The sequence below is a fragment of the Musca autumnalis genome, unplaced genomic scaffold (assembly GCF_047663935.1).
Source record: "Musca autumnalis isolate F117 unplaced genomic scaffold, ASM4766393v1 scaffold_2, whole genome shotgun sequence".
Classification (NCBI taxonomy): Eukaryota; Metazoa; Arthropoda; class Insecta; order Diptera; family Muscidae; genus Musca; species Musca autumnalis.
The window spans coordinates 137,345,841-137,417,929 of record NW_027411755.1 but is presented as its reverse complement, the minus strand read 5'-3'; the positions used below and the strand labels follow the sequence as shown (position 1 = coordinate 137,417,929).

The 72,089-nt window shown below is 36.9% G+C and overlaps 2 protein-coding genes and 3 long non-coding RNA genes across 5 annotated transcripts; 3 read left to right on the top strand and 2 right to left on the bottom strand.

Moving 5' to 3' along the window:
* Nucleotides 1-18,258: 18,258 nt before the first annotated feature.
* Nucleotides 18,259-23,226, bottom strand: LOC141394663 (uncharacterized). Its single transcript, XM_073969428.1, has 2 exons — nt 22,867-23,226; nt 18,259-20,745 (listed from the first exon to the last, which is right to left on the bottom strand). The coding sequence occupies exons 1-2, from the start codon at nt 23,020-23,022 to the stop codon at nt 18,703-18,705; spliced, it is 2,199 nt and encodes a 732-aa protein (XP_073825529.1). The 5' UTR covers nt 23,023-23,226; the 3' UTR covers nt 18,259-18,702.
* Nucleotides 23,227-25,288: 2,062 nt separating this feature from the next.
* Nucleotides 25,289-26,886, top strand: LOC141394661 (uncharacterized). The gene is made up of 2 exons (XR_012410469.1): nt 25,289-25,828; nt 25,897-26,886. It is a non-coding gene; the product is annotated as an uncharacterized lncRNA (long non-coding RNA).
* LOC141394660 (uncharacterized) lies at nt 25,772-36,475 on the bottom strand. Its single transcript, XR_012410468.1, has 6 exons — nt 36,353-36,475; nt 35,559-35,837; nt 35,456-35,500; nt 35,219-35,380; nt 35,008-35,152; nt 25,772-26,259 (listed from the first exon to the last, which is right to left on the bottom strand). It is a non-coding gene; the product is annotated as an uncharacterized lncRNA (long non-coding RNA).
* Nucleotides 36,456-37,889, top strand: LOC141394662 (uncharacterized). Its single transcript, XR_012410470.1, has 2 exons — nt 36,456-36,831; nt 36,900-37,889. It is a non-coding gene; the product is annotated as an uncharacterized lncRNA (long non-coding RNA).
* A 5,513-nt stretch (nt 37,890-43,402) lies between these two features.
* On the top strand, nt 43,403-48,960 carry Cog8 (conserved oligomeric Golgi complex subunit 8). Its single transcript, XM_073966048.1, has 5 exons — nt 43,403-43,755; nt 43,809-44,281; nt 44,342-44,555; nt 47,795-47,973; nt 48,045-48,960. The coding sequence occupies exons 1-5, from the start codon at nt 43,701-43,703 to the stop codon at nt 48,825-48,827; spliced, it is 1,704 nt and encodes a 567-aa protein (XP_073822149.1). The 5' UTR covers nt 43,403-43,700; the 3' UTR covers nt 48,828-48,960.
* Nucleotides 48,961-72,089: the final 23,129 nt, after the last annotated feature.

The window sequence follows — 72,089 nt, the reverse complement described above, 5'->3', positions numbered from 1 at the left end:
TCCCAATATTTGGCATATTTAAGTATTTGGCCTAAATTTTCTACAAAAACGTTTCTAAAATCATGAAATTTTATGATTTTTTTGACAACGACTAACTGGTAACAAGTATCAACAATATGAGGTGCAGTATATTCTTACTAGGTGGGTTAACATATGGATCAAGGTCGTACCAGATTATATTAGATGTAAACAATGTTCTATAGGTCTCAAACAGGGAATATCTGGAAAGTAAGATGTTTTATGAGATTTTTAGTTCTCGAGGATGGGTTAGCATCTATTGCAATAAATACTAGCTACAAGATATTTCCATTAGGAGAGTTCACAGACCGACTAAAATTGTATCAGGATATATAAACAGTACACAAGACCACACAGGTGGTCCTGCTCGCCAATTTAACCATTCTACGCTGTTTAGTTTTCTGTGTGGAGCTTAAATCTACGGCAGGCCTTCCGCGCTTTTATAGCGTGGCGTTTATAGCAAGCTAATTTGCATGATGTTTATCAATTTTTTGTTTTTTGATCACCATATTTCAAAAACATCCTAAAAACATAATTTGTTATAAAATAAGATCGAAACAAATGCAAAACTACAACACCGATTGCTTGAAAACACCCAAAAGCCCTATACTACACATTCACAAAACTCCGAGTATACTCAGTATAATGAAAACTGAAAACTGCTCGGCAACTTTCGGCAGACGAGATAATTTTTTTTTTTTAATTCTGGACACTTCCACGAACGTTTAAATAAAAATAACGTGAGGATCCGCGAGGATTCAAGGTATTAAAAGTATATTTCTTTTAACAATATTCAATAGAAAACACTCACAAAAATACATTTCAAAAGAGATAAATTTTACTACAAAATAAAGATACAAATTTATGATGTTATCAATTAAAAGCAATACCATTAACTTTAACTCCCATTTCTTACTATAGTAATTTTACTCTTTACTTTTTTGGGACATCACTTGTAACTTGTCACTACGTTAATGGAAATTTCAATGTCTCAATTTCTTCAAATGGAAATGCTCAGTTCCTTGTCTCTGCTTTAGCAAGTATCGTTAGAAGTTGTAAAAAGAAAGCCGGAATACTAAAATTTGATGTGTCTACGATAGATTTGAATAGTTGCAATCATAATTTGTAGACATCGTTTTTTTTTTTTTTTTTTGTCGCGGGCTGGGACCACTGTGCGATGTTTCCGCAAAAACGCGTGTGATGTGTCAGTTTCTTCATTGAAAAGAAAACGATCCACAGAAAACGCGATTAAATCCGGGATATTTTCAAAAACAGCACAATCAAAAGGATATTGTAAATACTGTATCCAAAAAATATGGTTTTTCGAAAAAATATCGCACTAAATTTTAGCCTTTGGCAGTGGATTACTGTGATGCTGTCTGGGCTACATAGTCAATATACATATCAAAATATGCGTAATCGCAAGTAGTTTGATACTATTATATGTGTTCTGAAATACCCGAATGCGCGTCGCAGTTAGATCAAAAATATAAAAAACACCTAAAATCTGGCTTCAAAATGTCAGCATCCATAAAAGGTGGATGTAGTGGAGATTTTGAAATGTGACACATTAGAAGTGTAATCTTCATTTTGTATTCTTCTACTTTTACTTTGGTTAGATATGCGTAATTGAAACGGTTTAACCGCCAATCGAACGACAACGTAAAAAAACTCGTTTGCTTCAACGTGTTTTACCTATTTTTATTAATTTATGCGGTAATAGCTTCCGCGCAAATTAACTTTTTTAGCCACATTTTTGAGCTTTGATTTAAAACACTTCGTTTGATCAAACTATGGTCATATTTCGGGGTACAGTGCAATATTTCGCGAATTATAACAGTGAAAACCTTGGCTTCATCAATGTTAAATTTTTTTGACTTTTCGTCATATACCCTCGTTAGCATAAATGCTGAGGGTATAAATAAGTATTGTGGAAGAAAAAAAATGTATAACAGAGAGAGAGGGATATTGAAAAGTAACCCAGCAAAATTTGACGGAAGGTGTTCTTTGCGATGACGTGATTTCATGTCATCTTTTGCATTGGTTCAAAGGAAGTCGTGAAAGATCCGATCTTTTCATTAGGATTTGAACCAATGCAAAGGAAGTCGTGAAAGATCCGATCTTTTCATAAGCATTTGTACCCATTCCATCGATCCAATAGGGATGATGTTTGTGTTTTTATTTACACACCTGTTTATTTTCATTTTGGTATGTTCCAGTACTGCAAAAATCTACTAATTTTTACTATTTTTTCCGATAACATAAAGGAAAATTTGTTATCGTAGTAAAAATAAGTAGATTCTTGCAGTTTCTGGAACAGACCAAAGTTGTTAGAACTGTCGTCGTGATGTTGTCTTACATTTCCTGCATATCAAACAACTAAAACTTCTAAACAATTGGTATTATATGAAGTCCCAACCATCGAGCTAAAAATAGAATCGGACTGCACACATTGCTATTTTAAAAGTTCCCTTGTCTGTTCTGAATCTGACCTAGAATGAAATCAATCAAATCTCGCTTCTTGGAATTTGAAAAAAAGTCCGAAACGAAAAGTAACAAGAATTTGAAAATAAAGAAGAAACTACTTTTGGAAAGAAACAATTAGAAATAAATTAATGAAGCATAAATGGTATTTTCCATAAAAATCTCTCCTCCCCGTTCGTTACATTTTGTTCTTAAAGATCCCTAAAGCAAGTCGGGTTGTAGATCCCTACATATTTCCGTCACTAAACAAAAGAGTATAAATTACCAAAATGTTGTTATAAAATTATAAAATAAAAGTAATTTACGAAATAAAAATACTTAAAGGAGTGCATTTGGAGTCCATGTCGAAATCTGAACTGGTGATGGGAAGATAATTGAAAAAACCTTTTGTAAGATGAAAGAATATTAGTTGCGGAGAACGGAGGAAGTAATCCTTTGCGTTGCAGCGGTGGTGATTACATTGCAATTTTGGATGTAAACTTTTGAAAAACTAATCTGATAAATTAATTGTAGTTATTCCATGAATTCGTTTGAATTAATAAAGAGTTTTGTTTTTCATGAAAACCATATTTCAATACAGCATTTCCATTTTCCAAACAAGACATGAAAATTTCATGCCAAGGGGTTGGTGAAAATGACATGCCAAAGCATTGGTTAAAATGACATGTCAAAGCATGGGTGAAAATGACGTGTCAACGCATTGGTTAAAATGGCATGCTTAGGATCCAGAAAAGAACGTCATCTTTTGGGGTCCACGCTCATATAAAATTCATCGATGAAGATGCTAAAAAGATGACATGCTAGATCACTTGCACCCATGATTGAATGTCATCTTTGGCATCGAACATTTTGCTGGGTAAGAACGGCGTTAAGTTCGGCCGGTCCGAACTTGTTACACCCACGAGTTGTATTGAAGTAAAATGGAACAATTAGTTTCCTTTCGTTTATGAAGAAGACTAAATACCAAATTTCAGCAATTTCAAAATACCGAAATTCGGGAGGTACCGTTCTATAAGGGCAATATGATGACATGAATGCGTGGACCTATACCAACAAATTTCTGGGAGAAAGTTTTATACCCTCAACGAAGACTATGTAAGTGCCAAATTTCAACAATTTGTATTGAAGTAAAATGGAACAATTAGTTTCCTTTCGTTTATGAAGAAGACTAAATACCAAATTTCAGCAATTTCTAAATACCGAAATTCGGGAGGTACCGTTCTATAAGGGCAATATGAAGGCGTGGACCTATACCAAAAACTTTCATGTGGAAAGTTTTGTTCCCCCAACGAAGACAAAATACCAAATTTCATCCATTTCGGTGGAATATTGAGGCCACAGCCTTTAAAATATCGAAAATTGGGAGGTACCGTTCTATGGGGGCTATATGAATGCATGGACCTTTACCGACAAATTTCTGGGGGAAAGTTTTATACACCCAACGAAGACTAAATACCAAATTTTAGCCAGTTCGGTGCATTATTGTGGCCACAACCTTCAAAATACCGAAAATCGGGAGGTACCGTTCTATTCTAATGCGTGGACCTATACTAACAAAATTCTGGGAAAAAGTTTTATACCCTCATTGAGGACTAAGTATCATTTTTCAGCCACTTCGCAGGAGTATTAAGGCCACAACCTTCAAAATACCGACAAATCGGGAGGTATTGTTCTATGGGGATATATGAAGGCGTGGACCTACACCGACAAATTTTATAAGGAAAGTTTTATACCCCAAATGAAGACAAAATACCAAATTTCAGCAATTTCGGTGGAATATTGATGCAACAAAGTTTTATACGCCCGACGAAAACTATATAACAAATTTCAGCCATTTCGGTGGATTATTGTGGTCACAAACTTCAAAATACCAAAAATCGGGAGGTACCGTTGTATAAGGGCAATATGAAGGCGTGGCCCTGAGGGTATATCTCTGTCGGCACATCTGACTTATACTTCCTTACATGTTTACTTGTTATTATTCCCTATTTCTGCCAGTGGACGTACGAAGAAAAGAGGCATTAGTGTTCACTACTTTTTATATTAATTAATCACTTTCCGAATATAAAAATCTACTTAACTACTCTTTAAATAGTGGTCATTTAAATTACAGCTAAGAAGAGATTTCATCCAGGTGAATCCTATTCACTAGACCCTGATGTGCTTGCTATTCCATTAAAAGAAAAAAAATCAAATAACTTTCATTTGCCGTAATAAAAAATAGAAGTTATATTAAATTTAAATGACCGGTGATGCTTGGACTTAAATGAAACTAATACAATAATGCTCATAAATTTGATAAATATGTTGATAATGAACTAAGCTCAAATGCTATTTACAATGGTACAACACAAGTAAAGTAAGATGGTTATATTCAGTAATGTTAAATACTGCTGAAGAAGAAATTGTTTTTTACAACAGCGAAAGTTAGAAAGGAACTAAAGAAGCAAAACGCGCTTTTTTTTTTTTGCTGTGGCGTGGGGGATTTTCCCGTCCTCAGTTCCGCTACTTTAACAATATCTTAAGAATCGTTTACCAACCAATCTTACCCTAGAATTCATACATGACACTGAAAAAGGGAGGATATCGAGTTTCTGATTAGGGAACTTTTTATCATTTGTTAAAGCAACCCCGCCAGTCCCCTGAGAAGATGCAGCTTTGTCTGGCGAGGAAGTGCATACCACGCGATTAGTAATTCGTCATACAAGAACGTACAGGATAAATCAACGAATCGCTCTTAATGTTGAGGGAGATGATGGGAAATGGAAATTTCTAGATTAATCCAGAAATCTTAGGATGTTAGAACAGGTACTTTTAAGTTTTTTACTTACCCTTTGCTCGAATGAAATGCTCATATTAACCTAGTTGTTGTTGTTGTTGTAGCAACGCAAATACGTTCGTTGATGTATTATTTCAATAATCAGATTCTGGTTCCTCTATATCCAGGCTCAAGAATTCTGCAACCTGGACTGGAGACAGGTGAGTGGGGTTAGCTGGGCAGCTAAACAAATGCAGTGTATCGTGTGGTCCCAATCCACATGATGGGCATGTGTTGGGTATCGTGGCGTCGGCTGCATCGTCCGGATCTTAACTGGGCTAAACCACTCGTGTTTGTCATGGCAGCTGGCGTTCTTCTGCTGCGATGGATGGGGTCGGTCTACAAGTACGGCATTCGCACTTTATCTCTGTACTGCCTGCGCAACCATGTCAATGTGAATGCTATCCAACCCTGCCTGATAGGCTCGTTGGTCTAGAGGTTATCTTTTATACCTTTGGACCTCCCTCTATAGATCATGAAGATCTCTCCTCTCTTTGTCAGCTCCCCAAGTGCTGCCGGCCAGCGACTTGAGCACCTTTTTCCTACTTCTGATTTTATCACAAATAGCTGTGGCTTGCGCGGACGACTTAAAGATGCTATCGAATGTTACACTCAGTATTTTGGGGTAGTTAGTGGTCGGAATCAGTGCACCATCGACAAATACATATGTTCAGTTGGAGCCTCATTTCAGCCGTCCATGTGGTGAACAGTGTGGCAGTGGATTTAGCGGCGGATATTTTCATATTCCTCAGATGGAAGAACTGCACAAGGTCAGCTATGTAGATATTTAACCTATCACATATGTCATCGACGATAGGACCCGACGCCAAGATCGTACAATCATCCGCATACATCACGATCTCTATGCCGTCTGGAGGGTGCGGAACCACCCCTCCTTGGGGAACTCCTAGAGTAGAGTGAAACACTACGGGTTTTGGACTTCTTGTTTCTGAATTCCACAAACTACTGGAGTCCGCATAAATAGTTGATTACCCAACTTTTCAAACATGGCTCGAACAACTTGGCATAGTTGACGGTATTGAACGCCTTCTATAGGTCAAGAGCCACCATGACTGTTCGATCGCAGGACCTTTTCTGGTTCAGTCCTCTACTTATGTGTATGGATATGGCGTCTAATGCTGTTGTAGTACTATGCGTTTTCCGAAATCCATGTTGATGTTGGGCAACTGGAAAACACCTTCTCATTGTGGGGAGAAGTAGTGCCTCTAGGATCTTTGCTACTGGCGACAGGAGCGAAATCGGCCTGTACGATTCACCTCTGCTGGCGTCATTGTCAGGCTTTAGTAGTGGGACCACCCTGCCAATATGGGTGGCTAACGATAGGTTGAGGACACTTTTTAATGATAGGTTGAGGTTAATGATGATCTGCAACATCGTTCATCGTAAAATGTGGTGGTACCTCCTCGGCTGGAAGGACTCTTCTTATACGGCGTTGTAAACTTCGGGGTGCTCTATGAACTGCCGGTTAAAATAACAGGCGCAGCTCTTTGGGTCAGTCACTGTCACGCCGTTGAAAGTAACTGCCGTTCTGTCAAACTTCTTTTCGGGATTCGAGAGTGATTTAACCGTTACCCACAGTTTACTTAATCCTATAGCAGTGTTGCATTGCTTCAGGTGGTCTCGCCACTTTTACCGCTTAGCCTGTTGACTTCAAGAGTAAGCTCCCTAAATCTTGGGCAATCCCGCGTCATGGGGTTCTTTCGTACCAGATTAACCCGGAACCATAGTGTTTCGGCCAACGGCTGCCAACCAGCGGCAGTGATGATGTCCCAGAAAGTTCTCTCAGCTACCCGAGGATCTGAGGGAGTGGGCAACTTTCTGAAGCGGTGATTAGTAAATTCTCTGAACCCTTGCCAATCAGTTTTCCCATGGTTCAGGAAAGTACGGCGTTCAGAGGTTATGAAATCGGGTGGTCTCTTTGCGGTGACGATGATAGGGAGGTGGTCTGAGCTAAGAGAAATGACAGATTGCCAGGATACGTCATTTATACCACAATGATGATATCTGGCGAGCTGTGACAGTTTCCTCTAATCATAGTAGGACCATCTTCATTCACCGTGTAAAACGTGGAGCTATCAATTTGCTCGGCCAGCGCTGTACCCCTCTGGACATTACCTAGGACGGAATGTCAAAACTCGAGATGAGCATTGAAGTCCCCTAGTACCAGACGGTTATTGCCTTCTAAAAGCGAACCAATATCTGGCATATAACGCCGGGCACAGCTACTCATCGGCGGCATGTGTACATTAAGCAGCTCTACCTCGCCAGTACCACACTTTACTGCTACACCCATACATTCCATGTATGGGTCACTAGAGACAAGCTCAAGCGAGATAGGTCTGTATTGGACAGACAGGAGTATTAGGAAGGCAAGTCCTCCTCCACCGCTTCTTGTGTGATCCTTCCGCAAAACGTTGTAACCATCACAACGTAAGCTACAGGTGGCGGTGAGCTTTGTTTCCTGCATCGCGGCGACCATGATCTTTTTCCGGCTCATAAATTCCACAATTTCACTGACCTTATTGCGGAGAACGTTGCAATTGAATTGCAGGAATGATGCATTTCCCGGCCGTTGAACAATAACTTGTGGTGTTAGGTGCTGTGTTTGTTGTTGTTGGTGAGACTGTGGAGGCGTCTCGTATTTCGACGACGACGAACAATCGGACGACGAAGTTGAAGACACACTGGGTGATGTTCTGACCCGGCAAACAGTAACATATATATCGCTGTAATCCGGGGTGCGACTAAGTCCAGAGCACCCACGAAAACGCACCCATTCCATACATCCATCACATCTCATCATTGTTGACATGTGGTGGATGCGGATCTGGCAAACGGTTGTTCTAGTTGTTCTTATTGCCAGATAGACTCTTGTTTAAGTGATTGATCCTGGTTTCTCGACGATGCTAGTTAACTAGAGAGTTAATCTTTACCGTGGGGGATGCAATCCTTTGGTAATCCAGGATTCCTCCAGCAGTGATATATTGCTCGTTCGCCGGAGAGTAACAGTTACTTTAAGACACTCTCGCCCTTTCTAGCACATGAGCGAGCGGTTGTTGACGGATTCTGTTGTCAGCATTATTCATAAAATCTTGTCATTTTGTTTGTTTTTGTTTATAATTAAATTTGTCATTCCGTTTGTAACACATCGAAATATTCATCGGAGACCCTATAAAGTATATATATTCTTGATCAGGGTAAAATTCTAAGTCAAAATAAGCACGTCCGTCCGTCCGTCCGTCTATTGAAATCAAGATACAGCTCGCAAGATAAAGCTTGTTATTTGGTACATACGTTTCTACTACTCCTAGGATGTTTGGTATTGCAAACGGGCTATATCGGTCCATGTTTTGATATAGCCCCCATAGTATGGTACCACCCGATTTTTGGTATTTTGAATGTTTTAGCCTCATTACCACTCCGAAATGGCTTGAAATTGGTACTTAGGCTTCGTTGGGGGTATAAAACTTTCACCGATAAATTTGTCGGTATAGGTCCACGCCTTCATATAGCCCCCATCAAACGGTACCTCCCGACTTTCGGTATTGTGAAGGTTGTGGCCACAATAATCCACCGGAATGATTGAAATTTGGTATTTTGTCTTCGTTTTGATATTAAACTTTTCATATGAAATTTGTCGGTATAGGTCCACGCCTTCATATAGCCTCCATAGAATGGTCCCTCCCGATTTTCTGTATTTTGAAGGTTGTGGCCACAATAATCCACCGACATGGCTGAAATTTGGTATTTAGTCTTCATTGGAGGCATAAAACTTTCCCCTATAAATGTATCGGTACAGGTCTACGATTCTTATTATTCTCCTCTTAGGAATTACATATACTTAACGTAAAGAAAGAGATTAAAATTTAATAATTGTACATATATGCTCCAATACAGTGGTGGTGAAGGGTATAAAAGATTTGGCCCGGCCAAACTTAACGTCTTTTTTACTTGTTTGTTTTGTCATAGCCTCCAGAAACTTCTCATGGGGATGAGCCGGAAGGTGAGCTAGCAGTACTCTTTGAGAATAACATCAAAAAAGAGAAATTTTAACCGGTTGGATTTCTAGGTGAATTCAATGCAAAAGTTAGGTGAAAGGAAAAGATTAATATCAAACTCCCGTGTGGGGTTTGCTAGATCCTCCATCGGGACCCTCCCATTGGCGAATTGGGGAACGTTCATCATAAATTTCTATGGCGGACATCGGGGAAATAAAATACCCGGGGGTGACCAAAATCTAGCCTAAGGGTCGGCAGCTGGTCCCTTAGTACAAATGGCAGGCAGAGGCTGAGACAGCTGGAATGGCTGCATTTGAAATACAGAAGGCGCTGTGGGATCCACAACTTCGGCTTCTGCACAGCGAAAAACTTACACAACAGCGACTGTATCCACATTGGGCGGCTGTAAACAGCGTCTGACCCGAATCGAGCGGCTGAACACAGAAGGAAAACTATAAACCCTTCAGAAGGCAACGGGAAACCACTGAAGTACTCTTCCTTGAAAATCATACATTATGAAGCCTACAATACATAACACACGGCCCTCAGTCTCCGGCCAAACGAGGGTGCTAAGAATCCCCGGAGGTAAAACCAAACATAACCTAAAAATCGGAACCTGGAATGTAAGGAGTCTTTTTGAAATCGGAAAGCTTAATAACACCATAAGTGAGATGAAAAGACTCAATATAGATATACTTGGAATAAGTGAAACATGGTGGGAAGAATGTGGATATTTCAAGTCACAAAATACTCATGTAGTATACCACTCAGGGAATTTAGATGGACATCACCGAAAAGGCGTTGCAGTAATTATGAAAGACGGTATAGCTGCATGTGTTGCTGGATATGTTCCGATGTCAGAGCTATGCTTGTTAAAATTGATGCTAGCCCACTTAATATAAATATTATACAAGTTTATGCCCCAACAAGTGATTCAAGTTCGGAGGAAATTGAGCAATTCTACCAAGAACTAGAACAGCTATTAAAAATGACAAAACCGCACGAAATAACCATAATGCAAGGTGATTTCAATGCAAAAGTCGGAAATGATGAAATACGTGGCATTACAGGAAGATATGGACTGGGAACAAGAAACGATAGAGGGGACAGACTAGTTGAATTCTGCCAAGCACACAAAATGACAGTAACAAATACCCTTTTTCACCTACATCCAAGAAGGCTATATACTTGGAAATCTCCAAGAGACAATAAGGACAACATTATACGGAATCAAATCGATTATATAATAATAAACAGCCGATATTGCACAAGTGTAACAAAATGCTCGACGTTCCCAGGAGCAGACGTTCCGTCTGACCACAACCTATTGTTGGCCAATTTAAAAATTAAAATCTCTGACGTAGAAAAACTTAAAGACCCCTTAGTAAAAAGAGATATAAAAGAGCGGGTAAATTCCACACTGGAGAACATCGATAGAGGCGACCTTGAAAATATTTGGAATAATATAAAATGCAAAATTAATCCAATTACAAGAAATAATTTAGGAAATCAACCCCAACAAAAACAAGAAGAATGGATTACTGACGAAATTAGGGAGCTTCGTCTAGAACGTAGTAAATATCGAAACACTAATTTTGAAAGATACTGGGAAATTAATAAGGAAATTCGCAATGCAACCAGAACAGCAAAAAATGCAATCTTACAACAGAAATGCCAAGAGATTGAAATGCTACAAAACATGCACGATGACTTTAACTTACACAAAAAGTTAAAAGAAGCTGCTGGAATATACAGGAATTCATCATCAGGAGTATTATTAGATGAAAATAATGAAGCTGCATTTGAAATATCCGACAGAAAGCGAATTTGGAAAGATTACGTCACTAGGATGTTTACAGATGACGAGAGGTCAACATATGATTTTAATCAACCCACTCTGAACGGAACTCATATAGAAAAGAACGAGGTCGAATACGCAATTGCTTCACTTAAAGATAGAAAAGCAGTTGGTCCCGACGAAATTCCCTCAGAAATTTTAAAGTTAATAGATGGAGAAAACATAGACATGTTAGTCACACTTTTTAACCACATATATGACAGTGGTCAATATCCACAAGACTGGCTAAAATCGATTTTCATAACCATACCAAAGAAAGAGAATGCAAAGAAATGCGATGAATATAGGCTTATAAGTCTAATGAACCACGCCCTAAAAATCTTCCTGAGAATTATCCATAGAAGAATTTATGCAAAATGCGAACTTCATATGGGCAAGTCACAATTTGGTTTCAAAGAAGGAATGGGTACCAGAGAAGCGCTACTAAGCATACTTTCGCTGATCCAAAACTGTCGTGAAGTGCAAAAAGACGTTTTTATATGTTTCATAGATTATGCGAAAGCTTTCGATACTGTCCAGCACCACAAGTTAATCGATATACTACTATCAATTGGGATAGATGGGAAAGAAATTCAATGTATAAAAAATCTATACTGGAACCAAAATGCATGCATTGATGTTAACGGCGAACTCACCGACGAAATCGCAATATCAATGGGCGTCAGGCAGGGCTGTATATTATCGCCTCTTTTATTCAATATTTACTCCCAAAAAATATTCACGGAGGCCTTGCAAAATGAGAAAATGGGAATACGAACCAATGGTGTTCTTATAAATAACATACGATATGCAGACGATACGACAATTCTAGCAAGCAGTCTAAATGGCCTACAAAAAGCAATAGACAAACTTACAACGGTAAGCGAATTATATGGGCTTAAAATTAACATCACAAAAACAAAATACATGATTATCAGTAGAAAGAACACATATAACAACACATCGCTGACAATCCATAACACAGAAATTGAAAAAGTAACTACATTCAAATATTTGGGAGTATTGATAAATGACAAATGGGACATATCACATGAAATTCGATGTCGAATAGAGATGGCCAGAGGAGCATTTTATAAATACAATAAATTACTAACAAGTCATGATATCGGTCTTCAAACAAAAGTTAGATTTGTGAAATGTTACGTATGGTCTGTACTACTATATGCAGCAGAGACATGGACAATTAAAGCCAAAGATGAAAAAAAAACTAGAGGCATTTGAACTATGGATCTATAGAAGAATCTTTAAAATACCCTGGACCGATCGAGTAACTAACAATGAAGTTTTAAGAAGAATGAACGTGGATCGACAATTGATTAAAACGATAAAAAATAGGAAAATCTCATATTTCGGCCACATAATGAGAAATGATAAGTACCAACTCATCCAAACAATTCTCAAAGGGAAAATTGAAGGAAGACCCAGTAGAGGAAGAAGAGAACTCTCCTGGCTTAAAAATATTCAAGATTGGACTGGCTACGATGACGAAAGGAACTTGTTTAGGGCGGCCAAAAATAGAGAACTGCCGACAATATAAATAACAAAAATATATACAAGAAAATATTTATATATTCTGAAATGTAATATAATTATTGTAAAACGATTTAATGTATGATCGCTTATATCCGAACAACGGATGGGCAAATAAAAGAAGAAGAATATCAAACTAAATGAACTATGTATAGACCAAACTTAATTCGAATATTGAAAAACAATGTATTAACTTAATTTTGATGCAGTTTTGCGTTTTTTAATTTTTGGGATTAATTATTAAATACGTGTTTTGACTGAAGGACTTTTGTAATTTCATTTCTTCGGTATAATTAAATTTCATGTAAAGTTTTAGTTATGACTTTTGTAATTTCATTTCTTCGGTATAATTAAATTTCATGTAAAGTTTTAGTTATGTTCCCCCTCTTTGCCAAACGAAATTTTTTTGAAGACAAGTAGTAGTTATAGATTCTATTTTCAAAATATCAGCTACAACTTTCCGCAACTTTGGAACTTGTTCCCGAAATACTAAAGGGTAACTTTCAGGGTGTTTTTGTCATTCTTTTCAAATGTGCAGGTGATACATTTCAGTTTTTTAAGTATATAGAAGAAGTAAATGCCGGTTAAGTTAATTTTTTGGTTGGAACCTATTCATAGGTAGAATTCATATTTTTTTGAAGGGAGATTTTATTGCCTAGCTGATGTAGGACTTCTACAACTTGTTCTGGACTGGACTATGTTCTCAATGATGATGTTCTCGACGAGTTTGTGGTATGAGTGACATTTAATAGGTGACGAGTGGCCGACACTGTGTTCATTTGATAAGTTCGTGACTAATTTTTGTGAACTCGGCATCTATTTTATAGAAGCCCCATAGGAATATCTTCTAATCTACGGTTGCCTCCTATCTAGAGTCTTGATTCGAGACCTTCCAATCTACAGAAGTCATCGATGGAGGCCTTTTAATATATTAAAGCCTCCGAAATACGCCCTTCAAAAAATAGAAGCCTCCTACGGACGTGTACAGAGGCCTCTTAATCTACACAGGCCTCATACGAAAGCCTCCTTGCCTACTAAACCCTCCTTCGGAGACCTTTTAATATACCGAGGATTCCTAGTACGGTGGCCTTCTAATCTATAAAAGCCTCCTACGGAGACCTTCGAATCTACAGTAACCTCCTAAGGACATATAAACAGTAGAAGCCCCTTACGGAGGCCTACCAATCTATAGAAATCTCATACGGGGGCATCCTAATCTTCAGATGCCTTCTACAAATGTTCTAATGTACAGAAGCCTCCTATTGGGACCGTCTAATATAAACAAGCCTCCTATGGAGACCGTCTAATATAAAGTAGCCTCCTAAGGTGTTAAACTGTAAAAGCCTCCTACGAACGAGTTCCAATCTGCAGAATCCTACGGGAACATTCTAATTTACAGATGCCTCCAATAGAGATCTTCTAGTCTACAGAAGTCCCCTAAGTGGGCCTTCGAATGTATAGAAGACTTATAATCTACCGAAGTCTTCTAATCTACAGAAACCTCTTACGGAAACCTCCTTATCTAATGAAGCCTCCTCCGGAGACATTCTAATCTACAGAAGTCTTCTATGGAGACCTTCTAGTTCACCGAAGCTTCTTATGGCGACCTTATATGGAAGACTCCTTCGGACGTATCAAGGTGTCAAGAGTTGTTGCTACCGGCAACATGGCATACTTGATGCGTACCATTTGTATACCTCTGATAGAATGGACTTCCCACTGAGTTCCTTATCAGCCCATACTGAAAATGTGGGTTAAATCTTTTGGTATTGTATTTTTCTGAAATGCCAAAAGACGTAACCCACAATTTATTGAGTATACATGTAAAGAAACTAGTATAAATGAAAAATTATAATCAAATTAGAACTGACTTATTGGCCTACGCGGTTAAACGATATTTAAACTAGCAATCTGAAGGTGTTGGGTTCAATTCCCAGTCTTAACGGTGATATTTCAATGGACCACAATTAGGTGAACTGTCAATTCCAACCAGCACTACAATTACTTATACTTCCAAGTGTATTCGACGATATTGTGGTACTTAAGTCAGTTTATTGACAAAATATAGTTAATATAAATTATGTGATGTGTAACAATTTAAATGTAACTTTTAATTCTCATAAAGAATCACTTCCAATCACTTGGAATTAAGTGTTTTAAGTCTAGCAGGTGCTGAAATTTCTTTTTTGAAACATTTAGCTTCTGTGCGTACATCTAAGGAGGACCCACTATGCGTACATCTAAGGAGGACCCAAAATCCTCGGATCAAACTCCAATGTTTGCAGTTTATTGGATCTCCTCTCTATTTGGATAAGTAAACAATACAGAAAAGTTGCGTTTTTCTCTGGACCTATTTGAATATCATTAAAATCAGTTGAATTTATCAAATCTCAAGCCATAACATGGTATAACATATATATACCACGGGTTGATAAGAAAATTTTTCGGCAAACTTACACTATAATCGTAGTTGTCTTTAAAAACATCTTTGTGTTCGATCGACGAGAATTTTGAGCATATACACGTTTTCGGGTCAACGTCTCATAAGACTTGTCACGTACATCAGTTTTTGTTGTCATTTGTCTTCAAAATAACCACTTACTTTTGTCCGTTTACTTTATATTTTTTCATGTTTTTTGTTGTTCTTGGGAGGTTTATTTAAATATGTAATGGCATAGGTCGGTCTTCAGACATCATCTTCAATTAGACACTTCAATCACTTTTTTTATTAAAACTTTCGACATTTTACCAAACCTGGGGTTTGGCTATGATATGCGTATAAGAGGAAATATGAAAAATTCCCGTAAATCTGAATTTTTGTGCCAAAAGTTATTCGGGTTAAAAAATTAGCAAAAAATTAGAAACAGGAATGGTCTTTATAATTTTTAAAACGGAATCACCATTCATGAGGTATCGTCATCTGAGAGGCGAACCGGTTAAAATAACCGCCCCATGTGATAGGTATTTCTATAAACGACACACACTTTTTAATAATAGGTTCAGTAGAACTGGGTCTAACCCGGTTTTTGAATCTGTACTTTTGGGTCAAATAGCCGGATCCACCCCAAAGGAAATTATACATGTCCGTAATCAGCTGAATATTCCCTCCCTCTGGCATTATAATTGCTGCAAAAATCAAAGACTAAATTGTTTGTACTGCTGTTTAATTTTCAAATAATGAGGGTTACACCTTTTGTGTTTTATGAAAATTACATAATGCTGTTACGTCTTTTGGCATTTCTTGAATAGGGTCGCTATTTTTAAACGTAGAACTTTGAAATCTTGCCAGAGCATGTATTTTAACTTTATGTATCAGATTCCATCGATTTTCATGTAGGTTTCGTCTTCCGGCATTTGAAACAATTATACTCCTGAGACAATCTTTGGCCACAAACCACTTACTTTACTATGGGGGTCAGCATTGTCAATGATTGCCACACGATGGTTGTCCTTGGGTACCATCGGAGCCGGTCCTAATTCGAGTCAAACCTTTTAATTCAATGTCTACCTGCCAACGGAAGTACAATATGTACCGACAGTTCGCATTTTTTTTTATCGTAAGTTTCTTTTAATAGTTGGCCTTCGGCCGTGGATTTAAGAGTTTCTCCTATGGACAGGAGCCAATCTCGAGAAAGGGAACAACATTTTCTTTTAAATTAAAAATTTTCTCTAAGTTGCAGGCCTTTCAACAAGGGAATTTTCGGAACTTCAGAGTCCCATATCTCGGGAAGTATACATTTCCCCAACAAAAGTTATACAGCCTTGGAATCAGCATAGAATTTCATATTTTTTCGAATACTGTCGGTAAAGGAAAGATATGCCCCCTGCACTAATTTCCTCCCTTACACATTCCAATTGGCTAACTTACACGTAATCCTGTTGTATCTTGCATCAGCTCATAAATGGGAGTTTGCCAGTGCAAAAAGTCCTTGGAATTTGCATGCAAATACACTGGTATTTTGTCAAAGATATCATAATCGGCGGGGCTAGCACAAACACGGCATATATTACCCCACGATGACATCGCAGTTGAGGATAAATAAATGTTCTTTTATGAGTTAATTTCTAAATATACAATTAATTTTCACAATAAATTCACTAATTGACACACAAAACGAAAAAAACGGAGAGAGATGAATGACACCAAACATCCTAGGAGTAATAGCAACTTCTGTACCAAATTAAAATGTTATATCTTGGGAGCTGTATTTTGTTTTCCACAGATTGAGGGATATCTTTATTTTGACTTTGCACTTTATGCTGATCTATAATCTATATACTTTATATAGTCGCCGACAAATATTTCAATGTGTTACAAACGGAATGAATTATACCCTCTATGTATGGTGGAGGGTATAAAAATAGGTGACATACACGCAGAAAAATATATGTTAGAAATCTGTTTGGATCCAAACAAATATTTGTTTGGGACTGATTGCAAACAAATATATGTTTGGATCCAAACATAATGTGCTTGTGCACAATGCATAAATTTTGCATATACAAGAATAATATGTGCATATGCAAAATTTATGCGTTTTACATATTTTCTTATGCAACAAATATTTCAATAATAGGTAAAAAAGTTGGTGTGTACAATTTTTCTGTTTACATTTCTCTTCAAACAAGTCAAAAAAAGTAGAGAAATGTATAACCACAGCCACAACCTTCAAAATACAGAAAATCGGGAGGTATCGTTCTATGGGAGCTATATGAAGGCCTGAACATAAATCGACAAATTTCAGTTGGAAAGTTGTATACCCCCAAGAAAAACTTAATACCAAATTTCAGCCATTTCGGGGGGATATTGAGGTCACATCCTTTAAAATATCAGAAATCCGGTGGTACTGTTCTATGGGGGCTATATGAAGACGTGGACATATACCGACAAATTTCTTGTGGAAGGTTTAACACCCACAACGAAGACTAAGTAATAAATTTCAGTCTTTTCGGTGGGATATTGATGCTACAACTTTTAAAATACCGAAAATCGGGAGGTACCGTTCTATGGGGGCTATATGAAGACGTGGACCTATACTGACAAATTTCAGATAGAAAGTTGTATACTCCCAACGAAGACTTAATACAAAATGTCAGCCATTTCAGTGTGATGTTGAGGTCACAACCTTCAAAATGTCGTAAATCGGGAGGTACCGATCTATGGGGCTATATGAAGACGTGGACCTATGCAGACAAATTTCAGGTGTAAAGTTTCTTACCCCCAACGAAGACTTAATACTAATGTCAGCCATATCGGTGGGATTATTAGGCCACAAATTCTTGTATATATTTTTGAATTTGGTTTTGCATATGCTCATTTTATGCAAATATGTAAAAATATGTCAAAATATGCACGATATGCAAAAATTCGTTTTACTTTGTGATAAAACGAATTTCTATCTAATCAGATTTTCTCTACGACCATCCTAACCATATATGCATTTGCATAGGATTCCGCTGTATATTGATATCTCATACCATAATTGTCAACTACCCCAAACAAAGAAATTGTATTAAAACACAAAATATTGTTTTTAAATTCAATTTATTTAATATACATTGAATATATTTCGTTTAAATATAGTTTTCGGTATGTATTTTATTATTACAAACACTTATTACAGTCTTAGGAAACAAATATTTATTTTGTATATTGAAGTCAATTCGTCAATGCATAAAATCACTGCAAATATAATAAATACGTATATATGCTACGTACGAATGAGTGGTCATGATAGGGATAAAGAATACTCTAATCGTTTATAAAGATAATATTTTTAAAATTACACAAAAAATAAACATAAATAAAATAACACAAAAAATATATATTGAAAGTTAAATGTTATAGGTTAGCTAGGATAACCAAAAACAAAACACAAATTTACAGTCTTAGAACAAATAAAAATACAAACATAAATCATAAAACTGACGCGACAGATAATACAAGGCAAATTTGCTAAAGATTTCAAGAACATTTAAAATTCATCTTCATTTTCGAATAGGGCAATAATGCGTCTATGCTCAGCCTCTTTGTCGAGGTCGTTGTCATTGGCAGAGGAAAGTGATGCAGGAACATTGTTATCTGCTTTGTTATTGTGCTGTAGGGCATTGTGTATTTCGAGAGCATCTAAAGTTTCAAACAATAGATTACATGTAGGGCAACGGGCACAAGGATTTACCAATGTCCCGCTGTTGCTATTACCAGATATGGTTGGAGTTTTTGTTGAATTTTGTAAAAGTTCCAAGAGTGGAGAAACATGAGACCGGCGAGTCCTTGTTGTAGTTGTCGTCGTAGTTGTTGTCTCTAAAAGATCTTGCCGCACAGCTATTAGAGGAAGACTATCTATCACGGGGCTAGTACTGCCAGTACCCATCAACAAGTGGGAGTGATGTGAAAGAGGAACAGGTGGAGGTGTTATGGTTTTTGCAGCATTTTGCAATTTTTCCAAAAATGCCATACGCTCAGGATTATTTTGTGTCCTGTTGTTACTAGCTGCCATCATATCCATGGGTGATTTCATGGCATTATTCAATGTCGTGGTGGCCAAACGGGCTATTGGCTTCTTCAGCTTCATTTCAGATCTTTCAATTTCATGTAAAATATTATTACTAATATTAATGGGAGTTTGGCGGACAATTGTTGCTGCCACCCCTGATCCGCTTGTCAAAAGTGGTGTTGAGTCATCTTGTAAAAATGAGGATGCTATAACGGTTTTATTTACTTTGTGATTGTTAATTTTATTGTTTGTGGCATTGGCCACCACATGTAAAATATTATTACTGGCATTAATGGGATTGGGTCTTACAACAAGTGGTTGAGTATTTTTCGCTTCGAGATTAAACAATAAATTATCCATTTTGTTGTTTTGATCTTTTGACTTTTGTGTTACATCCACAGTTTCCCCTGTCACCACACCAATGTTGCTGGGAGCATCCTTACTTTCCAACAAATCTGGCAAGGTGGTATCTATTAAATTCTCCTTCAGCCATACGCATGTCTTGCGTATTGAAAATATCATACGTCTAATAAATTCATGGGGAGAAATTTCTTTGCAACGCTTGATGTACATCAAGTTTTTAATTTCTTCAAAAAATTCGGTTAATTTGTAGTCTACACAGGTTTTCAAGTGTTCTTGAATGGTCTCCTCAAACATAAAACGTCTGGAACAGTATTTGCATTTGTGCTCCTTGCAGGTGGATTCAATGTTTACACTAATTAAATCCTTTAATTCTTCCAAGTCCATAATATCATCCTCTTCGAATATTTTCTCTTTATAGGAGAAAATGTTTGTATTTTTGTGATTCCCGCCTGTTGGATCGTTATTGCCACTGTCTCCATTTGACTCAGGTTCATCATATTCATCACTGGACATATTGCGTTGGTATTCATCTTCATAGTTTTGTCGTTTCCGACCATAACCACCTCCGCTGCCGCCGGCCATATCAGCTGATGCCGATTTCATGAGATTGTGTTTTTTATGTCTAGCCCTATTTGATGAAGGGCCCTGTCCTCCAAATCCTATTTGTCCACCTCCTGCTACTCCTCCTGATATACGTTCTAGCATATCGGGATTTTCATAAAGTTGAATCAAATATAATAGGCAGCTTTTCGTTTGGTTTGTTAGTACTCTAGCCATATTACTGTTGTCAGCCGTTGTCGAAGTTGTTATCAGTCTCTTACTGACCTTATTTTGATCTTTGTAAAAACAATTTGTTGTTGTATTGTCTTCCTCGTTTGTATTATTGTTGGATTGCACTGATGTGGGTGGTGGTGGCGCTGAGATTGTTGTTGCATTCTCCTCATTTAGGCAGTTTTTATTAGGACGTGGCGCCACTATATCATTTATTGCCTTTGTATACTCAAATTCCGTTTTGCCTTTGAGAATTTCCTTGTATTCCTTTACAGCAATAAAATTGAGGCATATTTCGATTGCCTTTTCACGAAATGTGAAGGCGTGCTTCAAGTACGATATACAAAGGGCACAAATGTGTTGTGGCAGTCCATCTTCGCGGGTGATCTACAGAGAAGAAATAAAAAATACACATTTAAAGATATAAGAAGAAATTAAAAAGGTTTAGGCGTTGCGTGGAACGTTTATAGGTTGAAAACCTTGATTTTCCAAAAGGTACGTAAAAAGTTTGTGAAAGTCGTGCAAACTTTGGAATGGGGTAATATCGTACATGGAATGGAAGAGGCGGAAGAACGTGGAAAGTGTGAAATTTGTTTGATAGCGGTTAACTTCTACCTATTCTGCATTCCAACTTTCCAGAAAAAAAAACATGTCCATCTTTTTGGTTAGGGTTAAATTAAAATTTAATGAATTTTAACTCATTTTTCCATGCAAGGAATATCCACACCAAATCTTTGGTCACACTGATTTACGCATGGAATGCGGGAATCAGACTGTTAATGTTACTTTTTCTTCTTGAATGTGAAACATTTTCATTAAACTTGGAAGTAAATGCGGGAAAAATGAAGTTCGGTCAAGTTAATTTTTTGTCATCTACAACTTGTTCTGGACTGGACTATGTTCTCAATGATTATGTTCTCGACGAGTTTGCGGTATGAGTGACATTTAATAGGTGACGAGTAGCCGACATGTATTCATTTGATAAGTTCGTGACTAATTTTTGTGAATTAGGCGCCTATTTTATAGAAGCCCCATAGGAATATCATCTTATTTACGGTAGCCTCCTATCTAGAGTCTTGATTCGAGACCTTCCAATCTACAGAAGTCATCGATGGAGGCCTTTTAATATATTAAAGCCTCCGAAATACGCCCTTCAAAAAATATAAGCCTCCTACGGACGTGTACAGAGGCCTCTTAATCTACACAGGCCTCATACGAAAGCCTCCTTGTCTACTAAACCCTCCTTCGGAGACCTTTTAATATACAGAGGATTCCTAGTACGGTCGCCTTCTAATCTATAAAAGCATCTTACGGAGGCCTTCGAATATATAGTAACCTCCTAAGGACATATAAACAGTACAAGCCCCTTACGGAGGCCTACAAATCTATAGAAATTTCATACGGAGCATCATAATCCTCAGATGCCTGCTACAGATTTTCTATTGAGACCGTCTAATATAAAAAAGCCTCAGACCGTCTAATATAAAGTAGCCTCCTAATGTGTTAAACTGTAAAAGCCTCCTACGAACAACTTCCAATCTGCAGAATCCTACGGGAACATCCTAATCTACAGATGCCTCCAATAGAGATCTTCTAATGTACAGAAGGCTCCTAAGTAGGCCTTCGATTGTATAGAAGATTTATTCAGAGGCCTTCGAATCTACCGAAGTCTTCTAATCTACAGAAACCTGTTACGGAAACCTTATCTACTGAAGTCTTCTATGGAGACCTAGTTCAAAGAAGCTTCCTATGGCGACCTCCTATGGAAGACTCCTTCGGACGTATCAAGGTGTCAAGAGTTTTTGCTACCGGCAACATGGCATACTTGATGCGTACCATTTGTATACCTCTGAAAGAACGGACTTCCCACTGAGTTCTTTATCAGCCCATACTGACAATGCTTTTCTGGTAGATTTGTCAGAGAGTGAAGCAGATGTAAGTTTTGCTTTCTTACAGAGTTCACAAGACCCTTACATAGTTCAAAAAGCAAGTCATCTTTTTGTCTGTCTCCCTGTTTTACCTCTGAAACAATTATACTCCTGAGACAATCCTTGGCCACAAACCACTTACTTTGCTATGGGGGTCAGCATTGTCAATGATTGCCACACGATGGTTGTCCTTGGGTACCATCGGAGCCGGTCCTAATTCGAGTCAACGGAAGTACAATATGTACCGACAGTTCGCATTTTTTTTTATCGTAAGTTTCTTTTAATAGCCGGCCTTCGGCCGTGTATTTAAAAGTTTCTCCTATGGACAGGAGCCAATCTCGAGAAAGGGAACAACATTTTCTTTTAAATTAAAAATCTTCTCTAAGTTGCAGGCCTTTCAACAAGGGAATTTTCGGAACTTCAGAGTCCCATATCTCGGGATGTATACATTTCCCCAACAAAAGTTATACAGCCTTGGAATCAGCATAGAATTTCATATTTTTTCGAATACTGTCGGTAAAGGAAAGATATGCCCCCTGCACTAATTTCCTCCCTTACACATTCCAATTGGCTAACTTACACGTAATCCAGTTGTATCTTGCATCAGCTCATAAATGGGAGTTTGCCAGTGCAAAAAGTCCTTGGAATTTGCATGCAAATACACTGGTATTTTATCAAAGATATCATAATCGGCGGGGCTAGCACAAACACGGCATATATTACCCCACGATGACATCGCAGTTGAAGATAAATAAATGTTCTTTTATGAGTTAATTTCTAAATATACAATTAATTTTCACAATAAATTCACTAATTGACACACAAAACGAAGAGACGAACAGATAATGACACCGAGACACCGACAACAAACAACAAATTTGCAGATATTGCGATGGTAAAGACTTCGATATTTGTTGCAAGCATGAAATCGATTTTCCATAAAACGATTATCTAGTTATCGAACTCAGAGATGGAAAACATCAATGGTTTCCAAAACTGTAGCTCTGTTCCAGAACTAAAAAGTTTTTACAATAGCCCTGTTCCTTTACGTTCAAGAATCTTCAAGTTTTACAACTTTTTACTCGAAAAGCGTTCCTTTACTTCAGACACAATACAATTCATATGGGAGCAGTTTTCAACTTTTACTACTTTTGCCGGTTTTACCATTTTCAGAAGTAAAGGAACAGACCAAATTTTTACCACTTTTACACATTTTGCGTTCCCGTACACAAAATTTATATGAAAATCGTTTACGACTTTTACAACTTTTACGACTTTTACCACTTTATAAAGTACGGGAACAGGCCATGTATGAATGTACCCAGCAAAAATTTTGGAAGTTGTGCATGTGGAGTTATCATTTCGACGGTGCCCGTCTCACAATTAGGAGGGTTAGCGTTTTTTATTTGGGATGACGACTTTTATTTTGTTTTTCAAAATAGTCAGGCTTAATCCCATAGTAGTTGTTTTAATATTTTATTAAAACAACCTTTATTTATTAGTGGGAAAGAAATTCTCGATCAGAATGTTTCTTTGCGCACGTATCTAACACTTCCGTTACACATGCCAGTGAATTGGTGCCAATTGAGTACATGTATTATACTCGAAATGCCGAAAAAGTGTTCGACTGGCATGCAGTTTTCTTGTGTGTTTACACATGCCAGTGCAAGTTCAATTCCAATATTATTTTAAGCCGCATATAACACACAAAATTGCATTATATTTCAGATTTAAAACACAACTCACAACATATTTTACTATTTTTATTTTATTTCGTTTTAAAAAGATTGTTTTCAGTCATAAACATAATGAATCTGGTATTGCCGCCTTTTCAATATTGTATAATCAAGAGGGGAAATTATTTATCAACCTATATTTGCATGAAAAGAATCAAAATTATGTCTTTACTAACCACTAATATATTGCAGCTGCCAAGACGTATTATTTGTGTTTCCTAATCTTTTTGAAATATGTATTAAATCTTTGCATTCTTAAAAGAAACAAAAATGTACATGGATTAAAAAATAGTCTCGGCAACTCTTTTTTCATTTTCGACATATCATTGGCAGCCAGCTCAAAATTTTGCTGGCATGAAAAATCTAGTGCCAGTGGAGTCGACAATTCAAAAAATGTAATTGTGGTAGTAAAATATTGTGTATGTATTGAATTTTTTGAACTGTCACTGGCATGTGTAAAGGTTGGGTAAGTCCCGGGCCACACTAGAGTAATTTCATTTAAATTTTGACATGAAATTATGCGTCTATAGATCGAGTTCCATAGAAGAGTAAAATTATGAAATTGCTGTAGTGGGGAATTCAACCTATGAACACCTAATTTCATGAAATTTTTTAATGAAATTCACTCTAGTGTGGACCGGGACTATTTGAGCGAGCAATTAACACTTGGGTATAAAAAGTTTCTTGTTGAAAAACAAGAAGGAAGGGAACTGATGAAGATCTGTGGCGAGATCTGAAACTATAGTCTTCCCTGCCTTACTCCTTGGTAAACATCGCCAATTTTTCCCACTAATAAATAAAGGTTGTTTTAATAAAATATTAAAACAACTACTATAGGATTAAGCCTGACTATTTTGAAAAACAAAATAAAGGCCTGCGTACATAATCTGCCTTGCCTGCTTACCTTGCTTACTTCTGATAAAAGAATAAAAAAGAAAAGGGCAACCCAGTTCGAAATTTCCTCGGCCTTCTTTATTCTCTTATTTTTATTATGTCAAAAATGAAGCAGGAAAGCAAGGCAATCAGGCAGAGCAGCTTATGTACGCAGGCCTTAAAAGTCGTCATCCCAAATAAAGGAGAAAACCGTCAAATGAAAAAATATAAAGAAAATATTTTTCATTTCAAATTTGAAATAAAAAGTTTTAAAAAGGAAAAAAATGTCAAATGAAAAATTTTATAAGGTAAATATTTTTAATTTCAAAATTTCATAGAACAAGAATCCACCCCCAAAGGCTGTTGCGTGGGTGGGTTTTTTTCTAGACCGTGTAGGCGGCGCTATTTTATTTAATCCTTAACCATTGCAAATGGAAAATTAATATTTACTCACCGACACAAAAACCATTTTTTTTGCGAAAAAATGCGAAGGGGGACCGGCAAAAGTAATTTTAATTTATTAGTAAAATTAAAATAATTTGATGCGCTCGCGCTACATGTGAAACCCGAAACTGAATGAGCAGAAGAAGCAATGGCATTGCCATCGGCAGAAAAATTTAGAGTTGCATTCGGTGGTATGTTACATACATTTTAATCAACACTGAAAATGTTCAGCCATTTAGTGTGCCGTACGCCATTAAACAAATTTTCATATTTAATATTGGAAATTTTATGAAAATGGTGGAAAATGTCGAAGTTATAAATAGGGAAAGCGGAAAAATTATGTTCTTAGTCTACGGATAACCGTCACGGTATAAGTTTACCTTCTCAGCAGTTTCTAAAATAATTAACAACAGAGAAAATCAAAGATCTGTGTAACGTTTTTATTGTGGAGTGTTTATTTCATTAATAGCGGGTGGAATTAAAATTAAAGTGAGTTAATAATATATGATGGATGATGTTAGAAGTGGTTAAAAGAGACCATTCTTTTTTGTTGGTAGGTTCCCCAAGGAAATAGTCCATGTTACTGGCCTCCGGTACTCCGAAGTGGGGGCCAGTGATCTTTTTATTCTACACAAAAGCGTCTACATTAGAAAGAAGGCTGGGTGGTGCCAAAGCAAATTTAAAAAACGAGCAATTTGTGTGGTTGTTGGTGTGTTGCCGTTTACCCCATAGAAAACAACAGTGATTCTCATCCTTTTTGTGCTTTGTGAGTGAAGCCAAACATCTTTGCGGTGGTTTCCAAACAGCTACAAATTTGCTATTGGGGAGTTGAAGGTTTCCATCAATTTGGCCACTGAAAGATACAACAAAAAGTAAGGTAACCTGTATATTCCAACAACTCAATGTATCAAGGCGGTTATCTGTAAAAATACAAAGAAAAACGAGAAATCATAAGTAAAAATTTACTAAATTTATAAAAATCTAAAAAAAAAGAAAAATCAACAAATATTACAAATTAAAATTGACATAAATCTTTTAGCAACACGGATCTGAGCATTTAAGCCTTGGAGCGTGTTGCATTTCTTATAACTATGAAATAACTACAAAAAAACAAATTCAACTAGCTTAAGTTAATGTTGTGTTGTCTATGTGTGCGTTTTATGTTTTGAATCTTAAATATTGTGAGGGTTTTTAATGCCAAGCTTAATTTAAATAAGACTTTTTATATAGTGTCCAAGGGAATACTAGAGACATTTTTGTACAGAGTGTTGTAGAGGCCGGATATTAGCCCAATAAACCATTATCAGTGAGCTCATTTATAATAGGTTATTAAATATAATAGGAAAAAGCTAGAAAAGCGTAAACTAATATCTCTAGGGTTCTTGGCGGGACACGAAGATAGTCATTTTTAATTTCTTAAATTTCTTTTGTTTGCTGGTATTAGAAATTCATTAAAATCAAAGAGGACTCACGGAATATCAAACTCATTTAAATTTAAGTCTTTTTATATAAAAATAAATGTAATATGTATTGAATGTGATTGAATATTTAATATGTTTTAATTGTGTTTGAACAGGGGTAATCCCAACAGGTGATGAGGTGAGTGTGTGTGTTCGTGGGGTTTCCAATAAAATGTATTTGTTGTGGACATTTGGAAACCATGGAAGGGAGGGCAGAATGTGGGAGTAGTCCATCATGGCTTCCTTATCGAGGCAGATTATTTGTGTGTGTGATTGTAGTGTTTTGTGGAAACTTAGAGTTCAAATTCGTGTTCGCCCTGTGGGCTAGAGATGTGGACGGGTTGAGGACCGTAGACCCGAGACCGCTAGCAGCCGGAAGGTCCCCTCTAGCGCCGCCTAACAGGGAGTCGTAACAGATGGCGCCCAAACGAAAAAATAAGTTCAAAAAATGAACAATAGAATAAAAAAGTGCAATACCATCTAGTCACTGAAACAATAGACCATAGGGAATTTAATAGTTATAAGTAATATCGCGATATCCATCAACCTGGACGATATTGATTCGTGTTTTCTGTAGAAAACATTTCAAGTGCAATATTAGTTTTAGGTATATAGGATATTTAGGATATTACTTCCATTATATATAGGTCAGTGCAATAGCTTGTTCGTCTTATGTGTAACAATGTTTGTATTGTGAAAGACCTGTCTTTTTTTTGTGTTTTGTAAATGTAGAGTAAATAGTGATAATTTCGAGACAAGGGATGGTGCAATAGTCACCTGGAACACGAGAATCAGGTGTTAGTTGTCAATCCTATTTGTGAGAGCGTTTTCGTCTCATTTGAGAGGAAAATAGCCACAGAAACAAACTCGAAAACAGGAATTATTACACTTTTGCTTTGTGATGTCATATATGTTAGTCTGCCTTGATGACCGAAAGGACATTTTTATTAAAAATTAAACCGAAGAAAAACACACACCTCAAGAAAACCCACCTGAAGGAAAACCCCTATATTGTGTTAATTGTTTAATAAAAAAAAAAAATCTGTTTTGTTTGCGTACTATTTATACCATATTTTATTATTTTTTTACTACTTATTATTTTTTTTTACTTTTTATTTTTTTTTTACATTTTTAAATTCTTGACTTCTTTTTTATTGATTTATAATTTTTATTTTTACTTGGTTCTTGCTATTTGATTTCGTTTATAGCGTTGTTTGACTTTATAATCATACCGTATTGAGTGATACATAGCGTTGTTGCGAATGACCGAAGAGCATACCTTCGAAACGGTTCGTAGGAGTAAGAGAAATCGTACAGCCTCCTTTGATGCGAGTAGGATTTTTGTACAAGCAATCCCAAAATACAGAAAAAATAACAAAAAGGGTAGGATGGTGAATCCACCTGTAGGTATGGACGCGTCCATAGTTGACATGTCCCAAACAATCAACTCGAATTCAAACCATAATTCCAATATTAACCCGATGATGAACGGAAATCAATTAGGTCAAAACTGCACAAACAATATCCCTTTATTGAACTCAAATCAGATAGCTTCAAACCAGGCGAGCAATGATCCTACGACATCTAATGGAAACCAAAATATAAGACAAATGGTAGACGAAAGTATCGCCAACGCCTCACTAAATCTTAGACCATTGGTACAGGAGTGCATTGGGGATGAAATGAAAAGGGTTTACGATGCGATAGGGAAGTTAGGTGATATGGTGAAGAATCTAAGCATGGCAAGGAATCAACCACAATTTCCACAAGCAGGTGTTCCATTTAATTTCAACACACCACCACCAACAATTGATTCAAATAGACCCCCAGAAAGACCACAATCGAACATGATGTCAAATACACTCGGCCCGAGTAAGGTGGAGAAATTTAAACTGAAATTCGATGGTGGGCAATCTGGAATGTGTGTTGAAGACTTCGTCTTCCGATTAGAGTACCTCAAAGAACAGTATAAAGTTTCGTGGGAGGAAATATTCGCGGAGTTCCAATCATTACTGACTGGAGGAGCTTATGAATGGTTCTGGCTTCAGATCAAAACCAATGTGGTAAAAGATTGGCCTTCGTTAAAAGATGCATTGTTTCGCAGGTACTGCAATACCAGGTCCAATTATGAGATTATGAATGAATTGGTAGAGCGAAAACTCAAACCGGGCGAGGATATTGACATCTTTTTCCAAGCAATTAATAATTTGAGGTCGAGATTAGTTCAGCCCATAAGTGAAGGAGAACTAGTTCAAATAGTAAAGGGTAAATTGAAGGGTGAAATTTTTAGAATGGTGTATCCCATGGCGATTTATTCTTTGGAGCAGTTAAGAATGGAGTGCATTCGAGCAGAAAAGGCATGCTCCAAACGCGAAATCAGACCTATTCCTCCGCCAACTAATCGTAACATTAGGGTACATGAAATCACTAATGAAATATACGACTATGATTATCAAGAGTTAGAGGGAGTGCCCGAAGTGTCTGAAGTTTCGACTGGGATAGTTTGTTGGAACTGCCGCAAACCGGGGCACCGTTTTATGGATTGCGTATCAACACAAAGGACGTTATTCTGTTACCGATGCGGTCAACCAAAAACAGTAGCTCCTTTATGTCCAAAATGCAATTCGGAAAACGCCCGAAAGAACATGACGTCGGCGGGGAAGTCGTGTTCAACCAACCCACCCGCTCAGTCAAATCCACAACACCGAAAGTAACAACCACTAATTACGCTTCCATACGTCACTACCTACCACTAGAGATTAGGAAAACAAACTATGAAATAGTAAGGAAAAGTATATTCGGTGAAACAGATACTGATCTAACTACCAGGGACAATGAAGTTCAAAAGGAGAAAGTTAAAGACCTCAAAACCCCAAAGAAATACAAAAATCCAAAGAAATATGAAAGAATACTGAAGTTAAGACAGAGGAGGAAAGAAAATAAAAGGGCCAGAAAAATGTTAGTAGAATCAGTGCGGAGATACAATGAGACTTCTGATCCTCGACCTTATGCAACAATAGTTATTAAAGGCAAAGAATTAAAAGGGTTGCTGGATTCTGGTGCAACAGTTTCTGTATTAGGGAAAGGATGCAGAGAGTTGCTAGAAGAGTTAGATATCGGATCCGAATCACATTATACCAACGTCCGAACAGCCTCTGGACAACTGCATAGGATTCTTGGCAAATTAAGGGTCAAAGTAAAGTATAAGGAATTGGAAAAGGAAATATCATTCTATTTATGCCCTGATCTAGAACAGCCTGTTTACCTTGGCATTGATTTTTGGAAGGCGTTTAAATTAGCTCCGGACATATTAGAAGTGCAAGAAATAGACATGGAGAAAATTCAAGCTAAGTTTGAGGGTGACTCGGATTATAAAAAGGAAATGCATGTTCTAGATCCCGAGCAAAGAGAAAAATTGCAGCATGTTGTGGAATCGTTTCCTTCTTTTGAAAAATTGGGCTTAGGCCATACAACCTTGGAAAAACATACTATTAAACTGGTCGAAGGTACAAATCCCATAAAAGATAGACACTACCCGATTTCTCCAGCTGTTCAGGACATAGTATATGAAGAAGTAGACAGGATGCTTGAACTAAAGGTCATAGAAGAGAGCGAAAGTGCCTGGAATAATAGGACCACAGTTGTTCGAAAACCGGGTAAAAATCGATTTTGTCTGGACGCAAGAAAATTGAATGCGGTAACCATAAAAGACGCCTATCCACTGCAGAATATAGACGGCATTCTCAGCAGGATAGACCAAACGGTATACATCAGTAGCGTAGATTTAAAACATGCATTCTGGCAGATAGAGTTGGACGAAGAGTCAAGGCCATACACGGCTTTTACAGTGCCTGGTCGTCCACTCTATCAGTTCAGAATGATGCCGTTTGGTCTATGCAACGCTGCACAGCGTCTCTGCCGTCTTATGGATAAGGTGATCCCGGCTCGACTAAAATCCAATGTATTTATTTACTTGGATGATCTTTTAGTAATTTCAGAAGATTTTGAGACCCATTTGAAGCTTTTGAAGGAAGTAGCAAACTGTTTGAAACATGCAAATCTCACGATAGGGTTGAAAAAAAGTATGTTCTGTTTTAAGGAACTTAAGTACCTGGGGTTCATTATAGGAGGAGGAGCTCTAAAAACAGACCCAGAGAAAGTGCTAGCCATCAAAAACTTGAAAGTACCAAAAAGCCCAAGGGATGTCCGTAGCTTTTTAGGGACGGCCGGTTGGTATCGGCGATTCATTAAGAATTTTGCTACCATTTCCGCCCCCCTGACCGATACACTGAAAAAGGGTCCAAAATTTTCAATGACCGAAAAAGCGAAGGAAGCCTTTGAAAATTTGAAAGTGGCATTAACAACAGCACCTGTTTTAAAACACCCTGATTTTACAAAACCCTTTTTTATCCAGTGTGACGCTTCAGAGCATGGTATTGGAGCTGTCCTTTTTCAAAAGGGAGAAAGCGACGAGGAGTGCCCAATAGCCTTTTACTCCCAAAAGCTAAATAGTTGCCAACGCAACTATAGCGTAACTGAAAAGGAGTGCTTGGCGGCCGTTATGGCTGTGAAACGATTTAGACCCTATGTGGAGCTAATGAAGTTTACAGTCATAACGGACCATGCCAGCTTAAAGTGGCTAATGGGGGTAAAGGACTTAAGTGGCCGACTCGCGCGCTGGTCTCTGATGCTACAGGGTTATAATTTTGATATAGAGCATAGAAAAGGCAGAGACAATGTAGTAGCAGATATGCTCTCTCGTCTCGAAGTAGTAGAAGAGTTTCAGGTAGTGGATGATCTCTTTGATTTCGAAACTACTGAATTTGAAAGCCAAGAGTATCAAGACTTGTTAGCAAATGTCGAAAAGAATAAAGCAAAACTGCCAGATATTAAAATTGAAAATGGTCTTATATTCAAACGCACTAAAAGTGATGTAGATTCCGAGTTGGAAGAAGAAATGCCGTATAAATTGTGGATCCCTGAATCCTTAACATATTTGTTAATTGAAAAAGCTCATAATGAGGTAACAGCAGCCCACGGAGGCATTGCCAAAACTCTTCACCGTTTGAAAAGGTTTTACTATTGGCCAAAAATGGCATTACAGGTCAAACAATATGTGAACAATTGTAAAACGTGTAAGGAGACTAAGCCCATAAATCGAAATACTCAACCAACAATAGGGAACGAGGTTGTGACGGAACGTCCGTTCCAAAAACTCTATATGGACTTTTTAGGAAAATATCCAAGATCTAAAAACGGTAATACCTACATTTTTATAGTGGTTGACCACTTTTCAAAATTTGTTTTTCTCAAGGCTATGAGAGAAGCTACCACAACAAATGTCATACAATTCCTAGTTGAGGAGATCTTCCGAAAATTTGGAGTCCCGGAAACCATACACACAGATAATGGCTCCCAGTTCACGTCGAAAGGTTTCAAAGACATGGTAGAGCTACACAAAATCAACCATTTGCAAACGGCACCCTATTCGCCACAATCAAATGCATCGGAAAGGGTGAACCAGTCGGTTTTAGCCGCAATTCGTTCCTACTTGGAGGATGATCATAGGGAATGGGACGTATACTTATCCGAAATTGAGTGCGCGTTGAGGTCGTCCGTGCATACAGCCACGGGCGTAACACCTTTTTTTGCCCTTTTCGGATACGAAATGTATACGAATGGGAGCGATTATAAATTGGCGAGGCAATTGAAATCCTTATGTGATCATAAGATTACTGAATTAAACCGAAAGGAAAAGTTGGAGATTATCCGAGAAAAAATTGCAAAAAACTTGCACGAAGCGTATGAGAGAAGCGCGAAACGGTATAACCAGCGCGCGCGGACTGTAAAGTTTCTACCAGGGCAAGAGGCATATAAACGGAACCACGTCCTTAGTGATTTTGGGAAAAATATCAACGCCAAATTTTGTAGAAAGTATACGAAATGCAGAATAGTAAGACCCATTGGTAATAATATTTATGAAGTCGAAGACATGCAAGGAAAGCCAATAGGCACTTGCCATGTGAAAGATTTAAAAATGTGACACCACACTGTGAGGTTATCTTATAAAGGCAAAGTTGGAGCATTTGTAGGTAATTGAGATTTCTAACAAGGCTACAGCAAAGGCCGTGTAGCTGAACCAAACCACATAAATGGCTCCAACATATGTAGCGTGATGGAACCGGTGCCGAGCGTACTGAGGGAGACCAATGTGGCCGGTGCAAAAGTTAGAGTCCAATTACCTAACAGTTCCAACTAATACCAATAATAATGATAAATCCAGCAAGTCGTGATGTACGTCCATTTTATAATCCTCCAAAAAAAAAAAAAAAAAAAAATTTCCCATTGGGCAAGATTTTCAAGAATCCCCAGATATTCTACAATATCAAGAACACTAAGACAATTCGGATCATAACTAATGCTCAAACATTATTTTTGTTTGGCATGGTACACGTTAATAGCATACTTGATATAACCATATCTATCCATACCAATTTAGGTTGGTTTGGCAAATTGATACTAGGCACACTAAACTTATTAAATCAGAGAAAAAGGTTTGGTCTTGCAGTATGTCCCTAAGATGTTTTTTTTTTACCTGAAGACTGATTAAAGCTAGTATCCAAAATTAGTATTTTGTAAATACCTACCTTATAAATACCTACCAATACAGGACAAATATCCCCGTGAATGAGGAACATATGTCTAAACCGACGTCTATTATACTCTTACTGTCCTATGGTGAACAATACCAGTGATATATATACCCATTGATTAATTTTTTTTTCTTCCTAAAACCGTTTAGATACAATTGGCCAGAGGTCAACTTCACTACATCATTTGATGGAATTACATCACTCATACAGATTCAATATTCAGAGTAATAAAATTCTTCCACGAAATCACAAAACGTAATGTTAATCTTTAATATGTCAATACGAAATGTCGCTACGTCGTCAGAATCTCATGTGATTCACAGCAACAATCCAAAAAAATCTATATAATTGATTGGAAATTAAAACAGCCTTTGTGCTAACATCGAATATTCCAAGCCATCCATATTTTCTAATCATCAACATAAATTTTACTTCGGTAACACATTGACCGATGTTATTTTGGTAACTAAACAGGCCGTAGCCAAAAATGATGCGGAATGAATTATTTTTATATTTTGTGGTTGACGGAATGTCGATCGCAGCTGAACAAAATTATTGACACAGGTAATAAAATGTGTTTCTTTTTCATTTAGATTTCCCCTCTAAAATGTTGCAAAAAGCCATAATAAAATACACAACGGTTAATAATTTTAAATAAGACCAAATCTATCCCATTCCCGTATATACATAATAATGCCGGTGAGGCAAACTATTTAAATTTGTTCTTTTGAGATCACCATTCAAATGTAATTCTTATTTCGTGGTGGATAAACAAATTGCCCACAAACATTTAGAAACACTTTTCAGTCATGTGGTTGGTCAACACACAAGTTCATGGATGTGAACATTGTTGCCATAAACCAGCTTGTTCATTATTGGGATTTATCCCACATAAATGTTTTCCACTTATGTCCACCCATTTCACGATATGCCACTGATCCTAAATCACATTTACAACATTATAATCCTCATTACGTTTCACTTTCAAAAATTTCCAAAACTACCCCGGTATGTCCCTTATTAAAAGAATTGCAAATTTGTATCATTTTTAACAAGGCATATTTATTAAAGGTAGAAGTGACAACCAGCTGTATTCTTAATTTTTTTTTTTGGTAAATTTAGTTTTCAAAATGTAATAGGGTCTACTCATAAAATTTGAAACTTCGAAATTTGCTAACATAAAATACTTATTTTCATCGTAAACGTGTTATAAAAATTACCTACGAGAGTTCTGAATGCGTTATATCTACATTTTGATTCAAATTTGTTCGATTTTAGAAGGTATTTTCAAAATGTATGTGTTTCCTAAAAAAAAAAATTTTTTTGGAACGACCCTAATATTCAATATTTTCTTTGACAATTAATTTTCAATAACAACAATGTTGTTTTTGTAAATTTTTTTTAATTGTTGTAATTCATGCACATACCTTCTATAAATTTGCCTTGATTTTAAATGTAACACAATTTCATGGTGCAGAATAAAAACATTAGTTAGAGATGACACGGAACACTTGGGTACACTACCACTGAATGGACACAGCTGATTAGGACTTACCTCCTAAAAACCATGAACACTTTTGAGCAAGATGGGCCTCGGGAATATGGTACACAGCAGACCAAGAAAACACGTACACACATCATCCCTCTGGGATTTGGGTTAAATAATGCACCGGTCTATGCCACTGGAATACATCAGGTGCCTAAAAAAGAGAAAGGAAAAGATCAGTTTATTAATTATAAAAGGTCATAATATGGGCAAAGTTTACACTCCGGTATAACAATATTTGGAGTATGTCAAGTGGCCAGTAAGTGAGGCCAAATTGATTCGGAAAGTTTTCCATGGTCAGGCGGAAAAAAACAATGCGTTTTAACAACTGCAAGTAATGCCTTCAGGCCGCCAACCGTGGTTTGTATTATTGAGCATGTTCCTAAAAAAATTAATTAAATTAGAAATAAAGTTTCCCCTAGGTGTTTCAAAGGAAATTTTATAACGAGATACTTACCTCTTTCCATAATAACATAACATGCACCATAGAGGGTGGGAAAATCTGCAAAAGATGAAGAAACATTAATAAAATTGTATTAAAAGAAAAAAATCAAAATTACCAGTGAATTCCGGAAATTTTCCATGGGTTTACAAATGTAAACAGTCTTCTTCTTTCTGATATCGTGGCTATTCACGGCAATTGATAGCACACTTCAATATCGTAAATAACACAACTACAGGTGGATGATTTGTTGAGTATATGAGTATACGCCGACGTCGCCATACAGATATGTGTATGAAGGTGGGCATTTAGGAAATGCAGTATCCGTCGACGTCGCCTTGCAAGTCAGCTTTTGTATGTGTGTAAAATGAATGGGACACAATAATCGTTGGTGAACCTGTAAAAAGAGGAAAAACAGCATTAAATTTTCTGAAGTAACTAATATGAAGAAAATTTTCAAATAGTTATTATGAAGTGAAGAATTTTGTCGTAGCAGTGTATCGATTACAGCTTACAAAAATCTTGAATACACTTCATTCACAAATTTTACCAATTGATAATTCTTCAGTCGGTTGGGCGTACGCCAACGTCGTTAGGCTTGGCGGTATTGTATGTGTTGGTAGAGACTGCTATAACATGAAGGGCGGCTTTGGGGGTACCGTTGGTTCTAAAAAACCACATGGTCATGGAAAAACTTACCAATCGGGAAAAGAGTTAGCCCGGCAGGAGACTCCAGGGTGTGGGAGTTCCCCACGTTGGGAAAAGAACACCACACGCACATCGACCCTTGCAAACTGGACTCATCAATGGTCGAAGTTTTGTTGCGTGGGTGGGTTTTTTTCTAGACCGTGTAGGCGGCGCTATTTTATTTAATCCTTAACCATTGCAAATGGAAAATTAATATTTACTCACCGACACAAAAACCATTTTTTTTGCGAAAAAATGCGAAGGGGGACCGGCAAAAGTAATTTTAATTTATTAGTAAAATTAAAATAATTTGATGCGCTCGCGCTACATGTGAAACCCGAAACTGAATGAGCAGAAGAAGCAATGGCATTGCCATCGGCAGAAAAATTTAGAGTTGCATTCGGTGGTATGTTACATACATTTTAATCAACACTGAAAATGTTCAGCCATTTAGTGTGCCGTACGCCATTAAACAAATTTTCATATTTAATATTGGAAATTTTATGAAAATGGTGGAAAATGTCGAAGTTATAAATAGGGAAAGCGGAAAAATTATGTTCTTAGTCTACGGATAACCGTCACGGTATAAGTTTACCTTCTCAGCAGTTTCTAAAATAATTAACAACAGAGAAAATCAAAGATCTGTGTAACGTTTTTATTGTGGAGTGTTTATTTCATTAATAGCGGGTGGAATTAAAATTAAAGTGAGTTAATAATATATGATGGATGATGTTAGAAGTGGTTAAAAGAGACCATTCTTTTTTGTTGGTAGGTTCCCCAAGGAAATAGTCCATGTTACTGGCCTCCGGTACTCCGAAGTGGGGGCCAGTGATCTTTTTATTCTACACAAAAGCGTCTACATTAGAAAGAAGGCTGGGTGGTGCCAAAGCAAATTTAAAAAACGAGCAATTTGTGTGGTTGTTGGTGTGTTGCCGTTTACCCCATAGAAAACAACAGTGATTCTCATCCTTTTTGTGCTTTGTGAGTGAAGCCAAACATCTTTGCGGTGGTTTCCAAACAGCTACAAATTTGCTATTGGGGAGTTGAAGGTTTCCATCAATTTGGCCACTGAAAGATACAACAAAAAGTAAGGTAACCTGTATATTCCAACAACTCAATGTATCAAGGCGGTTATCTGTAAAAATACAAAGAAAAACGAGAAATCATAAGTAAAAATTTACTAAATTTATAAAAATCTAAAAAAAAAGAAAAATCAACAAATATTACAAATTAAAATTGACATAAATCTTTTAGCAACACGGATCTGAGCATTTAAGCCTTGGAGCGTGTTGCATTTCTTATAACTATGAAATAACTACAAAAAAACAAATTCAACTAGCTTAAGTTAATGTTGTGTTGTCTATGTGTGCGTTTTATGTTTTGAATCTTAAATATTGTGAGGGTTTTTAATGCCAAGCTTAATTTAAATAAGACTTTTTATATAGTGTCCAAGGGAATACTAGAGACATTTTTGTACAGAGTGTTGTAGAGGCCGGATATTAGCCCAATAAACCATTATCAGTGAGCTCATTTATAATAGGTTATTAAATATAATAGGAAAAAGCTAGAAAAGCGTAAACTAATATCTCTAGGGTTCTTGGCGGGACACGAAGATAGTCATTTTTAATTTCTTAAATTTCTTTTGTTTGCTGGTATTAGAAATTCATTAAAATCAAAGAGGACTCACGGAATATCAAACTCATTTAAATTTAAGTCTTTTTATATAAAAATAAATGTAATATGTATTGAATGTGATTGAATATTTAATATGTTTTAATTGTGTTTGAACAGGGGTAATCCCAACAGGTGATGAGGTGAGTGTGTGTGTTCGTGGGGTTTCCAATAAAATGTATTTGTTGTGGACATTTGGAAACCATGGAAGGGAGGGCAGAATGTGGGAGTAGTCCATCATGGCTTCCTTATCGAGGCAGATTATTTGTGTGTGTGATTGTAGTGTTTTGTGGAAACTTAGAGTTCAAATTCGTGTTCGCCCTGTGGGCTAGAGATGTGGACGGGTTGAGGACCGTAGACCCGAGACCGCTAGCAGCCGGAAGGTCCCCTCTAGCGCCGCCTAACAGGGAGTCGTAACAAGGCATGGTAGAACAAGAAAAGGTAGCAGCAATACCCAGCTGACTGAACTGGGTTGTAGTGTTAGTGTCAAATTTCATATGACATTTTATACATTCATTTCTATTTCGATGTACATTAGGGACATATATTTTTTGAGAAAAATATATCATTCGGAAAAAAACATTTCCCAGAAAGACTTCTTCATATCAATGATATGTAACCTCCTCCAAGTTCAAACGATAAGCCGCGCAGTAAATCACCGCTTGTAGAGGCGATACAACGTTTGTTAATATGTGAGGTATTTTGTTAAAATTTAAAAAAATAAAGCCCTAATAAACATGTGCGTCTTTGATTTCTAAAACAAAACATTGAAACAGCTTCTCCTTTTTCTATGAATTTCCAGCGACACCAAACTTTTCTTCAAGAATTCTACTTTCTGCGAGAATTTATGCATTTAGTGGAATGATGTGGAACCATAAAAATTGAAAATGTAACGAATTTTCATTCATGTTTTCCAGAATATTCAACCAAATGTGAAAAATTATTAGTTTTTTAAATTCCAATAATTTATAGACATTTCCTTGTTTTGTTTACAAATACAACTGGCAGTAACGTTACAAACAAAAAACAATTCCTTTGTGGTTGTTGTTCGAGTTGTATTTGTTGTAGTATTAACTTTACCTTGTATTTGTTCTACCATGCCCCACAGGCTTAATTCTTGTTCTATGAAAGTTTAAAATGAAAACTTTTATAAAAGAAATAATTGTCGAATGAAAAATTTTATAAAGCTAATATTTTTCATTTCAAATTTTCATAGAATAAGAATCCAGCCCCAGCTGATGTCATACATGTGAAAAAGCATATGGTGTGATATTGCCATTAGACGTTCAAAGTTAATGGAAAAGAAAATTGAGTTTATGGGCGAGGAAGTAGAGAGGAATAATACCCCGGTTACACTATTGAAGGTTAACCCACTGGGTTTAATAGATCCAGTGGGTTAATCTTTGCTGGTTACACTTAGCTTTTCGAGGATATAAACTGTCAGCTGTTGTTTGTTTACGTATACATACAAAATACCCAGCAAAATAAATTGGAAGTAGTGCAATGTGAACTAGTTCTGTCACGGCATGTTTTGATGCAGTTCAGCGGAGTCGTGAAAAAGTCACTCCAATTCCTCGCAATTTAACAGCATCCGATGCAGTCCAAACGTAGTCGTGAAAAAGGCACTCCGTTCGCTACATTTTTTTAGCAGTTGTTAGAGATCCCTACATGTACATAAATCAGTTTGTACATCTATACAGGCAGCGGCATACATTTGTCAAAAAGAGATAAGCGTGTTAACATTTCCAAACATTTGTTAATACAAACTAAATAATATTTAATTTGTGAATAAATTTCCGAATGGAGTGCTGTTGGAGTACATGTCGAAATCTTAACTGGTGATGGGAAGACAACCCATTTAGCAAATAAAGTAAAAACAGTTCAGCTTGGAACAAATGGAGAGCGGAGGAAACACGCATGTTTGCGATTGAATTCAATGGAGAATTTTCATAATTTGTGTTAATGTAATAATGTTCTTAATATTTTTGTTTTACACAAATAATAAATGCATTTTATTTGTTCTGGCATATTTTGTAATGGCTTGCACAATTTCCGCAGAATGCCTGTTTCAAAATAGGACTGCCTCCTATTCTACCCCAAAGGGTTAGTTAAAATGCAATGCCAAAGGATTAGTTAAAATGCATTGCCAAAGCGTCAGTTAAAATGCAGTGCCAAAGAGTCAGTTAAAATGCAGTGCCAGAGGGTCAGTTTAAATGCAGTGCCAAAGGGTCAGTTAAAATGCAGTGCAATGGAGTGCCTCTTTCAGTAGTCACGCTCTTGTAAAAATCATGAGTGAAAATGCATAATTTGATGCACTTCCAGATCACTGGTACATATCATTTAACTGCCTCTTTGGAGGAAAACTTTTTGCTGGGTAACTAATAAAGTCTGTGTTACACTTTTACAATTTCTCGTATGATATATTGTCCCCTCTTTGCTCATATTGGTATATTTTATCATTTTTGTTAAAAAAGTGTCTAATGAAAAAAATAAATAATTGTATGATTTCCAAATAACTTTACCCTGCGTTTACATATGACAGGACAGTTCAGTTCATGTATTGATTGTCAAAACCCCAAAACTTGCCTGCGTGACGTAAGCGTCCAGGCAACTGCAAAAACAGTTGTAAAATTATGAATGAAAATCAACGAATTCCATTTGTTTTCCGTTCACATATTTTGTTTTTGTTCATGTTCATTTGTTTTCAACGCATTTCAATTATCATCTTCTTTTTCACTAAAATGTCAAAAATTTGTTAACCCGACTGTCTGTGAAAAAATGATGGAAGGCTGGAAGACAGCCGACAAATGTATGTATGTGTTAGTAATTCAGAGTTGTATTTGATGACAAACTGTCTGGTGTAAACGCCTAGTTAAGGTTTGGCCCATGGTACAATAACAAAGGTAGATGCCTCAGCCCAGCTGGTCGAATTTAAAACGTCAAAAAACTAGGAATTCGCCATGAAAAATCAAAACAAAAAATCATATGATTCGGTAAGTAAGGGGTAGTTTACACTATATGTAAATGTCATATGACACGAAATAAAAATATTCCATATCTACCCACGGAGGCAATGTGGAGACGTAGTTTTTATACATTTTTGCTGGTGTGGATGCACAGAGTAAATCGCGTAAGGAAAATCTCCAATATTGTACATATTAGCGAATATATAACGATGGGAAATTTCATGTCATATGACATTTACATATAGTGTAAACTACCCCTAAGAGATAGCATGTCTACACTTTATAGACAAACACAAGCGATAAAAAGAGACGACAAGAGACCATTTGGCGAAAATTTTGACAGTTTACATTACAAAAAAGTTGCTTTGTTGTAACAATTCGCCGATGCATCTACCTTTGTAATGGTACCATGGTTTTTTGTTTTGATTTTTCATGGCGAATTCCTAGTTTTTTGACGTTTCAGATTCGATCAGCTGGGCTGAGGCATATACCTATTTAATTGTATCATGGGGTACACACACCCCTGTACTCGCAGATTATGTTTTGTTTCTTTATTCATTGCGTATTTTTTGCATTTTCTTTCATTTTATTTTCTCCGCCGGCAAATAAACAACAACGCATACATTTGAATTAAAAACTTTTGTGATGAAAAATAAATTGAACTAAAAATTATCTGTAAAAATTAATAAGTGATTCAATTAAGTATTTTGCCTCTTTAGAAAATTAAAAAATTTCAATAAATTCGTCTAAAACCATCAAATTAACCCCGCGTTTACACATTACAGGAAAGTTGGCTTCATGTATTGATTGTCAAAATCCCAAAAGTTGCCTGTGTGACGTAGGCGTCCGACAACTGCAAAAACAATTGTAAAATTATTAAAGAAAATCATCGATTTATTTTTGTTTTCCGTTCACATATTTCGTTTTTGTTCATGTTCTTTTGTTTTCATCACATTTTAATTATAAGCTCACTTATTTTTACAAAAATGTTAAAAATTTTTTAACCCGATTGTCTATGAAAGAATGTATGTGTTAGTAAATCAGAGTTGTATTTGAAGAAAATTGTCTAGTGTAAACGCCTAGTAATGGTCAAAAAGTGTAATATTTGTATGTAGTATGTTTGTGGATTTTTTAATATCCAATATCTTCAAGAACCGCTGCGAAGGCTTAATGGTCTTGCAGATATTCGCAAAAATTTATAACAACACAAACTATTTTACCTCAAAAAAGTATTTTGCCTTTTACATATTTTTTTGAGAAAATGGCATTTTTGTTACACGCTAAAGATTTTTTAGCAATCTTTGGAGATTATAACATTTTACAGCCGTTTCGGAACCAGTTCCACCATCTTGCGACATGTTGTCACGGTTATTTTCCCCAATTTCCCTACTTTATTTTCTTCGACAATAGCTTTCACGACTTTTACACATTTTACCCGAAAATCCGTTTCCGTACACAAAAAAGTTGTAAAATGTTCACTTCTCTTTAAACAAAAAAAGGCGCTGAATGACGCTCTCTTTAAAAGCTTTTTATGTATTGTTTACATTTACGAAATCCACTCGATTTCACCTGTCAATTCCTTTGCGTATACGTCAAATGAAAACTCATCTGAAATCAATTGGATTTCATTTGACGTTTAAGCAATGGATTTGACAGTTGAAATCGAGTGGATTTCGTAAATATAAACGTAGCATTACTCGACAAATTTGAGCGTGTAAAAAATGGTAACATGGATGCCGGCGTCTGATTGGCTGGTACGCCGACTTTGACATTTGTTCCAGCTTTTTTGACGTTTTTTCTATTTCTGCGTTCCCGAACTTTTTGAAAAAACTTTTGTGTGACAACAATTTTTCTCTCTTTCTCTCTTTTACGAGTTTTACTATTAAAAAGTACGGGAACAAAGCAAATATGTTACAATAATTTTGGTCGTTACCGACATTAATCTCTAAAGCTGAAACACATCCAACGCTTGAGTAAAGTTTTTTGTCTTTTCTGCCAATAGTTCTCGCGTGTGCAACGAATTCCAATTGATTACCATGTACAACACCAAATGATGCACCCTCAAAACTCACATCAGCTGCAACGAAAAAAAAAAAACATCAGCGAAAAACGAACAGGAAAGCAGAAGAACACAAAAAATATATTGATAAATGGGAAACAATTTGAAACCGACTCCGCTACAACAGCAGCAACAATTGCTTGTGACTAATACTTGTTAAACAACCGCAGGTACCAGAACAGAATGCAACAAAATACCTAATAGCCACCGGTATCACCCCAAATGATAAAATCCGGGGCAATGGATCCCCTGAAAACACTATTCTTATGAATTCAAGCAATTGCAATAGCAATTTTTCCTTTTCCTCCATGATATCGAAAAAATAGTAAACAATAGTAGATTCTTGCAGCACTGGAACAGAACATAAAATACATTTATTATTTGTGTAAAACATTAAAGCATTAAGAACTTTATTATTGCTCTTTTTCAGAAACTGCAAGAAGCTACTATTTTTTGTTATCGGAAAAAATAGTAAAAATTAGTATATTCTTGCAGCACTGGAACAGACCATATATATGCTCTGTTAGATTCTTGCAGTTCTGGAACATACCAATTAACACAAATTATAAAAATTCTACATTAAATTTAATCGTGACTATAAAAAAGGTTTGAACCTTTGCTATGGCTTGCCCAAATTTGTCTTTTGTAAACGACGGGTAACAAAACTATCGATAACTACGAATTTCGGAAACCCTACATCGTATTTGTTACTGTAAAACCCTACTCCTCCCTTTGTTTTGATTCCTGTATTTTATCGGCTGTTTTCTCAGTTTTCACGTAATTCTTCATTAGTGTATTTCGTGGATTTCGTGGCAATTCCAATTCCTCCGTTGATTCATTTATTGAAACTTGTCCAGAAACTTGATAATTCTAAATTATGGATTTGGAAAGTGAAAGAGTCTTAAAATTAATATTTCCTGATGGTGTACCAGGTTTGTATAACATTTTGTAAATATACCACTAATTAACTACAAATCACTTACAGAAAATCTTGCCGATAACCCAGAACTTTTCAATTATCTCAACAAATTGGGTTCGTATAAAGTCGATCAATTGAAGAAAGAACAAACACGTCTGGCCGAGGAAACCAAACATATTGTAGAGCAAACCCAAGATTTGGCTATTTCAAATTATAAAACATTTATCAAAACAGCAGAAAATTCACGTTCGATTTATAAAGAGTTCCAAAAAGCCGAGACACAAGTTAGTACCGTAGTGGAAAAACTTCCGGAGCTAAGTGAAAAATGTGAAACATTCCTTGAACATTCGGTGGAAATTAATGAGCAGCGACGACTCAATTCGATAACATTGAAAAAGAATGCTCAACTTTTGGAGATATTAGAGCTGCCACAATTAATGGAGCGTTGTATTCGCGAGGGACGTTATGAAGAAGCCCTTGAATTGGCTGCCTATGTACAGAAGATGGGTGAAAATCAAGGTCATATCCTAGTTGTTAAGGTAAGTAAGAAATTTCGGTTAAATAGTTTCTTATTTCATATTTATTTTTCTGTTTTATAGAGTATTGTCCATTCTGTTGAATCGTTGTGGCACACAATGCTGGTCCAATTGGTGGCCCAACTTCGTACGGATTTACAATTACCCAAATGTTTACAAATTGTTGGTTATCTGCGACGCATGCAAGCCTTCGGCACCAATGAGTTGAAATTGAAATTTCTACAAGCAAGAGATGCTTGGTTCACTGCTTCGTTGAAGGCTATACCTATGGATGATGGTAAGAGAAATGTGTGATTATGTTCACAGTTTTAGTGGGCATGTCTTAAAATTGTGAGGTCCTTGTATCTTGGGTTGTTTGTATCGGAGTTTTCAGTAAAGGTAGAAGTTAAACAGTTCCTGAATTGCACATACGACCGGCTTTTATAGATATAAAAGATAATCGGTCCATTCAAGAGAGGCCGTAGATTGTATTTTTCTATCGCGTTGCACTTATATTCGCTGACCGCACTGGCACCGCAAAGCTCACCACAGACCGACCTATCGCGTTATATGTGGTAAACAAGGTTTCTTTATCTGCACCTCAAGTACTGCCGGCTAGGGACTTGAGGACCTTGTTCCTGCATCAATGTTTGTCGCAGACAGCTGTGCCGTGCGCGGACGTCATACTGTCGAATGTGACCCAGAATTTTGGGGTTGTTTGTGGCCGGAATTCTGCTACCATCGACGATGATATTCAACTCTGTTCTCATCACTACCGTCCATTTGGTGAACAGAGTGGCCGCATAGAAAATTGTGGTAAGATCGGGAAGGCATCTAACGCCATGATCGTAAGATCATCCTCATACGTTACGATATCGATGCTGTCTGAGGTTAAACAGTTCCGCAGATATCATCCCACATTGGGACTCCCTGTTTCACTCCACGGGGTTTGGAATTCTTGTTCCTGAATTCCACCTACGACTGGCGTCCACCCATATAATTGATTACTTAAGGTTTCAAGCTTGGCCGGAGGGTTGTCTGATCAATGTCCTCAAACAGGCGTAGAGTGTCTGACAGTATCAAAGACTACTGATAAGTCAAGCGCCACCATCACTGTTCTATCACACAGCTTGCACTGGTTGAGTCCTTGTCTAATATGTGTGTAGATGGTGTGCAGTGCTGTTGTCGTGCTGTGCTGCTTACGGAACCCATGCTGATGATCGGCAACTGGATAGCTATTTCTAACGGTGGGGAGGAGTAAAGCCTCAAGAGCCTTTGCTACGGGCGACAAAGGGAAATCGGTTTGTACGATTTACCTTTGATGGTATCCGTGCTCGGCTTCAGTAGCGGGACCACCCTGCCCAGACTTCCAGACTTCGGGAACGATGTGGGTGGCCAGCGACAGATTGAGAACTTTGGTGAGATACTCGACTCCCGGCTCATCCTGCTTATTACCATGCAGATTCCAACTGGACCCAATGCTTTGGATAATTCAGCGTTCCTGATGGCATTCCAAACATCATCCATTGTAAATAATGGTGGTTCCTCCTCTACAGAAAGAAATCTAATGCGACGTTGTACTCTTCTTTTCGCCCTGTCACTCCCGGGGTGCTCGACAAATAACTTGCGCACCTCTTCGGATCATTCAGCGTAACGTCGCCAAACGTAACTGAGGTCCTATCTTCCTTCTTTCTCACTTATTACGACTCCAATGTTGTAACTCTTCAGGTGACATAGACACATGTTGCGCTTACGCTCACCGACCAACCTGTTAAATTCCAATGTCAGGTCCCTGATTCTGGGGTCACTGGGGTCACGACGAAACTCATCATGCTCATTTGCCAATCTGCTCCTGGAAAATATGATCTGACTTGGGGTATTCGACCTCGGAAAGTCCTCTCTGCTACCCGAAAATTAGCAGGGTTCGTTAGATCTCTGCCGGTAATTAGTGAACTCCCTATACTAGGCCAATTACCTTTCCCATGATTGATGAAAGTGCGACGTTCAGAGGTTATATCTGGTGAACTTTGTTCTGGTAGGGACCTTCTCATTGTCCGTGCAACACGTAGAGCTATCAACCTGCTCAGCCAGAACTATATCCGTCTGGTCGTTTCCGAGGATCGAATGTCACAACTAATGATGAACATTAAAGTCTCCTACGATCAGTCTGTCGCATGACCTTCCAAAAGCGAACTAATGTTGGGTCTATAGGTCGCCTGGGAATGTCGTACTCTGACCACGAGGACGATTCACTGGGGCTGTGTTCACGCAGCATACATCAACATAGTCCGTCCCGGTCGTAGTCCCTCGCTTGAACGAATCCAGAAGAACCTCTGGATTCAAATATCTCACCGATATTTGAGTGTGGTGTGACCGGAGTGACAAACAGCCGTGCGATTGAATGTGGTGATAAAGGGGTGACGTCAAGCGGACAAGTCTGGAGCAACCCAAAAACTGTAAAAAACAGAACACATCGAAACTGGTCAGGGGTTTTTTCTCAGTCCCGCCACGCATCAAAAGAATCCGAAGCTGACATCTGGGAATATGCCAAAACAGAACAAGTAAGAACGGCGTTAAGTTCGGCCCGGCCCGGCCCGGCCGAACTTGTTATACCCTCCACCACGAGTTGTATTGAAGTAAAACTGAACAATTATTTTCCTTTCGTTTATGAAGAAGACAGTGTGGCAGACTTTCAAAATACCGAAATTCGGCAGGTACCGTTTTATGGGGGCTACATTAAGGCGGGGACCTGTACCGACACATTTCTGGGGGCAAGTTTTTTTTTACCAACAACGAAGACTAAGTACCAAATTTCAGCCATTTCGGTGTGATAATGAAGTTAAAACCTTAAAAATACCGAAAATCGGGTAGTACCGTTCTATGGGGGCTATATCAAAACCTGGACCGACATAACCTATTTGCAATACCAAACATCCTAGGAGTAATAGAAACTTGTACCAAATTACAAAGCTCTATCTTAAAAATTGCGAGCTGTATCTTGATTGCAACAGATGGACAGACAGACGGTCATGGTTATATCGGTCATGATCAAGAATATATACTTTATAGGGTCTCCGATGAATATTTCGATGTGTTACAAACGGAATGACACTGGGCGAAACTCGCGTGTTGTGTGGTTTCGGTTCAACCTGTGTCGAGCCCCTTGTCGTGGGATATTAATTGTGCTTGGTGTACCTGATGTAAATAAAGCACGTTCTTAATATTTGGGAAGTTTTCTACTTATGATCGAATTTGAGTGATGATACAAGTATTTCATTCATGTAATGCCGATAACGTCTGCTTCGAAGTGTGACAATATCACAATATCCAGTGCCATCTATATCTGAATTAAAAATGTTATGTATTTCGAAATATACAGGTTATTGTATTCGCTAAGTTCGAATTTATGGTGGGTGTCTATTCTTACTATGAATCGTTACGCTACTAGACATCGCTAGAGGGCACTGTACAGTTTATCTAATATGAACTTTATAGCTACTTTATAAGCAAATATTTTTTTTCCAAATCTAATTTCAGCTCAGCAACACCTTACCAAAACTATTGAAGTTACGCGTGTTAATCTCTTTAACATCATCACTCAATACAAGGCTATATTTCCAGAAGAAGACAATATGGCGTTACCACAAAACGACAAACCTCTGCAGGGTGTGAGCTGTGATGGAGAACGTCTATTCCAATCTTGGTTGCATGAGAAGGTAAGTCAATTTGGCATGCTATGGCATTATCCATTCAGATCTAACAAACCCCATATCTCCCTCTTTTCTAGATTTCTGATTTTTTGAAAACTCTGGAAATGGATTTACAACGTGGCATTACTTCCTTCGATACCGTGCTGGGACAATGCATGTACTTTGGCCTTTCGTTTAGTCGTGTTGGTGCTGATTTTCGTGCTTTGATGGCTCCGATTTTTGTGCGCGTTATCAAAGAGAAATTCTTCAATGCCATCAGCAATGTCAACGGGCAATTCGAGCGGGAACTGGAAAAATACACACTTCTAAATAAAATAACAGTACACACCAGGTCAAGTCAGGCGGCGAAGAATGAAAATAAGGACATTGAATCATATTCTCCACCAGAAACCCTATTGGATTTCCATCCATTAGCTGCTCTGTGTAATGGCTACTTAAATGCCCTCAACGATTTGCGACTTTGTGCGCCCACAGCATTGGCAAATGACGTAACGCTGTCGTTGCAGCAATCACTGGAATTGGTAGCTAAACGTATTCTAGCCTTTTATCGTCAGGAACAACAGGCTTTTACTACAAGTGAACGGGAGACTTTTTCAAAGTTATGCTATTGTTTTGCCCATGAAATGATACCCTATTTACAACGTTGTATTCATGCCATCTTCCCCACGACAGCATTGTGCAGTCATTTAGGTGTGAATCTGAACACCTTGGAAAATATGAAAATTACATATTTGCAACAAAAGGAAATTTTGGAACCACTAAAACATTTGGTGCCAAATAAAATTGAAGTTATGACGAAATCGGAGCCACCAGCTGCTAAGATGGAAGGAACGAATGTTGCTGTCACAGCAGAAGGTTAAACTAGTTGTGATGTGCTTCTTATTTTCATGTTGATGTAATTATGACGAAATTTTTCTAGTATTTAATCACTTAGTAAGAATAATATATCATTGCAATATTTCTTAAATATATCGATAGTACATTTAAATAGGACATGTTTTAAGATACTTTTATTAATATTGAGTGGTATTGTGTAATGCAAGAAGCTGAACTATACATATGATCAATAAAATTACAGGTAAGGCTAGGTTTAAGGATGCGCAGTCACCAAAAACAGTGACCACTTCAATCCCACCGCGGCGGGTTCTTCGATACCGTATTGACCCGTTGCCATACAACATACAAGACCAAAGGGCTGCTATACGAAAAGAAAAGCCATCCGATGCAAGGAATCACACGGTGCTCTTAAACCAAATTTAAATGAAAAGAGCTTACAACTGGGAAGTTTTTGCGGATTCTGAAACTACAATGTTCATAGATGAGGAAAATCAAAAAACAAAAAAATCGCCGGAGCGCTTTTTAAATAAATCGTGGTCAAAGATCACATTTTTAGGATTTTTAGGTTTTCACGAGTTTGCTTGGACACTGAAAGTCCCATCGAAATGGAATTAGAGAATATTGTAGCTGTAGAAATTCTCTACAAGATTGACCTTTATGATATTTTCGTAGGTTTTACCATTTATGAGATATAGAAGTTCAAATTGTGACAATTCACTGACTGTATCGCCTCCTTATAAAAAATGTCATGAACGGTGCGCCTTAGTTAACTTTAAGTAAAAACCGCGTATACTTGGAAGTTTTTGCGGATTCTGAAACAGCAATATTCATAGATGAGAAAATCCAAAAACAAGAAAAAATCGTTGGAGGGATTTTTAAATAAATCGCGGTTAAAGTTCACATTTTTTTTACCCTCCACCATAATATGTCATTCCGTTTGTAACACATCGAAATATTCATCGGAGACCCTAAAAAGTATGTATATTCTTGATCAGGGTAAAATTCTAAGTCGATATAACCATGCCCGTCTGTCCGTCCGTCTGTTGAAATCATGATACAGCTCGCAATTTTTAAGATAGAGCTTTGTAATTTGGTATGGGCATTTATATTACTCCTACGATGTTTGATATTGCAAATGGGCTACATCGGTCCAAGTTTTGATGTATCACCATAGAACGGTACCACCCGATTTTCGGTATTTTGAAGGTTTTAGCCTCATTATCACACCGAAATGGCTGAAATTTGGTACTTAGTCTTCGTTGGGGGCATAAAACTTGCCCACAGAAATTTGTCGGTATAGGTCCATGCCTTCATATAGCCCCCATAGAACGGTACCTCCCGATTTTCTGGTATTTTGAATGTTTTGGCCACAATAATTCACCGAAATGGCAGAAATTTGCTACTTAGACTTCGTTGGGGGTACAAAACTTTCTCCCAGAAATTTGTCGGTATAGTTCCACGCCTTTATATAGCCCCCATAGAACGGTAATTCCGGTTTTCGGTATTTTGAAGTTTGTGGCCTCAATAAGCCCTCATAGAGCGGTACCCCCCGAATTTCGTTATTTTGGAAGTTAGCTACATTGCTTTACCGAAATTGCTGAAATTTGGAATATAGTCTTCTTCATAAACAAAGGGAAATTGTTCCATTTTACATCAATACAACTCTTGGTGGAGGGTATAACAAGTTCGGCCCGGCCGAACTTAACGCCGTTCTTACTTGTTAGGTTTATTTTACGTTTTCGCGATTTTGCTTGGAAACCGCAAGTCTTATCGAAATGGGGCTAAAGAAAATTTTGTAGTTGTGAAAATTCTCTAGAGGATTGTCCGTTATGATTTGTTCCTAGGTTTTACCATTATTGAGTTCAGGTCACTTTTTTAGGTTTTTCTTTTATTACATTTTCACGATTTGCTTGAAAACGGTAAGAGTCATCGAGATCGGACTAGAGAAAATCGTATATGATTTGCTCTGTAATTTTTTCTAAGGTGTACCATTTTTGAGATATATAAGTTTAAGTTGGGAAATTGCAGTCCTGACATTGATACAGTTATTGAATTGTCCCAGTTTGAACTTCTATACCTCAAAAATGGTAAAACCTACGAAAATATAATAAAGGACAATATTGTAGAGAACTTTTACGGCTTCAACATTTTCTTTAGTTTCATTTAGATAGGTCTTGCGGTTTCCCAGCAAAATCGTGAAAACCTAAAAAAACCCTAAAAATGTGAACTTTGACGGCGATTTATTTAAAAAGCCCTCCGGTAATTTTTTTGTTTTTCATTTTTCTCATCTTTGAACATTGTAGTTTCAGAATCCGCAAAAACTTCTCAGGTGTATGCTCCTTTCATTTAAAGTCGGTTCAAGAGCACCGTGTTCAACCACCCACTAAACAAATCGAAAAACTGGTGTCTGCCCACAAGAGAGATCTATGGCCCAAACACCTTGACGAATCAAATCTCGGAAAACAATTAAAAACCGTTCGAGTCATAGGCGCACAGACAAGTTAGCCATAACATTTGGGAACAGAACCCCAAAAATGCCATCCTGTATAGTAGCTGTTTTCTGCAGACAGTTTGTAGATCATCCCCAAATGCCTGATCGCAAGAAAAGGAAGATTCACAGAACCTCACGAGCCTTAACGACAGACAGGGACATTGCCGCCATCACAACTAGTCTTGCGCAGATGACCGCACTGTTATGCCAACGGGAAGAGACATCAAGGCACTAGAGTACAATCTAAATAACTACCTCCCTCTGATAAAAGATTTCTTTTCAAGCGGAAACCTCCAACTCTCCTCCCCAAATCCACATCCACACATAACGTCATTGACAACAAAAAAAGACAAAGATATTGGTATCACAGTTGGGAAAGTTCGAACAAAATAAACAACCTTAACTTCTTCAGCAAACACGCTGAGACTGTAGCCGGAAATGCGTGGAAACGCAACAAAGTCCTCATAGCCTTAGCCGGTAGCACTTGGGGGAAAGACAAGGAGACTATCTTTACTACTTATAAAACTATTGGGTTTCCCCTAATGGACTATGCGGCACCAATCTGTACCCCTTGCATTAGCGACACACAATGGTGGAATCTTCAAAATAATGTCATTAGAATAGTCACAGGCAAAAAACTACTGACCTACAGAAAAGCCCCAAGCGAAAGAACCACGCCCATAAGGCTAGATTTCCGCAAAGAAATTAGCAACATCCCGCAAATACCACCTGACCCCGCCCCTGAAGAAATAGAACAGGCAATGAAGCATGTCTTCACAGAGATGGTACTTAAATACACATCATCATATGCGAACAGCATTGTGCTCGGTTGTAGGGCCCCACCCATTAGTGGTGATATAAAGATATTACCCAGAGACGCTCTTAAATCCTGGAATCTTATATATATGCCCTAAATGTGGATATGTCCTGCTAACCCAACTAATCTCACACCTGAATCATTATTTATACATCTAGCCGAGGCAACACGCTTCCTTGGACTGTATGTGAAAGCTTTATGTCCTTTAATTTATTGCTTTCTCCCTTCTCTTTCTTATTTTTTCAATCTTTTCTCCCCACTCTACGTTACATATCAAACCTCTAGTGGCTACAACAATGCTGCAGCTTACAGGGTTGTGATAATTACAAAGTACTGAGGAAGGATCGCGTTAGAAGTGGAGGTGGGGGATTAGCTTTTTTTATTACACCAGTCTATTAAATACAGACCTATCTCGCTTGATCCCGGCTCTATTCGTCTGCACATGGAATGTATGGGAGTAGCAGTTTGGTGTGGAACTGCAAAGGTAGAGTTGCAGAACGGGTACATTCCGCCGATAAATATCTGTACTCCAGGTTATAGGGCCAACATTAGCCTATTTTTGGAAGGTCATAACCGTCTGGTCTTGTGGGACATTAATGGGCATCATGCGTTGTGGCATTCGGTCCTTGGAAGCGACCTGACGGCTATAGCGCTGGCTGAGCAGATTCATAGCTTTACGTTTTTAACGGACAATGAGGACGACCCTACAAGAAATAGAGGAGAGTGTCATAGTTCGCCAGACATAACCATGGTGTCACATGGTCTCATAAATGACGCACCTGGCAACGCCGCACTTTCGTCAATCATGGGAAAGCCGATTGGACGAGTTTCAGAGAGTTCACTAATCACCGCTTCAGAGATCTGTCCAATCCTTCTGATTTTCGGGTAGTGGGAATGACTTTCCGAGACATCATCACTGCTGCAGCCCCTCGCCATATACCTGTTGGTCGAATACCCGAAGTGAGACCAAATTTCGTCGTGACATCCCCATAGTCAGGAAGCTGACACTGTGGCTAAATCATCTGAAGAGTTGCAGCATTGGAACAGAAATAAAGTGAATTTTGAGCAACGGTTTAGTCTCTCTTCCACCCTGGGAAGTAGGAAAATAGGACCTCAGTTACTTTTGGCGACGTTACGCTGACTGATCCGAAGAGGTGCGTACGTTATTTTGATCGTCAGTTTTTCCAACACCCTGGTTGTGACAGGGCGAAGAAAAGAGTATTACGTCGCATTAGTTCTCCCCCTGCCGAGGATGAACCACTATAATTTACAATAGATGATGTTGCGAATGTCATCAGGAACGCAAAATCATCCTCCCCAACGTTAGAAATAGCTATCCAGTTTGTGATTATCAGCTTGGGTTCCGTAAGCAGCACGACAACATCGGTGCACGTCATCTCCCCACATATTAGTCGAGGACTCGATGAGAGCAAGCCGTGGGATAGAACACTGTTGGTGGCGCTCGACATATCAAAAGCCTAGGGTACTGTCAAGCACTTCACACACTTTGAGGATATATAGCAGACTACACTACGGCCAAAATTGAAACGTTGGATAATCAATTATATATGTGGACGCCAGTTGTACGTGGAATTCAGGATGAAGAAGTCCAATCGCCGTGAAGGGAATTGGGGAATGGAGTTTCCAAGGTCCAACCTTTACCTTTCTGTATTTCACCCCCCGACTATGATCTAGAAAGAGAGGTCCAACGTTACATGAGATAACCCCTAGATCAGCAAACCTATTAAGCAGATTTGAATAACATACACACAGATGCAGTCGCAGAAACCATAAAAACTACAACAACAAACCAGAGTAGTGTTGACTCAACTACTCTCGGACTGGTGTAGACGTCTAAATTCCCATAGGGCAAGGATTGATGACGAGACCGTACAAACCATCTGCCCAGCACGACCCACTGCACATTTTCAACAGGCCTGTCAAATCTACTCAACTAACTCCAGTAGCTTTGTGGTTACAACCCATAGAAGCAGCTACAATTCTAGAACTGGAGAAAGACACACTTCACTCTGTGACCAATAGGGAACCCTTCCTGACAGTTTATAACCTTAACGTTCTTATGGATGGTTGCCCTACCAAAGTCGGTCTTACTGTCATCCACATCGCCAGAGGTTATGACCCGACTCAGACGGCCTTCTACCAACATTCAGTGATCCTCAGTGATTTTGCCTTCAGGATCAGAGGCGATCCTTCGCGCAGGCCTGAATGGTTCACGTGTTCATGGCTTCCCGACTAATGACCCACCATCCTCTAACGCCTGGTTGTGTATCCTCGGAAGACGTCACTGATTTCACGCACGCCTGCTGTGAATTAGTAGAAGTAGTAGTGTTCGGGTCACTAGATTGCTTACAGGTTGATAGTCCGACAGACATCACCTCCTACCAGCTCCAGAAGGGCTGGACTTATTAGCAACCAACCTCCTAGCAGAGATCTGTTTACTAGTCTTCTGCAAGTTCAGAGCTCCAAACCTTTTACAGCTCTTAATTCCCCTTGGTTGGCCGACCCTGTGGCATACACCGCTGGTGTCTTTGGAATGGTGGCCACATCCTAGGATCCAGGGATCGGAATCCGTTCGATAGGTAGCGAACGCTTCTCTACGTGAGGCTATTTCCTTTCGAAACGGCTCATGAATCGGAGTTTCAACCTGATCTCCTGTAATTCCACCAGCGAATTTGTCAATAAATTTGTTGCAGTACTGCACCGCTCTCCTATAGGCGTGTTTGCATTCATTTTCACGGCTTTGCTACTTTTGTTGCTTGGGGATGTGAGAGATTTATAAATCTCTTCTTCCGTAGCCTAATCGACCAAAACTTCCTGCTCAAAAGGACCTGTCGGTAGAGCCCGACTTTCACCTTTTGCTTCTGCGACAGTCGCAGTTGGAGCAGTCACACTAGTGTAGACTTTGTATGGTTGTTTCACCTGCGTCTACCCCTTCGGATTCTCCCTTGGTATATTCCGATCGTATCATTGGGGCCGTTGACTTCAAGTTGATCGACCCTATAGCAGACACCACTGGTGCCCGCAAGGGGCTCACACAGTATGGAACCGGAGTAGTCAATGTAGCCTTTGAATTTGTGGCCGCATCGGGACCAGGGATCGATATCCTTTCGATGGTAGCGAACGTTTCTCTACTTAAACGCCTCACGAATCGAAGTTTCAACCTGATCTGCCGAAATTCCACCAGCGAAACATAACTTCAGGTTACGTCAACAAATTCTCCTATAAGCGTGCTTATCCTTCCTTTCGTTAGCCTTCGAACTTTTGTTCGTTGGGGATGTGGGAAAGTGATCTATTTCTTCCTCCCCAACCTCATCCACCAAAGCCTTCTGCCTGAAAAGGACAGGTCTATCGGTAGCGACCGATTTTTCATCCGTCGTGCTACGTAGAACAACTGAGGAAGACGCCTGAGCTTATGCCCCTGAGTAGTTTCACCGATTTTCGTAAAAATCGGTTCAGATTTGGATATAGCACCCATATATATCTTTCCCCGATTTTGCTATAACTCGGTCAATTTTTATCGAATAGCCTTTAAATTTAATATGTAATAATTTCTTATGCCCCTGAGTAGTTTCACCGATTTTCGTAAAAATCGGTTCAGATTTGGATATAGCACCCATATGTATCTTTGCCCGATTTTGCTATAAATCGCTCAGTTTTTTACGAATAGCCTTCAAATTTAACATGGGATGTTTCCTCAGGCCACTGTTCAGTTTTACCGATTTTAATTTGATTTCGCAAAAATCGGTACAGATTTGGATATAGCCTCCATATATGTCTTTCACCGATTTTGCTATAAATCGGTCAATTTTTGAAAAATAGCCTTCAAATTTAACATGGTATGTTTTCTTAAGCTCTTTTTCAGTTTCACCGATTTTTGACAAAAATCGGTTTAGATTTGGATATAGCTCTCATATATATTTTCGCCCGATTTTATTTATTCGATGCACTAAACACGTAATGTATGTGAGATATTGATTAAATTAGGAAAAAATGACGTAATTATCCGTAATTGAGTGACATCGGGCGAAATTATATATGGAAGCCATATTCAAACCTGAACCGATATGGACCAAAGTTGATATTTTTAATTTCTGTGCCCTCATAAGTACTTGTGCAAACATTCATCAATCTAGGTCAACGGTAAAACTGAACAGGGGTCTGGGGATCATCCCATGTTAAATTTGAAGGCTATACATCAAAAATAGAGCGAATTGCAGCAAAATCGGGGGAAGATATATATGGGGTCTATATCCAAATCTGAACGAATTTTTACGAAAATCGGTGAATCTATTCAAAGTCCTAAGAAAATATCACATACAACATTTTGAAGGCTATTCGATTAAAATTGACCGAGTTATCGGTGTAGCTATTCAGAGGCCTAAGAAAATGACACATATTAAATTTGAAGGCTATTCGATCAAAATTTAACAAGTTGTAGCAAAATCGGGAAAAGATATATATGAGGGCCATATAAAATCTAAACAGACATTTCTCAGAAGGTTGCAGGGATAGACAGAATGTTTTTACACATTTCGCTTCGGAAGAGATGTCCAATTAACGGAAATCAAGAACCAAGGTGGCAATCAAAGGATATACTCTACGAAATATTAAGAATTTATTTTTTTATCAAATTGAAATTTTTAATTCTTGATAACGGTACTTTGCCCATGTGCAGTTGATGTCAACTTTTTGTACTAAAATTTTATATTTATAGCCCACCCACCAAATCCCCATCAAAAACTTTTAATATTATCAACAAACTTTTCGGAAAATGTTATTTTAAATGTCATCTAATTATACCCTACACCACCCTGTGGTAAGGGTATGTGGTGATTCTTATATTCGCCCCTCTTTTCAACCTAACCTAACCTAACCTAATTATACCCTACACCACACTGTGGTAAGGGGTATTATGTGTTAGTGCATTTGTATGTAACATGCCTAAGGAAAAGAGATAGACCCATAGTTCCTTCTAGGGATATGCATAGAATCACTTTCTGAGTCGATTTATGCATGTCCGTCCGTCCGTTCGCAAAGTACAGGTCGCATTTATTGTCCGACTTGGCTGAAAATTGGGGAAGATCATTTTTTAGCCGTAGGAAGAACGCTATTGCTTTTGGTGAAAATCGGTTCAGATTTGGATATAGCTCCCATATATATTTTCGGCCGATTTGATGTATTTGATGCACCAAAAACGCTGTATCTGTCCAATTTTGATGATGATGGAATGTGTGACGGAATTTGGTCTAGAAATAAGTGTGCCAAATTATGTCAAAACCGGTTCAGATTTGGATATAGCTCCCATATATATTTTTGGCCGATTTTTGGTATTTGGTGCACGAAACACGTTGTATATGTCCGATCGCAATGAAATATAGAATGTGTGACGTAATTTGCTCTAAAAATAAATGTGCCAAATTTTATCGAAATCGGTTCGGATTTGGAAATAATTCCCATATATATTTTCGCCCGATGTAAGGTATTTGATGCACCAAAGACGCTATGTTTGCCTAATTTTGATGAAATTTAGAATGTGTGACGGTGTTTGGTCTAGAAATATACATATGTGTCAAATTATATCGTAATATGTTCACATTTGGATTTAGCTCCCATATATATGTAACCTATTCACAGTGGTGTAGGGTATCATATAGTCGGCCCCGCCCGACTTTGATCCTTTCCCTACTGGTTTTCATATGATTATCGCTTTAGATTACCTGGGAAATATTTTTCATATTACCTGGGAAATATTTTTCATATGGATGCACATATCAGCAAAATTCTTTCAGATTCGTTGTATCGGATGTGTTCACTGTAAGAAAGAAACATAAACATATGTAAAAGTTAACATCACATTTTTTGATTTTTGTCGTCCTGTGTGTCGTCCGTTCGTAAGGCTTTGGCCTCATTGATTGCTGCGTTTACCTCATCTGTGGTAAATTGGCTCTTCTGAATACCGATTTTTTTGGCCCTGTTCTGAACATAAACGCATACTTTTTGGGACCATATACTTATATATGTCAGCATATATAGCTATGGTGCCCTCCTTAATGTTGGCACCTGATAGACTTTTAATGGTTGCCCAAAGTTTGTGCGAACCAGCTTCACAACTATCCAGATGATTTAACCAATTTTCTCTGCGTTGCTGGTTTACGAGGGTATCTATCTCCTCATTCAGCGGTGATATGCGAGGATCATCTAGGGATGACAGGCTTAAGGTATCTCGCAGTTCTGCGAGTCGCACTGCAGATAATGGAAGATTGGGCCTCCATTTCGGAAATACCCCTGATTTTCCATCAGCGTTGGCCGCCCTGAGAATGATGGTTCTGAGTTATCTCTCTTCCTTTTGGGCACATGAGGTTGGTGGCGCACATAGGTTCAGTATCGTTTTTTTTCCTGGTCAAAACTCTGTAACTTTTGAACGGATAGAGATATTTCCATAAAACATTCAATTACGATCTAGTAGTTGCAGAGGAATTCAAGGACAAATATAAAAAATTTTAGTTTTTTCCATATTTTGCATCAAAATATGACTGTTTTTGAGTTTTTCATAAGTTCTTACTATTTAAAAAAGGTCAAACACCAATAAACAAACCATAAAAATACAAAAAATTAAAAAAAAATTGATTTGTTTTACAAAAAATTAAATTTTTTTTCCCAAAATTAAAAAAATACTCCTTGGGTTTTCGCAGAACTCATATAACTCTTATAAAAACTAATATATTAAAAATGTCCATTTGTGCAAAAAAGCTATAATTTATATGGGAAACGGTATAGGAAACACACAAATTTTTGCCCATGTAATTTCAAAAAAATTTAAATCTTGTTAAACGGACTGAACGGGACGGATACAAAAGTTTATATGGTCTGAAAGAGGACACTATAGGGCATCATTCTGTCAAAACGGACATTTGTTCCATGTTGTTCCCAAAAATAGGCCAGTCAAAATAGACATTGAAATAGCAAAAATTCCCACAAAGCATTCGGGGTCAAAGGTCACATTTTAAGAGTTTTTTAAGTTTTCGGATTTATTTTTTGAAAACGGTTGATCTAATCAAAAAGTTACCAAAGTGAATATTGTAGACATAAAATATATCTACAAGTTTGGTCTTTATACTTTTTTTCCTAGAAGGAACCATTCTTGAGATATAGCTGTCCTAAAAAACACATGATTTTTATGCATTTATAAGGGAAATATGCAGATCAACCTGCTAAAATAACCGAAGTAACTGGGTCTGTCCCCCCCCCCCCCCAAAAGAGCGATATTATACCTATACTTTAAAAAGAAATCCAACAAAATCGTGTTTAGTAGAGTTATTCCATGTTAGAGTAATTTTACGCAAAAATAGCGCATTTAACCCACTTGTGTAATCGAAAGCCAAACGGGAACGACCCCAACGAAAACTCTCCGATTTTTTTTGAAGTTTTGTCCAAAGGTAGGGTTTGTTGCGCTGATTACGGAAAAATATAATTTTCATGGACGGCGGATCTGGTTCGCCGGTTATTCGACCCGAAAGGCCAGATTTAAAAACTGGGTTAGCCCGGTTCTACTGAACTGATTACTGCAAAGTGGATATCATTTGAAAGCTTATGGAAATTCCTAACACATAGTGTGGTTACTTTAAACGGTTCTTACGTGGCTAATTTTTAATTTGACCTTTAGATCCCGATATCTCGAAAATCATTAAGGCCACTCTTGTAGACAATTGTTAAATCTACAACTTTTTGCTAAGTCTTACCGTTTTTGAGAAAAATTAAAAAAAAAAAAAAACAGAATAATGTCTCCAAAAATTACCTTTGAACCCGAATAACTTTTTTTGCACACATGGGATCGATGGGGACTTTTAGGACGTTGCTTCTAATGGCAAGCCCTAGCTCTCCACCAAAATTCAGCTCTGTGGGAATTTTTGCTATTTCCCCCTTATACGCATGTCTATTTTGACTGGGCTAAAAAGTTCTATTCCACTAAATTTGGAATTTCACTAAAATTGATTACCTGAGGAAAAATAAAATAGCTCACTTCGTGTAATCGCTACGGTAATTTATTGAAACGGTTCTTAAAGACAACAGTACTACCTACCAAACAAAAAATGAGCACAATATCTATTATAGTTTTCGAGAAATAGATATTTCTTTATCCAGAAAATTTGCAAAAATTACGCACACCTTCAAATATTTTGACCTAATTATACCCTCCACCATATGGAGGGTATAATTAAATTTGTAATTTGTAATTGTTTGTAACACATCGAGATATTCGTCGGAGACCCTATAAAGTATATATATTATTGATCAGCATAAAATTCTATGTCGATTTGACCATGTCCGTCTGTCCGTCAGTCCGTCCGTCTGTCTGTCTTTTGAAATCAAGATACAGCTCGCAATTTTAAAGATAGAGAGTCAAAATTTGGTACAGAAGTTTTTATTACTTGCAGGATGGTTGGTATTGAAAATGGGATATATCGGTCCACGTTTTGATATAGCCACCATAGAACGGTACCTCCCGATTTTCGGTATTTTTAAGGTTTTAGCTTCATTATCCTACCAAAATGGCTGAAATTTGGTACGTAGTCTTCTTTAGGGGTATACAACTTCCCCCAGAATTTTGTCGGTATCGGTCCACACCTTCATATAGCCCCCATAGAACGGTACCAGCCGATTTTCGGTATTTTGAAGGTTTTAGCTTCATTATTACACCGAAATGGCTGAAATTTGGTACTTAGTCTACGTTGGTGGTATAAAACTTTCCCCCAGAACTTTGTCGGTATCGGTCCTTGCCTTCATATAGCCCCCATAGAACGGTACCTCCCGATTTTCGGTATTTTGAACGTTGTGGCCTCAATATTCCACCGAAATGGCTGAAATTTGGTATTTAGACTTCGTTGGGGGTACTCAAACTTCCCCTTTAAAATTGTCGGTATAGGTCCACGCCTTCATATAGCCCATAAAAAGGTACCTCCCGATTTTTCGTATTTTGAAGGTTGTGTCTTCAATATTCCACCAAAATGGCTGAAATTAGGTATTTAGTCTTCAATGCGAGATAAAACTTTTCGCCAGAAATATGTCTGTACAGGTCTACGCTTTCATATTGCCCATTTCTGACTAAAATTCGTCGGTATAGGTCCACGTTTCGATATAGCCCCTATAGAACGGTACCTCCCGATTTTCGTAATACTAAAGATTGTGACGTCAATATCCAACCGAAATGGCTGAAATTCCTTATTTCGTCTTCCAAGAGTTATAAAATATTCCAGAAGAGTATTATCAGTATAGGTCCACGTCTTCCTATATCCCCATAGAAGCTTACTTCTTGATTTTCGGTATTTTTTTAGTTTTAGCCACATTCTCTTTCCGAAATATAAGAAATTTTGTATTTAGTCTTCTTTGAGCCTAAAAACTTTCCGTCAGAAATTTGTCGGTATAGATCGACGTTTTGAAATAGCCCCCATAGAATGGTGCCTCACATTGTTTTACCGAAATTCCTGAAATTTAGTATTAAGTCTTCTTCATACACGAAAGGAAACTAATTATTCCAATTTACTTCAATACAATGGAGGGCATAACAAGTTCGGCCCGGCCGAACTTAACGCCGTTCTTACTTGTTTTTTGGTTTACTTAGTTTCAATATGTTTACTATCGAATCCCATATAGACATTAACAATCGGTGACGACAAAATGTTGGGGTTTTGTCCAGGAAAATCGACTCCTGATCCACTGTGCGGCTGCAATTGGCTGATGACATTTATGTAATTACGAAGCATTACCAAGAGAAGCCACTACCTACAGCAACCCATATACTTAATGAGCTGCGTAACTAACATCGAAATCGGTAGCATAATTCGGTGGTTTGTGTTCATTCATTCAGCTCAACTCCAACGAGAAATTAATAGAAGCACGGGTTTGACAAGTTATTGCAATAAGCCGTGATTCTGTTGTGGAAGTCGTCATTAACTGGGGAAATGTCCGATGCTTCTATCCGCTCCACTATCATGTTGTCACGCGAGTCTGGGTGTAGCTGTAAGAACCATAGTTCATGATTCGCGTTGAGATCGCCAAGCAACACTCCTTCAGGCGCCCACGTCTCAACGATGTTCCCTTCAAATACGGCTAGGCACGTAGTCGATCAACAACCTGGATTTGTGTGGTTGTGGTGATTCATTAAGCTCAACTCCAACGAAAAATTAGTAGAAACACGAGTTTGCCAAGTTGTTAATGGCAAAAGCGACGAGCTTACTATGCTAATGTCAGGGGAGCTACTGTAATTAGCCGTGATTCTAGCGGGGAAGTCGTCATTAATTGGGAAAATTACAGATGTGTCTATCAGCTCCGTTATCTTGTTGCCACGCAAGTCTGGGTCTAGCTTTGAGCAGAGCTCCGATTTACTTCAAATACAGCTGGGCACGTAGTCGGTTAGCATCCTGGTTTTAGGCGATATATTTTTAGGATATAACTAACTGCTAACTAAGAACATCATAAATGCCATTAATTTCATTGATTTTGGAGTCAGAAATTCTACTTTTTTAATCACTCGCTTTATGAAGAAATTTCGTTGTTTTTTTTTACATTTCAATACCATTCAATACGGCGACAATTCAATAACCTAGTCTACAGCACGGTGTATGGCATAAGCTCCCTTGGGGACCTGAAGAGACTTGAAGTCGGTTTTAGTGTTTTTTTATAAATTATCATTACTCACTGCCACATTAGTACACATGCACAAATTAAAACTACAAACATACATCTTACTAAGTACATGTGTTCCATACACATTATCTTCGTAATGAAAACCCGAATCCCCAAATGAAAAAAGAACTCAAGTAAATAATGTAATTTATGAATTACAATTAAAAATATAAAATTAGCCACATAAAGCCCTTGGCAAAATTTTAAACCCTCTTCAGTAGCAGGAAAGAAAAAGTTTTACAAAGAAAAGTCGATAATTTTCCATTTGTGTTTGCCAGTTTTAAGTGTATTGAAAAGAGGGAAATTTGAAAAAAGGGGTGGTATATTGGTGGTCATTGTCAGATGAAATTTTGCCCAATGCTTTGGTCATCATTTTTGCAGCTGGTGTAATAAAACTCCCCATTTGGTCATTTGGCAATTATAGCGATAAATTAGCAACCAAAAACAACAACAGCAACAAAGAAAAAAAGAACAATGGTGGCATCAAAATCAAATAAATGAGCTGAACAAGTTCTTGGTCTTGCTGTTTATTGTCTGCTGCCGCCGGAGCTATGTTTCTTTCTTCTCCTTTGTTTTACATTCTTTTTGGTAGCAAAAGGGAATTATGGGTAACAGATATCAAAATACATGTGTTCGATGAAGGGAAATAAGGAAAGAAAATAACAGGCGGTCGTTTGGTCAGTATTACAAAATGACACCTAACGGCAGGTAGTCAGCCAGGTTGAGGATACGTGTATACATATATGCGCCATATCAAGGGAACAACTAAGGATATTGGGTAGATAAGCACATTGACATTTGGTCAAAGTTTTCATAATAAATTTTCCAATTAAGTTAGAAAAAGGTCTATATCGGTCCATAGCATCCGGCACCTTCACCACAAATGTTGAAAAAGGCAGTTCAAACCACATCTTGATTCGTGTTAAATTTTTTAAATCGGGTAATCTCTGCCGCCCCTAATACAACAGTATAATTTTAATAATTAGGGAAGTGCATACATCTCGAGATCTGGGCAACGAATTTTCTCAAAACCCCATCAAAAACCAACTACACAAAAATAAGTATTTTTTTTTAATGGGAAATACGATTTTTTAGCGTAGCCTATGTTTACTTGTTAGTCGAGTAGTTAGGACCAAAAATTTATCTACCAAAAATTGTGGACATACATTCATGTTTTGGAATAGCCCCTACACAGAAAAAAAGCCAACCAGAAAATTTTGATTAAAAGCTTTATCATCATATTTTTGTCGAATGGCGATAAAATATTACGAATATATAGGGAAAATGTTTATCAAACATGAAAATGTTACTAGAAAGCGATCGATAAACGATTTCAAACAAATAATTTATTGAAATTTGTTTATGGTTATTAATAAATTTGTGTAGTTAAAATGGGTTTCAACGTTTGTTCTCGCTCTCAAGAGCGAGAGAAACAACATTTTTAGGGCATAAAGAGAGCGCTACAACAATGTGCTGTGTTTTTTTTTCTTGAGATGTGAGTGTCGTTGCTATGTATATTTCAAAGCATGGTCATGGAATTTTTGCGGCATGAAGGGATGGAGCGTTTGTGTGGCATTTGGCTTGTTTATTTATTTGTGCTCGGGTGAAGGCTTGTATGTCAGTTTGTTACTGTTTTTTGTTTCTGATTTTTATGAAACTAACAAACAAAGAGGGAAAGAAAAAAAACGGTACGAGTTCTCATGTTTTTTTCTGCTTGGTGGTTTAGGAAGGCAGATAACCATCAGTTTGGTTTATTTTGGCAGTTCCTTTAAGGAAGTCGTTGTATGTGGATCGGTAGTGTGTTTGTGTGTTTTCTTAAAGTAAAGGTGCTTTTCAAGTAAATTAAATGGCCAATACATTTTATAATTGAATTCACGAATATGAAAAAGGATAATAAGAATATTTTATTGGGCAAAGAAGCAACCGCATGTGATATTGGTAATAACATCAAAACATTTTATATATTTGAAATATGTTTGAATGTACTATTTCTCACATTACAGATACCCATTTTCCGCTGATGATTTTCAATGTGGCAGAAGAATGTGTTTTATTTCACAACGTTTAATGATGTTCCCTGTATTTTATATTTAAAAGTGATTTATTTGTTTTCTTATATTAAAATTAATGTGTGGCACTAAATAATTATGTACTTCTGTTATTAATTATTCCATTCCGTTTTTCTTTCATCTGTAATTTTTTATGTACCTATGCGTCTAGTGTTGCTTTTGTTCTTGGCATATCAAATAATAAATAAATAACCACCACCATTTATAAATGTGTGTATGTATCTTTTTTTGTGGCGTTTGGGTTTGTATTTAACAACAAAACAACAAAAAAAACTGTAAATATGAATATTTTTTTATTGATTGGAAAAAATGCATTCCCAATTTTTTTAATCAAGAAAATATTTTGTTTTTATCAAGCAAAATGTGGAATATTTTGATAAATATTTTTGTCAATATGTGAAATGTTTTATCAGTTCAAAATAAAACAATCGATAAATATTTTAATCAATATTACAATTTTATTTTATCAACATGTATTTTTACTTTGTGATCACAAAATTTTATCGAATTTTGTCAATATGACAATTTTTTTATTGCCGGAAAATCGATAAATTTTTGGTTGAATCTTTGAATTTCTTTATCAAATGGCTACAATTTTTTTTCTGTGTATATAACTGTACAGCCCCATTTGGAGTACATATTTTGAGTTCATAGCTACATTTTAAGACCGAATTAACTGTAACTTGGGGTTCTAAGCGGTCAGAAAACTTCTCCACTAAAAATTTACATATAACGGTATCGCCCGATTTCAGATATTTGGATGTTATTATCTAGATTTTCGGCCTAAATTTTCTGTAATTTCACACTTAGGGTTCCCAGTGGTCAACAAATGTTCGAATATAGATCCACGTTTTTGTATAGACCGGTACCGCTCAATTTCAGGTATTTTTAAGTTTTTTTTTTTCATTTTCGGTATAATTAGAAGTTTAGAATGCGTAGTGATCAAAAAATGTCTCCGCCAAAAATTGGGGATATAAGTATGTACATATTTGAATGATATTTGGAATTTAGGGTTCAATGTGGTTAAAAAATGATGCACCAAAAATTGCGGACATAGGCCCATGTTTTGCTATGGTCCCCCATAAAACGGTGCCGATTTCAGTCACTTTCAAGTTTTTAGATGACTGACTTAACTAATGATAGGTATTTTGTTCCCAGTAGTAAAAAAAACTTCTCCACTTAAGATTAAGGGCACAGTGGTTGCTTCCGCAGAATAATGCCTGAGGGTGTCCTCTTTCATTGCATACATACTTTTGCACCCGGCACGTTCTGTCCGTTTAAAACTTTTGTAAATTTATTCAAATTACATGGGTAATAATTTTATATACAGTCAACCAAAAAAGTCTACATACACCCTATAAATCTCGGGTTTTAAAGGTAAGGAAGCATTTTTATGAAAATCCAAGTACATAGTTCTATCTCATATCCCTAATAAACAATATTATATACAACAGAAATGTATTCCATAATACGAATAACGGTAAATTCTATAAAAATTAAAAAAATAATAGGGAAAAAGTGTACATACACCCAATGAAATATTAAGATTACCGTAAAATTTATGGAATAGCAATACAAATTTTACATTTTATTGCTTTATCGAATCTGGTTGTCTATGATATATTTTAGACAAAACAGGAACATATTTGTGGATTAATTGCCGTTATTTACTGTCAGACTTTGCGTATAGCTCGTTAAGGCGGACCCTTGCAGATTTCTTTAAGTTTTTCAGTCTAGTAGTTTATGAAACCCCAGAAATACAGTGAGACTAATAATTTTGGGATCCAAGAGCGCTATGAAGTTTTTCTTGTGGATAATATATGCGCCTGAGCTTCTCTAAATATACGAATTCCTGAAGTTTCTCATAAATTTTAAAGTTTTCACAACAATCCAAGGGGCAAATTACATGCAGAAGCCTTCGAATTACCTTGTAATAAGGTCTGGTACAATCCTCGAGCATCCATTGAATAAGCAATGTAAAAGTATCCGACATTTATAGCGCTTCAAGTGACCCTAACGATCATAATACGAGAGCATACTAGTTAACAGTGTAAATTTCATACAAATTGCATGCATTCTTTGGTGGTGCTTTTATTTTGATACTTTGGAAACTTTAGGAGCGGGTTTGTATAATAATGTTGTACATTTCGGATTGAGTTAAGGTCAAAAAATGTATTACAAGGTAATTCCAAGGTTCTTGCTTGTAATTTGACCCTTGGAATGCTGTGAAAACTATAAAATTTATGAAAAACTCAGGAATTCGCATATTTAGCGAAGCTCAGGAGCATATATTATCCATAAGAACAACTTCAAAGCGCTCTAGGATCTCAAAATAATTAGTCCCACTGTATTTCCTAGGGTTTCATAAACTACCAGACTGAAAAAAACTCAAGTTTGACCTTAAATATCGTTAAATAAAGCACAAATATGTTCCAATTTTGCCTAAAATATATCATAGACAACCAGTGACATTCGATAAAGCAATAAAATGTAAAATTTGTATTGCTTATTCCATAAATTTTATGGTAATCGTAATATTTAATTGGGTGTATGTAGACTTTTTCCCTATTATTTTTTTTAATTTTTATAGAATTTACCGTTATTCGTATTATGGAATATATTTTTGTTGTATGTAATATTGTTTATTAGGGATATGAAATATAACTATGTACTTGGATTTTCATAAAAATGCTTCCTTAAAACTCGAGATTTATAGTGTGTATGTAGACTTTTTTGGTTGACTGTATGTATATATGAGCTTTATAAAAAAAACTGAAAATTTTAAGAAGTTGAATGTGTTACCTGTCAAAAAAAAAAAAAAAAAAATGAAAATATCATCCGTTAAAAAGTTACAGAGCTTTGATCGGGAAAATGATTCTTAACCACTGTTCGACGTTCAGTAGTGCGATTCTCTAAGTCATTTTTTTCAGTGACCGACAAAAAAAAACTTATAAATTATAAATGAATAGTTCAAATAAAAGTGAACAACACCGTTGATAAGGGAAGAACTTTACGAGTACTTTCTATTGGTCGCTAACTTACCGAATAATATAGTTAATTACTGAAATTATAAATATTTTAATTTTACTGAGTTTTGTCGGTAACTCAAAAAAAAAAAAACATATTCAGTCGAATTACGAATGACAATTCCGTGCGGAATGTCTATCTTTTCCCTTTTTTGCTATCACAAACAAAAAATCCACACGGAAAAAATTACCAGAGAGAAAAACTAGGTATCATGAACGATTTTTCAAAAATGTGTTAACCTCCAAAAAAATCTCCCTTGCAAAACTGAAGGGAGTTTACAAAAAATCCTAGTATTTCCAACAAACTTTGTACAAAATATGCAAAATATACATTTCTGTTGGAGTTTTATAATAAAATCTTCAACTTGTAGTTGGGAATTTATTAAACATTGAACATATTTTATAAAATAACATTAGTTTGCAAAGTCAGTCACTCTCAACTTTTTGTAACCATCAACGATGGGATGGGAGAATTTTGCACATACAAAACACCGGTTTGTTATTGTTGAAAAACAATACATACATAAATGCATATTTTTTAATTATTAATTAAATTTATTTATTTTAATTATTTTTATATCAAAATTCATATTGTTTTAATCTTTGCCATTATTTAATTAAAAATCCTCGTTTTTAATGCATTCATGATGGTGGCAGTTCCATAGTACAATGGAGTCAGTGCAGTTGAAATGAAATTTTCCAATCTCATTTGAAATTTTTCATAATTAGTAACATCTTCTGAATATCTTTGATGTATAAAAGTGTAATTTATTTGATTAAATTTGCTTATTTTGTCTAAAAATACAAACTCTTGACTTTTTTCTTTGTTTTCACAACAATTAGAGCACACAAGTTATGAAAAAAAAAAACATTCAGTGCTGCCAAATTCAATTACACTGTGTATAATTTTTAAGGTGATATTGTGCAAACAATTCAAACTGAGCATTTTTTGAAAGTACAGACCCAAACGACCAGAAACCCTAGTTGGATTTTGTTGTGTCAGATCTAGTTCGGATTTTATGGCCCCATATAAACATGGTTAAATATTGATTTTTAAAGCAATTCTGGGCTTTATCTCTGAAACCTATGCGACACTTCTTCTGACCTCTACAGCAAATTTGGAGAAATAATGAACTCGAAAAACTACATTTATTGCCTCAAATTTCAAAATCCAAAACCGTTAATTTTTTCTGAATATTTTCTTTTGGAAAAATATTCTCTGGAATTTAATACACAACTCTTCAGAACATGTCATTGTTGTAAAATGCATCTATCTCAAGTACGATTTAATAAAAATGTCAATAATGTAGTGAAATCCGAAATGAGAGAATACGAGTAATCTGTTGGTGTGAACTGTGTTTGAAATACGTGTTGTAAAAGATATGATGCAAAATGCCGCTGAAACAACATGAAGTAAGCATTTTAGAGTTTCAGAATGTTCTAAAGAATTGTTGAGAACTTTATTTGCAAGATTTTAGCAAAAGGTTACTTGGTTCAACTCCCAATAATTTACCCGATACTGACCAGAATTTCAGTAATTTTCTATGTTTTATAGATTTTGATGCCCTAGATGGAGTTTTTCTTATGTAACTTTTTTCAAAAAATAAGTTCTACTAGTTTATGGCTACATTATTGCTAAAGTCAACAATGCCAAATTCCTATTCGTTTCTGTTATAATGGCCTGATAAATGCAATAAAGTGTAGATTTAGCCCGGTTTAGATGAGGCCATAAAATCCGAACTGGATCTGACAGGACAAAACCCTACTAGGGTTTTTATAGTCTAAATATGTACTTTCAAAAAATGCATACTAGAAGTTGTTTGCATTTTCAGTGTTGCATAGTGTTATTATTTTTCTCAAATAATTCATAATAGGGGGAATGTTTTCTCGAGAAAAATCCATTCCGTGGGAATTGTATTTCGCAGGAAAATTCGTGATTGAGCTGATTGTTATAATCCGCCTTGTGATGCCCTGTGGTGGGTGATCCAGCTATTTCAGGGGGAGCTACTCCCAAGTCGGTCCAAACCCTGGCACCATCAGCCCAAGGGGATGAATAATAATTGACCTCAAGAGTGGCCTGATGTCAGATGAAAATATTGTTTTAATTATTAATACTACTTGAAAAAATAGGCTTACAAATAACAAATATACATATTTATGTATATCTATTTATATATACATATGTATATACATCTGAAGAAAAAACCTGGCATATTTCAAGATTGTAAAATGGCATTTTCTCATTAATCGAAAGTAATTCTTGTGATAATTTTGAGGGAGTTCAGTTCCAGATAAAATAAGGGTGGCAAATTTAAAGGGGGAGAGGTAATACATTTTCTCGAAAGAAAAAAAAACAACAAAATAAATTTTATAATTTGTAATTACATCGTAACAGACACTGATATGGGGAAAAAGAGAAAAAAATAACATTAAATTAGTTTTCAATAGGGGAAGATACATTACTGCTTGGGGTGATATCTGTGTAAAACATTACAAAATTACATTTTACTATGATGAGAATTCTTTGCTGTTCGATTTTATGGTCTTGACACTATTATCACAGTATTAGTTACTCTACACAATCTGCTGCAGAATCCAAATCACAGACCTCAACCTAAACAGGGAACATATCGTACAACCAGGAAGTATATACTATACCATATATGGTTCTGCTACCGAACCGGAGAATATACCATATATTCAAAATAGTAACGGTGTAAAAAATTTTAGTATTTAAGGAGGAAAATATAAAAATTTTATTGATGCTACATTAGTTATTTCAAATGTATATAAACAAATTATAAAAATTCAGTTTCAGTGTTTTATTTATAAATTCACATAAAACTAGAAAATAATTTGTCACTTAGCCTCAATAAGTATATTCTTCCTCATGATGGAATCTCTCAAATAAAACACTTGCCGTTTAATTTTGCCACCATTTTTAATTTAAATGCAAGCGTTTTATTTGGGAGATTCCATCATGAGGAAGAATATACTTATTGAGGCTAAGCGACAAATTATTTTCTAGTTTTAAGTGCATTTATAAATAAAACACTGAAACTTAATTTTTTTAATTATTTTTTATTGAAAACACAGTTGGCACTAAATTATGAACACATGCCGAACTCGGAAAAATGTAGAGTTATCGAACATTTTAAAGGTATATTTCCTCTAAGACGATGTAGTACACAGTCTGTCGCAAAAGTTAGTATACACCGTTGAAACCAAAATGTATTAGGGATAAATATCACTATAACTTATTGAAAACAACAAACAATTAGTTTTATTTGATAGACAAGAAGGTTGTCTTCCGTAATAACAATTAAAAGTGCAGCAGTATTTGCATACATTAGCAAATGTACGGTTCGAATCTTTTCTTCAAAAAAAAAATTGTCATCGCTTTTGTAAGCTTTATCTTGCTACAGAGTAGACATACATATATCTGTCTGGCTGGTGCGAACGATAACTCTCGAACGGATCAATCGATTCGGTTCAAATTTTGGGTATCGAAATATTTTGTCCAGATTTGATTTAAGTTCGAAGATGGGCCATATGGGTCCACTCCTTCAGGTACCTCCCCCACAAAAGTTCAAAAATTGTCCGCACGATAACTCTTGAAGAGAGTAACCGAATTAGTCCATACTCTGCACATGGTGACATTTCTACCAGACATAGATAAGGTTCCAATATGAACCCTATTGGACCACTCTTTCGGGTACCTACCACACAAAATGTTGCTAAAGTGCAGTTTAAGGCCTGCTCTCGAATCGCTTTTATTTTTGTTGCAGCAATCAGCACAAAAACTGCAAACAACCCATATAATACCATGTGTCGTAGTTGGAGCGCACGATAACTCTCGAACGGATTAACATATTTGGTTCAAATTTTGCTTCTTTCAATATTTTGTCCAAATTTATTTTAATTTCGAAGATAGACCATATCGTCCCACTCCTTCCGGTACCTCCCCCACAAAGGTTTAAAATTTTTCGCCAAGATTGTGGGCATGATAACACTATGAGGGAGTAACCGAATTAAGCCAAACTTTGCTATTGGTAATATTGTTTTTAGGCATAGATCGGGTTCTAATATGGACTATATCGGTCCACTCATTTGGGTACCTCCCACACAAAATTTGGAAAAAGTATAGTTTGACAACTCCTCCTTAATTTGTGATGCAG

Coding starts and splice junctions, on each gene's coding strand:
- LOC141394663 (XM_073969428.1), bottom strand. CDS start 23,022: ATGTCATCGTGGGGTAATATATGCCGTGTTTGTGCTAGCCCCGCCGAT. Junction 20,746..22,866: donor AAGATACAACTGGATTACGT/GTAAGTTAGCCA, acceptor TCTTCTCTGTAG/ATCACCCGCGAAGATGGACT.
- Cog8 (XM_073966048.1), top strand. CDS start 43,701: ATGGATTTGGAAAGTGAAAGAGTCTTAAAATTAATATTTCCTGATGGT. Junction 44,282..44,341: donor GTCATATCCTAGTTGTTAAG/GTAAGTAAGAAA, acceptor TCTGTTTTATAG/AGTATTGTCCATTCTGTTGA. Junction 44,556..47,794: donor GGCTATACCTATGGATGATG/GTAAGAGAAATG, acceptor ATCTAATTTCAG/CTCAGCAACACCTTACCAAA.